Source organism: Haliotis asinina, chromosome 7 (assembly GCF_037392515.1).
Source record: "Haliotis asinina isolate JCU_RB_2024 chromosome 7, JCU_Hal_asi_v2, whole genome shotgun sequence".
In the NCBI taxonomy this organism is placed as follows: Eukaryota; Metazoa; Mollusca; class Gastropoda; order Lepetellida; family Haliotidae; genus Haliotis; species Haliotis asinina.
Window position 1 is genome coordinate 4,119,596 of NC_090286.1, and position 72,089 is coordinate 4,191,684.

Sequence of the window (72,089 nt, forward strand, 5' to 3'; positions counted from 1 at the left end):
GCAAGCGGGAAGATCAGTTATTGACGTGGCAAGGGCAATGGGATGCAGTCGTCGTACTATGTATGACTTGCGAGGTCGTCTACAACAAACTGATCGCCCAAAGTCGGGTCGTCCACGTGTGACGTCACGAGCAGAAGACGTCACCTACGTGACAGATTTCTGCCGGCTACGCGAACCAAGGCTGAGATGTTTAGAGGTCGACTGTCCTCACAGACCATTCGAAATCGGCTGCCAGTCTCCATTCTCGACGTCCTTATTGTGACTTGACATTCTGTATACCCATGTTTAAGAACGGCGGTGTAGCCTAATACAACTGAGTCTCCAGTACAATTAATCCTCTCACAACATTCTTAAATGCCTGATGTTTTAGCGTTCGGTCATATGGCGGCTCGTTTAAAAGGTTAGCAGTCATTTCAAGTAATAAACTAGAGCGAAATACAATTACACACGAAAAATCCAAATTTAATGTCTGCATCAGATATGTGGCAGTGAGCATTGTTCTGTTCGTTTTTGTGGAACAACGTGCAGTACAACTGGACAAAGCACTCTGACTGTGTGTCCCAGTCCCTTATGTTTTCCTTTCTTTTACAGCAGTTGAATCTCTGCACTATAGTGGTAACTCGAAATACATTGGATTTTCCTGCCCTTTGGTCACTCGATTGTGCGGTTTGTTTGGAGGCCGTTGCATTGACTGGTGGATGATGGTTCCTGTAGAGCAGAATATGTTTACATATTACGTGAACACCTGTCGTCATGAACGAGATCCGTACCTGCTCAGGCATTATATTCACGAAGGTAACACAGGTCCATGGTTTGGGGAAAATGGCACAATGAATTACTATCTGTAGCACTGACATATTTATGTCATGGAACACAAATACTAAACAAAAAAAACTTCACATGAGTTATCTAACGTCCCAAATATACCCGTGTGGAACAAAATGCGTTGCTAGTGGTTACATCAGATTATGACGAGCGTTCACTAACAGAAACTAGGTGCACAGGAAAAGGATTCTGTAGTGAAGCGTACCGCATTCAAGTCTATGTTCAACAACTGTAAAGCGTGGCATAAGAATTGTTTATCTCTCAAGGATTGTTATCGAGTGGTTATTTTTCCCACACTACCACACTCTGTACACATGTTGGCGATTAGGCACACGAAATAATCACGTGATTTTATAAAAAGAGCGTGCACCCCAAGGGGTTCAGCATATGTCAAATCCAGCCTCAACCACGACTGGAGCGAGAGGGGCGAAAATAGATCTAAATGGAGGAAGAAATGAAAAAAGAATTTATAAAGATTCATGGCTTCATAATATTTAGATTACTAGGCAGTTGTTCTTAAATTGATTTATGATGTAAATCGAGGCGATTTGCTACGGATACGATTCTAAAATAGATGTAGATTAAGATAGATCAAGATCACCTGAACCTTTTTTGGCATGAGTGTGCTAAAGTAAATTTTTCATTGTGATAACCAACACAAAATTACCACTGCGACGAGGGAAAATGAGATACGAAAACCGTAATATCACTTCAAGTCAGAATTTGAAATCAGAGCAGGCGAGAGATAAAAACAACACCAGAATACCTCAGTCCTTAGCATCCCTACACGATAGGAAGTAAAGGTATGCGTTCTGAATACGGCACACATTATCCCTTTTCAGGTTCGTCAGCGATGAAAACATCAGTAGATTCATCTTGGGATTTTGGAGCATTCAGATCGCCAATTAATTTGTATGGGTCGGTGTTCATACTTTCTGCCACTGGATTCTCTGGTCCAGACTCAATTCTTTACCAAACATCCATGATGTTATTCTAATATTACTGAATATAAAATTAAGGAATCGTCTTACGTAGGAAATCGAACACGGGCCATGAAAATGACGCGTGGACGCTTTAACCATGAGGCCACCACAGACTGCCGCCATACAGCTAAATGTGGTGCTAAACCACAAACAGACGAACAAAGATATTTCAGGTAGAAGACAGTACCCTACATTTAATTAAACCCACAAAGCGGAGCAAATCCCAGACGAAGAGACGAGATGACATACTTTCGATTTTCGATGCATTATATTCACGGCAGTAATTAGATACATTCGAAACACTAATTAGATCCAGGCTTTTGTTAATCTTAGATTAGACGAAAATAGATCTACATATGATAAAAGCGGGGCTCGTGTATCTCACAATCAATTGTAAGGGATAAGTGGGTTCATATGAAGGGGAAACCGACTAAACCCATCTTTAGGTATTTTGTACAAGCATGTCCATACCAGGTCGAATTAAGTCTGTATACCCATGGGTGCTACAGAAGGGTAGTTAGAATAAGGTGGCTACAGTAAGGTGGCTAGAATGAACTAGACACTATAGGTGGCTAGAATGAAGTGGCTGAAGATGAGTCGCTAGAATGAAGTGGCTACAGAAGGATGACAAGAATGAAGTGACTTAAGAAGGATGACAAGAATGAAGTGACTTAAGAAAGGTGGCGCTAATGAAGTGACTTAAGAAGGGTGGCTCTAAGGAAGTGACCTAAGAAGGGTAGCTCTAATGAAGTGACTTAAGAAGGGTGGCTCTAATGGAGTGACTTAAGAAGGGTGGCTAGAAGAGGCTACTGAGAGTGGCTAGAAGTAGCCACTGAAGGTTAGGTAGAATTAAGTGTCAGAAGGGAGGCTAGAATAAAACGGCTTCAATAGAGTGGCTGGAATGCAGTGCCTACAGATGGGTCGCTAGTATGATGTGGCTACAGAATGTCGCGCCATTGCACACAAATGTACTTCCATGGTGTATAGTTCTACCAGTCACATAAACCCCAGATGATACTCGTGATCATTTACAGTTAAATACGATAGACGATCACACTTCTGGCCAGATTCACAAATATTTTTAGAGGTGTTGTCTATATCCGAGATACAGTGATTATACACGTAAGAGTCAGAATTTCGGAGGCAATGACAATCTGCAGTGTGAGAGTCTAGTAACGGGGCACATGAAGGTTGAGTACCCACTGCCCGCTGCGTCTGTATCACCTGACTGGTCTTTCTAATACCTGGCACTGACGGAAGCTAATTGCGACAAAAGCATTTTACAGAAGCTTTCTTTAACCGGATCAAAAAGTTGTATTCGAAAACATTTGAATATATAATCCACTGCACTGTGATCGCTGTTAATGTTTCGTTAAAGAAAATTGATATTTGTTTCTGTATGTTTAGTGGAATCCCTAGACTCTACTTTCCAAGAAGACAGCGTTTCTAGATGTTTCTTTTCTATTAAAGAAAACAACACTACATTATGCTTATCATTATTATCAATACCAGGAGTGTCATTGTTCTGACTATGAACCAGTGAAGGTCCGATGTAGAATAAGCCTTCACCAACAGCTGCTTGCCATGAGAGGCGACTAGGCTTATCGTAAGAGGCTACTAACGGGATTGGATGGTCAGGTTCTCTGACTTAGCTGACACATGTCATCGGTTCCCAGTTGCGCAGATCGATGCTCATGCTCATTACTTACAGACCCCCGCCATATAGCTGGAATATTGCTGAGTGCGGCGTAAAACTAAACTCACACACAATTGTTCTGATCATGATTCAGTCAGTTAATGCAACATTAATTTCCCATATGTCAAATGTAAACTAACAGCTGCAATTAGATAGTTGAATTGCAGGCGTCTTAATCATCAGAGAAACAAATATAGCTTTTAAGAGACCTAACAATGAACGCCCACGTGAGATTTGCTGCAAGATCTATAATACTTTAAAAGTTGTATTTGTATTTCATTCTTTTTATACAACCAGAAATGAATATTGACGTCAGTGGGTACTCTTCAAACATCACCAAGAAGTTATAACGACGGAAGCTGAAGCTTGTGGCATTTCAGAACGTGGTGAGGTTACACGATTAATTGTACTGGCCATTTCTATTTGTGGATTAACATTTACATCTTTGCGAACCGAAATTAAACTATACGACAATACAGCAGTGTCTCATCATTGACAATGTTGGGTAGAGTTCCATGATTCCAGTGATGTACGATACCATTGATATTCATCATCATCATCATCATCATCATCATCATCATCATCATCATCATCATCATCATGATGTCTGTGTAGTCTGAATTTCGAAAGTATTTTTCTACTAGATCCTAAGATAGATGATAAATCTTGCAAAGAAACTCTCCGATTCAGCGCATTATTCGAGCACCACATTGCAGTAATACGTCTTTGAGATACATGGTTGTGTATTTATCCACCTCTGACGTACTGTGGTAAAGCTATGCAGTGTCCTTCGGCAGTAGAGTACACAGTGAGCACAGATTACATGAGTACCGCCTCCCCAATTCAACTGGCCATTAGGAAGAAAGTCGTCTTTATGTCTTTATGAACGATGTTATTGTTGCTAAACGGCAGGATTCTTTACGATATAGCTGATAAGGATGTTGATGGACGGATTGCTTAAATCGCCTCAGACGACGAAAAGAGAATTATGTGTGCTGTCCACAAGGTTTGATATCTGAAACACACGTCTGCTCACCCCGTGTCTCTTTGAATCATCAACAGCTCTTTTCTCGTGCATAGCGCCACAAAATATCTGCTCCTTTCAAACGCATCCGATAACACCAACAGTTCTTACACAAACATGTTGATGGGTGACCAAGAGGTTTAGACAATGTCTCGAGACAGAACTTAGATGTTGGGAGCAGGGAACTAACTGTGTCAGTCGAGATCAGTATGACCATTTTTTCCTATGTACTTATCATAACCATTACCAGTTTGTATCATTGTATCATCAAACCTAGAGAAGAGCAAATTTCGATTTTCGCTTTGGCGTGAATAGCAATATAGCTGTGAAGACCTTTCACCTGCATCATTGAAAATCAGCTATAACGTCATGCTTTCACAAGGGGTTTCAAGGGATAAAATTAGGCAACATCGTTGGGCGTATCCCATGACATTGTGCAACTTGTACGCGAATGTAGGATATTTCAACAAAGATACCTGAACAATTTCATGAATGTTAAGCATTAAGGATTCCAATTTTGCACGTACAACTCTTTGTTTCGGTTAACAGTGTCAAATATCCTAAAAGACATTCCTAGAAAACTGTTTTGAAATAGTCAGTTAATATTCAAGGGGCACACACGAAAAAACTTTTCCAGATAGCTAAATTTCTCCCCGCCTTCCCTCTCCCTCCTCCCAGCACCCCCCCCCTCCCCTCTCTGTCTCACTCTCACTCACTCTCTCTCTCTCACTGCATAAGATCTGTCCCCGAACCTCCCCCCATTAACAACACACACACACACACACACACTATCTCACTCACTCACACACTCACACACGTACTTTCGAAACGGTATAGCCTGTATACACGGTTAGCGATACATACCTCTGACACGGTCTGTCATAAACAAACAAACTCCTCAACGTCCACGACAACATCATACGGCTCCACTGATCAAACCGTTAGCCTGTTTGGGGGATTTCACTTAACGTGACTTAAGTAAAGTGTCATAAAATTCATATTCATGGACGCACGCACACAAAAGAGGTCAAGTGTATTTCTTCTCCCCTCCCCTTCTCTCCATCTCACACACACCAGCGTACATGCACGCACGCACACACACACTGAAAACACTGTTAGCGCGATACGTACGTCAGAGACAGTGACACAACAACGTGACGGAGTGGCCACATGTGTCATAAACAAGCACAAACCCAAAATCCCACAAGGAAAACATCATCAGTTCCGTCGAACATGGATCTTAAACACCACAAGAAGGAACTTCATGTTCGCCACAGGTTGGTGGAGTATTCCCATATTGACAGACATGATATTTCATTTCACCTGTTGGGTATTGTAAATGCATTATATTGCCAGGATTGGCTCGTTAGCGTGTAGCAGCCGCGCCAGTGATGTAATGGTGACCACGGCTGAAAATTTTTATCATCGTAGATACATTGTGACTCAAGACTCGTCTCGGGTTTTAACTCGACAAAGGTTGATTTGGGAGCATAAACGTCATATAGTGAATATACCTTGAAACTATATAAAATGATGTACGTGTGGTAGTCTGTCTCACAGTTCCTGAACCACACGACTTCCCTACTTCCAAGCCCTCGGTGCAATACTGCTTTTCAACTTAAATGACTTTGTTGTTATTCAAATCATTTATAGTTAGAGAGTAAGCTTGAGTGTGTACGAGGGGTACACCTCAACTCACGTTTACCTGCATGGAGAAAATCGTTTTCGTGTATGGGAACGTGAGCCTTCTAAACAACCAACCGATTATCATTATAAGCAAATTTTACGACTTTAATGTTTTGATGTCTATGGACAATTCCACTGTTCTATGAAATGTACGCGCATATGCTGCGTACATGCCGTTTGTCGACTGCAACTGCAACTGCGACAGCGACAGCGACTGAAACAAGTGTATCACGGGCTGATGGTCTCTACACCTAGGTGTAGAGAAATGCATACAAACTGTAGGCGTTCACTCTGACACTGCTGGAACTGAAGACGGCGTCGTTGTAGAGCAATATGCGTTACTTTAAAAATTATGAATACACAAAAAACATAACCTTCCGTAACCACATTCAACTGAACAAATAAAAAACCTAGACTCATTTGAGAAGACATTTCTTCGCATTCAAACTGATCTCCGATAGATTTACGTACATGTGAAACTAATTGTCTGTAACAAATACAGATATAGGGAAACACGGAGGGATGGGGCTGTATGATGAGAATGTAGGTAGTAATTGTCTATGGTATATCCGTGCGTGTGTGCGTGAGAAAGAGAGACAAAGAGAGAGAGAAAGAGAGAGAAGAGACAGAGACTGAGTACAACGTATACAATAACAGTCATGATCTGTTGTATTTCATCTTGTTTAACATGATTTGTACATATGCTCCCCACCCCCACCCCCACCTCTCCCTTACTCACTCTTTCTTTCTCTCTCCCCTCTCTCTTCCTCTGCATTCTCTCCCTCTTGCACTTTTTATTCTTTATTGATGAAATGTTATACATTCCAATCCTGCATCTGTTAAATGTTTCATGTTCACACTGTAACACGATCGATATTTTGTGATATGTGCATGATTGCTTGGAATGTATAACGGCTACATTAAAGTTTTACAATAAATTAAAGTGTGTGTGAACATATGAGCGTTTGTAGGACACAGAACGTAGAGGGGGCGGGTAACTTACAAGATGATCCAGGAAACTGTGCGATGTACAGCGGAAGAAGGACTCACTTGTCTTGTGTCTCTGTTGCCGGTAATGTTACATATAAAATGCTTCCAATGACACATCGTGTCTCAGGCAGAGCAGACAGCTTACCATTCATTGCCAGCATAAAGCAGAAGGTTCAGCTCTGGTCCAATTTAAATGGTCATAAAACCGAGCGGTATTTCACGGATCTCACTACAGTTTCTAATCTTACATGCGTATCGCTTCCTCTGAGACATGCCAACCTAACAACATGGAAGTACTGACGATGTTTGTACAGCAGGTCGTGACTTATGCAAGAAGCTGCCACTGCTGCCGTCTGTCATTTCATCTAATGACACTGCGCACGTCCAAAACATCAGGCCTCTTCTTGAGGTCAGAAGGTTGATGGTGTTCCTTCAATCTGCATCAGGCTCAAGACATGACGATGTTATGAATCGTTTATGGAGACGGCAACCATACGTTGTGCACTTGTGCCCACTCCATCGTCATTTTGACAATAGAATATGTTTAAACAAATAAAAGTAATATAGAGGCGCACAGAGAATATATTCTTTTGCAGGACAAAAGAAAAGTAGAATTGTATGATGATACTCATCTAGCTTGTATTAGAGTCTGAATGCAAGACTAGGTTTGACCGTCCATTTGTTTGTAGAATCATAATTACCAGTGGAGGTTTTGTTTCCCCTGTGATATATTTTTCAATTTTAGTCATGTGGATTTCATAAACATTTTGGGTGTTCTGAAAATGGCAGACAGCCAAAGGAGACTTGACTAATTTTTGGAAAATCTACAACAGCATACAATAATGCTCGTTATGCATACATACAATAAAGCGCGTTCTGCATACAAACAATATATTTTGAATGGAGGGGTCGGTCATAAGATCGAAATATAGGTTGAATTTCAGTATGAAAGTATTGCGTAGACATTCGGCCATGGTTCATACTATTCCCAGGCCTGTTCCTTGAGGTTTCCAGCTGTCATTGTTTCTTTCTGTGCAGTGGGTGAGTAAGTTAATATTTGAAATCACACTGGGAATATTTCAGCCATATCGTAATTTAGAAAGTTGGAACAATTTGTAAATGAATAAAATAAAAGTTAGGCATTATACTTACATCTCTGCAAAAGTAAAACTAGCTTATCATATAGACAGATTTAAAATTAATAATTAAATCTGAAATATTTGAATGGTAACTGAGAATACAAAATAAAAACAGGCTGTAGATTGCCAGCAACTGATGGCAAATCACCATACTAGGGGCCATGGGGACTTGAACTACATTTGCTATCTGCATGAACCCTAGTTTGATTAACCCTTCAGCTGTCAGAAATTTTGACACCTCTAGCCATACACACTTACAATAAAAACAGTGGAAAGTTTTCCATTTCCTCAGTAAGCGAGTATACCGTGTATATGTAAATACCTACACCCTTGAGGACTGGTATCGGCTTTCTCTGCTAAAACTTTCTCTGGGTTTCGGAACTGCGTTCTTCATAATATGTAAGTGTTGCCAGTTTGTTTGGCAAATCAATACTACACGATCAAATCTATCAGTATTGAAACTAATATTACTCCACTGTATGCTGTGGAAATTCTGAAAACATTAAAGCGAAAAAATGTGACAGAGATACTTTATTACCAAAATAAATATATGTATGTAAGTTTCAACAATCGGAAACTGGACCATCATACAAACATAACGAAGGAAACATGAACACTTGTAGACGTTAACGCCTTCAGTTTCTTGGTACCCGTGAAGATCTGGGGTAGAATAGGCCTTCAGCAACCCATGCTTGGCCCCAAAAGCGACTGTGCTTGTCGTAAGAGGCAGCTAACGGGATCGTGTGGTCCGACCCGCTGATTTGGTTGACACATGCCATCGGTCCCCAACTGCACAGATCGATGCTCTTATTGTTGATCACTGGATTGTCTGGTCCAGACTCGAACACGCCGCCGCCATGTTGCAGGGATATTGCTGAGTGCGGCTTAAAACTAAACTCCCTCACTTCAGTTGTTGCAATGACTGAACAATACCACGATACCATGCACTGTCTTGTAGAAACCACGCTGCTTTCAGACTGGTGGCAATATATAAAATGTAGATATTGTTTAAAGATTTATAATTAGTTTTCATGTGCATTAGCCGGTAACGTGGATATTAAATGAAAGTTCTTGATATGAGCGTTTGTGAAAGTGAAATTTAATAGTGGTCCATTTGCATGTGAGGTCAAATTGTCTAGTACCAGAGCTCTGACTGATTCGAACACATTGAGATTCTTTTCCAAATGCACTATCAACAGGTGCAACAGCATATTTGAGTATTCTCCACGGGGCACTGTTTGAGGCACTATATGGACACGTTCCAACAGAGATGTGAATGAAATGCCCGTGCTTGTGCAGGCAAACTGTTCATGCCCACGTATGCCGCAGGGTCGTTTCATATATGGAATATTGTTGAATGTGGCATTACAAAAACGAACACACCGAATATCAAAGATTAAACAACATCCCCATCTCTCTTTGTCGCAACAGCCAATGGGGCAAATCCATTTCTGCTGCATCTGTCTGTACCTCAGACTTTTTTTCTTTCTTTTTTATCTTTTTGTTTTGCATTGTTTGGGTTTTTTGGTCTTTGTTTAAAAAAGTCATCGATCGATATTGTAAATAATGTGTACATATCGTGTCTGGATCAGGTCCTGACAACTTGTGTATTGATCCGCGCAAGTGGGACACTGACATGTATCACGAGGAGCGAAAAAAAACCTTTTCGGCATCCATAGAAAAATTCTGCCAGAAAAGCAGAGTCGATTTTTGACCATGTCATGAGCTGATATTTGTTTCAGAAGTATTACAGCTGTATGAACTTATTTGCAAACAAATCGCCTCTGAACCAGACAATCCAGTGATTGTTGCCATGCCACGCGATGACAGAGCATGTGTTCATGAATCACTATGAAATAGTGATGATACCGAGTGTTCGCGAAGGTAAGCGAATCCTGTCTCACCGGTGTCACCCATCATCAACACTGAAATACCTTGTGAACATGTGGTAGAACCAAGTGAGCGAGTCTGACCACCCGATCCCTTCCATCGACCCTTGCGACAAGCATTGGCTGCTTAAAAACCACTCAGCCCGGATTTTCACAGGTAGCCTCATACCTACCTGACCCCTTTTAATCTATGTCAGAGGCGCGGAGGGGTAGCCTAGTGGTTAAAGCGTTCGCTCGTCACGCCGAAGATTCCCCACATGGATAGAATGTGTGAATCCCATTTCTGGTGTCCTTCGTCGTGATATTGCTATTACATCGCTAAAAGCGACGTAAACCTAAACTCAGTCACTCACTCACTACTCCATACTAAACCAAACGTATAATGGACTGAGATTACTGCCTGTCAACAAATATCAACAAAACAAGAAGTGTACACGTGGATACAAATGGTTCTTTCGGATAAAAATATAATATAAGCATGTACCTTACTTGATCTACATTACAGCATGTTTCCATTGGCAATATGCGACAATAAAAGAGTATAACATATGTTCAGCAGTCAGCCTGAATTTCATGGCCAAAGCTTGTTTGAATGTCGTCTACAGAGGTCACAGGATTTGTGTCTTCCTTCGCGCATATGTTTTCAATTATCTTGGGCATAACCGGCGTGACTGCTGGTGAAGAGCCTCGCGACTTCGAACTCTCTTCCTGTATGGTAGTTGGAATGTTCAATGTATAGTCCATGATCTCTTTAACATGTTTATCTGGTTCCGCGACACAGTGGCCATTGAGGTCAGTCTTCTGGTCATCCACTAGGTGCTTCTTAATTGATGGCAGTTTGTGAAGATGGAGGTGTTCCCGACCCTTTAGGTCCCGTCTCCTTCCAGAGGAGTTGGAATCTGTGTTGAGGGATCTGAGACTGGTGTTGCTGGACCGGGAGAACCTCAGACTGCCAGACCTGGAGGAACTATCACTGCCTCTTATGATGCGGATGAGAGGGTTGCGGGACACCCTGGTTTGGACCTGGCCATCCTCGGGGTCATAGTCAACCATTACCTGCACCTGGCAACAAAGGATAAGATGATGAGATGCCACAGAGGAAAATGTACATCACTGATTATGCGACGTCTTCATACTGCCAGAAGGTTGCTGGATCAAGATATCACACTGTAAAAGAAGCAAGCATGCACATGTCTTGGTAAGATGATGATTCCGACTATACACACGCATAGCCTAGTCAGTTATTCACCTTAACAAATTACGGACACGTAGTTCATGTCAAAATAGGGAATTGTATTTTTGTAACTGATGCCCCAAATGTGGAAATATCTTCCACATGTTTGCCATATGTTAACTTTACACAAGAAACGTAATTAAGCATCCCCTGTATGTTTGCAGCTATAGGTTTTCTCGTGGCGAATTTTTCTGACCTGTAACATAAGTGGACTCATAGACAATGACAAATAATTGGAAATATGTTGATTTTATGATGATAGTTGATCATTTCAACCCCCTATTAGCTTTTTGATCCTCAGAAGGGACGGTCTACGCTATTCATGGGGAAACTTTCAATTGGGGCAGGTGCTGTACCTAAGAATCCATTTGTTCCATACCAGGACAGATAATGTCCCAGACAGGCTCCAAAGGTTTAAGATCTGGGCTCATTCAAAATTATGAGATATGTCTGAATGTGTATTTGTCAGATTCACCGAACCTTACATGGTATAACATTCATCGAAATACGCATGAGGAAGAGTCGATTGAAATCTTTGAAATCTTGATAAACGGAGCGTACTCGAGTTGTGAAATGTAAACACTTGATTGACTAGACTTGGCCATCACCTATGTGTGTGTGTGTGTGTGTGTGTGTGTGTGTGTGTGTGTGTGTGTGTGTGTGTGTGTGTGTGTGTGTGTGTGTGTGTGTGTGTGTGTGTGTGTGTGTGTGTGTGTGTGTGTGTGTGTGTGTGTGTGTGTGTGTGTGTGTGTGTGTGTGTGTGTGTGTGTGTGTGTGCATGTATATTGACGAAGTTGGAAACGAATGCCAAGAATGAAATTGCAGAATCAGTTTGCCTGGTTTTCAGGTTTGCAAAGATAGGAATAAATGCCTATCAGGGCAATACTATAAACAATGTCGGGGATATATGATGCAATAAAACCTATTCTATGATTTCACGTCGGAATGAAATTTTAGTTCGATGGGAAACACAGAATGTTCTGACAGCCTTGCTGTCAGCAATGGCTGCTGGGGATATGGTCAAGGAAGACAGTCACATATATCTCGGCCCTTGATCTCTCCATACTGACGGTTATAATGAACGAAAAACAACCTGAATCAAACCAAGCTGAATTGTCGACAGGTCTTGTGGTATCCGTTTATCGATTTCTCATCGATCTGAGCTAAATTGGTCATGGTATGACTAATGATAGACCTACTGATTGTTCAAAGGGAGGCATATCAAATTGCTTTCTGTCGAGAGATACTTGCAACTGTGTAGTTCACGTCCAGCGTCGTTTTCAATATATAACGTCGATTTTACTAAGAAATATATTTGATGTGTCGTAAAAGGCTAAAGATCAGTGAAATAATGAGAATGGATCGCTGAAAATCGAAAAGGGCAATGTATACATAATCGGTCAACAACGATATCGAAGAGTTTTATGGAATCAATATATCTTGTCACGTTGATAGATTCCTAATATGAATTTCAGATTCGGAATAGATCTGGGGTCTTAAGTATCCCATGCTTGTTATACCATACGGGACTGAGTAGTCATATACTATCATTCAACTGTTCGCACTCACTTAATAAACTCATCATATAATATGAATATATGCATGGTTACTTCAAGCATGAACCAACTGCAACATTTATTGATAAAATTGATAAAAAAAACATGGGCATGTTAACAGCTGCGTTTGGATGTAATGTTTTTTTAAGAATTTGTCAAATTCGTCATTTATTGAACTTATGACAGTAATCTTTTCAAGTTTGTCTTACAACAGATCAGTTCAAGTGTAAAGAGTACCTTTAACCAATATGGAATATTTTGCAAAATCTAAATTAAAACAGTTGACTGAAGTAATTAAGTAGCTACATTTACACTAAAGCGTCTAAACTTTTGATAGGTAGCATAGTACCCCAACTGTCGAAGCTCATGCATTTGCTCACTGGATTGTCTGGTCCAGAGTTATTTAGAGACTGTCCCCAATATAGCTGAAATATTGCTATGTCCGGTGTTAAACAACATAACAAAGACAAATATAATGTCCAATTTGTTAAGTTGTTGAGGGTTTGCGAAAAGTATATAGCAACATAGCAACTATGTACCACTGCAAATTGTTTTGGTTTGATTTGCCCCTTTGAAATTCTCTCAGTAGGAATGTGAAACATCCAATCATCAACTTGTCCATGTATGTCCGTCGATATGCACGTAGCCCTGATCTGGTTTGACCACACGATGCCATTTAGAAAGTGGTCAAATGCAACATGTGTCATATTTGGGATTTCACTTTCTTAGTAAAGTACAAATTCTAGTACTTTTTTTCGGTTGAGTCCCATCCGGGATTCGAACCCGCACCCTCAGAGTCAGGCACCTAATCGCCAGCACACAAAGTCAGCTACCTAGCCCGCTCAGCCACCGTGACTTCCACAAAAATTCATATTTGGGACAGGCAGCTGACTTTGTGTGCTGGCGATTAGGTGCCTGACTCTGAGGGTGCGGGTTCGAATCCCGGATGGGACTCAACCGGAAAAAAGTACTAGAATTTGTACTTTACTAAGAAAGTGAAATCCCAAATATGACATATGTTGCTGATCTGGTTTGTATATTTTACTAGGTTTACGTTATGTCAAGCATGTTGAGGCCGGTTTTTCAAATGTGTGCCATATGTAATCTGCATTTAAACCCTAGCAAAATTTTAACGTTGATATTCTGACTTCGAAATTCGAAATTTGACGCGTTTGTGATAAAACTGATTGCCGCATCAAATCCATATTGTGATCTATATCCTCCATGTATGTTCCATTGTATTTTCCACGAAAACAATTCACGTGCATCTGCATGTATTTCAGAGGTAACCAAGGTGGTAACCATGTTTGATGGTGGTTCAGAAACACATGATAATCTCGGAATCGGCCAATGGAGTCTGAATTCAGTACACGTTACTTGTGAATATGGAGACGAAATTATTTAAAACATTGATAACGCACTGACGAGACATTTTCGACCTTACAGCAATATGGCTGTCAACAACACCGTCATTCCAAAGCATGAGAAGTTTTTTTAGATTTACCGACGTTCTTAAGATGACAGAACCACTTAATTTAGAGTGCACATTAGTATTGATCCAATTGAAACCTGAAAAGTTGTCAATAGCTATGGCCTTCTTACAACTAATCTGTCGGTTTTAGCTGTGTTGAAGTGACAGCTCAGTTAATATAGTCTTCCCCACAGAGTGTTTACTTCCACAAGACGTTAATTCTATAAATGGAAAGGAATAGTCTCATCGACAAGAAAATAAAAAGGACAAAACCCTTTCCAAATTCATAAGAAATCTCTGCTAAAAGCAGAGTCGATTGTACAGTTCTGACTATGTTCTGAGCTTATATTTGTTTCATGGAGTGTTTGGTCCAGACTCGGTTTTCGTGCAGACTCCAGTCATAAAAGACATATCACCGGCAGAAATTTAGAACGCCAAAGCTAAAGAATGGCCAACATTAGTATTTGCCGAGAAAGAGTTCCTACTCACTTCATAATGTCAGAAGGTGTAGACATATATTCAAAATTTGACTCATAAGTGGCAAAATAATATCCTATAAAAGTCCTTGTTTTCAATTATACCAGAAGATTCAATGCGTTCCCTTTAATTCTGAACAATTGACGTGGCGGTGATTTCCTTATCTGGAACACTACAATTATGTCTGCTATTTATTATTTTGCCACAATCTGAATAGTAACATTTTGGTAGGGACTATTGTTTACAAAATGGTTTTGTTGCTCTTGTTTTACGACAGGATGCTTGAAGTACCAACATTTGCCAAAGCTTTATGAGCGGAAGTGGAGGAATCCGTTCTTATATACACTCATTACTTTAGTACTGAGTATTCATAAGCAACGCATGTATTATGTACAGACCTATACACTGGTGTAGACAAACCGAGTAAGTTATGATTTCAGTCGATGAGGCACCTGACCATTGATATATGGAACACTCGTAGGTCGGTAATATACTTACAGGTTTCTCATGACGAACTCCATACCGCTTGCAATGAATAAATTTCCATAAGTATTTTCTGAAGCTTTTACTTGTGTAGAAATATAGAATGGGATTTAAGGCACTGTTTGTGTGTCCGAGGAAGATTGAGAAAGGCAGGATGACAAGAAAATCCGTAGGTTCCTCTTCCGTCTGAAAATCCAGGTACAAACTGACAATATAATACGGAAGCCAGCAGATGGCAAACACTATGGCAAGGGCTATCAACATCTTAGCAACCCTCTTCCTCCCTGCCATTATTCTTAGAGACATCCCCCTACTTATTTCGGACTCGCAGCGTTTCAAATTCTCATCCTCTGTCCATAGTTGCTTCCCAATTAGACCATAGCTAATACAGATACCGGTTCCCGGAATGATGTACACAATGAAGAAGAGACTGGCGTCGTACACTTGGCGATGTAGGTCATCTGGCCAGTCTTCATGGCAGAAATGAAACGTCTGGCCGGGAATTATGTCTTCCCTGTCTGTTTTCCTGTAAACCAGTAAAGGGGACATCACACCGAAGGAGATCACCCAGATGATGGAGATCATCTTTGCCGCCATCTTGCAATTACTTATCCTCTTGAATATCATGGGATGCCGTATGGCCAGGAGACGATCCAGACTCAAAACGGCGATTGTGAAGACGCTTGCACATACTGTAACACCTGCAAAATATGTATAGTTTAAAATGGGTGGATGAGTGAGTTAAAATTTACAGTCGCAACGGCAATATTTCAGCCAATTAAGTTTCAAATTGACCATAAATACATGAAAAATATAAAAGCTGTCAACGAAGGACAATAAACCAGCTAGAACATCACAGTATCAAGAATTATAACTAGCATATCTCTCTAAAACTGGATTTAAATTAGGACAAGGCAGTATAAAATAGTTGTGAATGGATGTCACTGATATTTTGGCGGAGGTGAACCGCCAGAAATATCAGCTCCGTACAAATATAGTGAGTGTTTAATCTTAGCTATGATGGTTCTGAGGCTCTGTTTGGGGGAATTCTATGTTTAATGTCAATGCTCTCTCTCAATGCGCACGCCACGTGTTTGGCTCCGTCGGTTTAATTAGCTTAAGTTCGAAAAACCATCATTTGAACGTCTATGAAAACATATGCGCGCACATGCAGCATGTCCAGCAGAACGTCAAATAAGGGAGATTTAATGGAACTACCCGTCACTTTTCCTGAATTCTCTATTTATGTGTTGGTAATCATCGCGAAGTCTACATTCAATGGTCTATATGCTTTAAATTTCCCACTTTTATCTTCTCTATTTTTTCCATAAAAGGGTACGTTACAAACACTAATACCATCGTACGATAAACGGACGTGGATGACGTGTCTGTCTGATTTACATGTATGAATAGGTTCATGTTCAACTAAACAAATGAAGCTTTAGTTAGTAGAAGTGTGAGATGATGTGCAATATATTTCTATGTTCGTCCCTATAAACGTCATGTAATATTCGCCAGCATGCTTTTCAAACTAGAAACCAATTGATGAAATAAATGCATAATGTTTAAGTACAGGGGCACCAGCTACAAATAACACATCCACAAACACCACACACTCATAAAGAAACGTAACAGAAAACATAAGAAAGAAACATAAAGAAAGATTTCTGTTTTATTTTTCAAATATTTCTCATAAAACAATGTTTTGTCAAAGTCATAAAAAGGGTGAATTTCAGTTCGCAATACTAAGGATGAGTTTGAAACGTTAAGCACCTTGTCGGCTGTTCTTATTCGTAGACCGACAGTTACTCCTCATGTCTCTTCAGCATGAACGCTGACTTAATTCACATTGGGTTGGGTCCGATTTGTACCGCCCTTAACCGCATGAGCACGAAAGTCCTCGAGTAGTTAACAAGTCTTTACGTCATTCATCATAGCATTGTAAATTCACATGTAGTCGTAGACTAATATATTTGGTACATTTACATGTTTCAAAGCATGTTTCCAGCCAGAGGGTATGTTTCAGTCGGAGGAGAACTGTTTGATAAGTTAACCTGATCTTGACAGATCTGTTGACATTGATATTAATCATTCATCGGTCACGTCTTCCGCCAATTCTTGTAATAACCTCTTGAGGTACTTTGATGAATCATATGACCTGACAATGTATTTTGAGTTTTATATGTCATTGAAGTACATGGAAGCTAGTTTTTAAATTAAGCTTTCGTTCTTTCAGCTCTCAAACGAAACTGTATTTATGCCATCCATTTTTCACAAAACGGAAGCTTACCAGTTCTCAATCTCCTTTTCTCAATTCGTACAGGACTCATTGTTTTGCTGCAAGAGGATCGCGAGCATTCAGCGAAATTACTGTCTCCATTAGAAGTCATCCTCTGATAGATCGTAACGCTCAACACATTATAAGAAACAAATGTTTCAGGGACGATATATCAAGAAAACAGACCTTCAGTTTAAAGTATTCCCTTGATAAATTCTAGTATTATTTTATTTAAACGGCAGGGGTTAGCTCAATTTCATACTCATTTTGTGGTTAAATTTGCCAGAAAGGAATTTGATGCTTAACACAACTTGCGATGGTGCGTGTGTGTGACGCTTATGTTATTCGTGTGCATTAACATATTTGTCACATTACATTACGTAGATTTTGGACTGTTTAATTATTGCGCGCTGTATCTGAGGTGAGTTTTATTTGGTTGAACAGCACAGAGTGTACTTGTTATTCAACTCAGGGAGATAGGAAAGTGCTTATACTTATAAAACAATTGTTTCTGTTCATAAACAGTTGCTATCTTTGAGTATTCATCGCAATGCATCTTCCAGTCTTTATCGTCTTTTTTGTTTTTCTGGTTTATGGTCCCAAAATAGTGTGTGCAACTGATGTCAGGTCCACGTGCATGGTTACACAATAGTATTGCAATAGCTATTGTATTAATGCAAAATAGACACATCAGTTAAAGCAGAGTTAATAGGACTTGGCATCTCGAAGAAAGATCTTGTCCACAGAGGAGGAGAACTGGAAGGTCATCAGACGTTTTGATTTATATGACAATGGCCAGGCAAATCAATCTCGTTTATCTGACTCGGGGGAAGATTGTATTTACATACGATAATGCATATGGCAGTCCCATATGGCACCGGGATATGATTTTCTGATCTTGTAACCTAATTATTGCTAAGTGTCAGGTCGAAAGACTCCAGGGTACGTCTCGGGACTCAGATGGCAACAAGTGGCGTCATGCCTATCATCAAGAATCGGCAACTTACAGGAGTATATATGTCTTCAATGTCTTAAACTGTGTATCCAGATTTGGGAATCGTATGTTTGATTGTCTAGAGTTTAGACATCCCGAAACGTTTCATTTGTGGCCCTATAAAGTGCGTAAATATACTTGTTATAGACACTTTCCCTGTCCTAAATGGTGAAATAGTATGAAGGATAGCTGAAGGTACGGGTTTTATACCCTGTATCGGGCGGGTTTAGTGAATTCTAGTCTGAAAAGTCAAGGTGAACAGTGTTAAACATAGCAGGCATATGGGAAACACGAGTAAAAGACATAAAACCATGTCGATGAAGAAATGTTTGTTTCAGATACGTGTATTTTCTGTTTCAAATTTCCAGGTGTAACATAGGTGTAACATATTTTCGTTGAGCAAATCATTTAGGGTTACTATCCATGTTTGCCATGTTGTTATTGATGTATTTAATTTTACTTTCTTTTGTCGTTTGTATTTTTTTTGTAAATATTTACATGTTCAACTTCTTTCTTAAGCATTTTGGAAATTTTAAAGATGAAAACCAATTCTTAAAGACAGGCTACTGCTTTATTGCATCACTTGCTTCATGACGTTAGTATTCACTCCGAAACGTCGACGTCGCATTCATTGCAACTGGCTGAAATTGACTATTTATAGAACTTGGTTTTCCTTTATCTAAATATAAATAATCGAGTCTGGACTAGACAATCCAGTGATCAACAACCTTTTATTCTAACCTGGATGTCCACGAGGCGAATGTGTAAATATATGTAATGCTGAACAACCCCAGAGTCAATATCTCATTCAAATAGGAAAAAAAGATTAATGGATCGGCGTTGGAAAGTGACAACCCAGCATGTTTGTGTGTTTAATGTCTTGCTAATCTATGTTAGCCACCGGGTACAAAGATGTATCATCTGCATCTTTTAAAGCACGTAATATCATTTTGAAAATCATTTCATGAGCATGCCTTGAGCATACCACCGATTTGTCTATGTCTCTTCATTAGTAATGATATTTGTTTCATTTTATCCCCTCCAGACATATAACAACCATTGTCCGATTGTCTCCATGACATTGATGTACCGGTGATTGTTGGACCTGGTCCCTTTCTTATCCGTTATGCAAGATACAGAATGCTTAATATTTTTAAGCGTTAGAAAAGCCACGTCTCTAGAAACTTCAATTTACAATCTCATTTCCAGTGACAAGAGACATATATAACTTCCTTTAGAAAAGACAGTTATCTAATAACATTTTTTTCTCCGTTTACAAATTCTATCACTGTTCGATGACATATTTCCTTATTCAAAGACAATCTGTCAAACAATTTGTATTTCACTTTACAATTTCATTTTCTATCACGTCACATAGCAAGCGTTTTAGAATTGACACTTAAATACAGTCATGAAATACCCTTCTATGGGGCATCTGTCCCCGGAGTAACACGTTGTGGTGTACATCAGGTTTTGCTGCCATTTCGGGCTTTGACTGCCAGATTTCGGTATCCCGTGGGAGGCAGACCATATTTATGGCAAACAGAATATGTCTTTCCTGAAAGCAGTCATATCCATTTGGTAGGCCAGACCAGTAGCCCTCATCATTTTCATAAATGGATGTTCCTGAATGATTTTGGTTTCCGACATAGATTAAGGGCAGCGCTAATTGTGTTTTTTTTAAATGAGAAATGATGCCATTATCAACTGAGATAATTGAAAGCGGCGGACAGTTAGCGAGTTTAAGTAGTGATGATTGATTTCCCCTGCAGGGACACTTCTGTTGGCATATGTGGTCATCTGTGTTTATAATCTAAAAAGCTTTCTGTTCCTGGTCATCGTGCAGAAAGACTAAGCACGTCACGTCCTATTCTTCCAAAACTGGTGGTCTGGCTTTGGTTGTTGTTGGTAAATGCATGGTGGAGTTACTGATGTTCGGAGTCAGGCAATGAGCCCATTTTAACTTCCTACGCAACCTGATTGAATGGTATCGGTCATGTAGCACAAGCTTACACTTTGAGCGAGCACTTGGTGTCATTACTGATCGTCAGTGATCCACATCGGATTTACCGTTGTTTAGCCTTTCACTCGAAAAGGAATCTCTTGCCAAAGATAATCGCGAATGGTTATTTGTTTTACATGGCCAGGCATGATCCAATGGTAATTTCTTGATCTGAGTGACAGGGGAATGAGCTTATCCTATGTGCTCTTAATGTTACCGATATACTCTAATTATTGATCTCTGATCAATCCTCATCAACGTCACAAAACATTGTGTGTGTGTTGGGGAGGTGGGGGACAGATCTTATGCAGTGAGAGTGAGTGCGAGTTCAGGTTGGTAACAGACATATATACTTTTATTTGCAACGAAGAGCTGCAAACAACTGATGATCATCTAACCAATCGCTGTATCAGAAACAACAAAACAACAATGCGAGAAGAGGCTACATTGAAAATTTACACACGTTTGTCTCTGTTTCTTTTGAAGTTAAATATTGTCGCTATTATGCATTCATCATATTCCCCATTCTCTTTGAATATGCTATGAGAAGGTTACAATTCATGTTTTGCAGCATTCCGTCACTGCCATTTAGTACGCAATGCATTCCTTCCTCAATGCATGTGTTCTCAAATATGGTGTATTTCCTGATCATGCTCATATGAAGTGACCCATTAGTGAACTCGTGGGAGGATATTCTGTCTGTCAATCGATGGCTGACACTGTCTCGTCACCTTCCGTGTTATTGAATTGGAAATACTTCAATGAACATGCCTAATCGTCCACTCAGGTGGAAATCAGATTTCCCGGGGCAATAGTACCAACACAACGGTACGGACATATCACGTACATAGCGGGTACAAAACCTGCTCGACTCAGAAGAGGAAATCTCATTTGCATATAAATCGCATTGAATGTGTTAGGAACAATATTAATCATAGATATTTATCAGCTCAGCTTTCATCGCTGTGCCCGATGTCGTGCAAGAATTGGCAATGAATATTTCTGGACTATTCGATGCCAGTCTTAGCGAAAGTGGTTCCTTAAAGTCATCCAATGCACGAAAAGGAATATTGGTGTTTATATTTATCCCAGATGCTACCATCAAGTTAATTACTGTCCATGACGTAAGAAACGTAATAATTACCTCTTCAATAAGAACAAGTGTAATGCTATATATAATCACATAGTGTTTTCGTGATTTGTCTCTCTGTAATTATGGCCAATGTGTCACTATAGCTTGCATAATGGCCAGTTGCCTTTTTCTGAGAGTGACTAAGATGCGAATGTTTTAAAGTTACCCGCGGTTCGACACAACAAAAGAAGGGGGACTAGATATAGAATCCCAAGGTCCAAACTATACAGACAACCTTAAGTTCGGTTTTGTGTATTCTGGCTGTCACACTCTTTGTGTGATATGACAGACTGTGTTTGTTCAGCAGTAATATAGATATGCGTGTGACGTTTGTATATGTCGAGAGTAGATGAATGTGGAATATTTTACATTTCATATAAAGCAAGGTAGTCATCGAGCACGATCGAGGACACTATCAGCACATTGTGTCGCCGTTATATACACATAGGACTGTACATTAATCTGAAATAACTGTTTACTATATTCACCTCGGGACTGTGCCAAAGAGATAAATTTATATAAATGTATCCAACTTTTCCGTTTCAAATTTAGTATTTACTGTCACAAGTGAAATGGGTATTATTTAAACCAAGGGCCATCGATTGAATTATTTGCATTTCAACGTTTTCAATTTAAAAAAATAAACAAAACAAACTTAATTGCAATTATATGTAATTTCAAATTCTTTGTTTCATTTGTCGTTTCGCTGGTTCTGTCAGAATCCGTACACGGTCGTATGGATTCTGGATTTGTTGACCATTTTCAGTCAGATAATGCCTGAAGGGTCGCCGACTATTAGCCTCATTCCCTGGCCATTTGACAGTCAAGTCGCCGTGCGTTGTCTGGTCAAGAGAAAACCTCCCTACCATCAGCTGACGTCTCTTGACACGTCCAGTCTCCTTGACCACTGGGGTGCCGGACAATCCGTCCAGCGGTAACTTGTAATATTTCAATCGACAGATTACAGGAAGGGTTCTATTGAGAGTAACTCTAAAGACTTCCCCATGATTTCCACTACTGTATATCGAACGACAAGTAATTTCCTCCTCCTGTCCGTCTTCAGGATCTAGCGAGGATAAGCTATACATGCACTAAAGGATCTCTAGGATCAAGGCAGTAAATATAGATGACAATTAAATTCAGCTGGTCAGTAACCAGAAAATGTCAAAGCAGCCAGTCGATTTTGTGGGATTGTGGTTCGCTGTTTATATTCTGCGCTTTGGTTTTAATATTGTCAAATAGTTTGGCAGTGAACACACACATTAACAGATAAATACACATACCTAATCGCACACAAGGCAACATGTACGGAAAACTTGACACTAAATCACACAATACATAAGGCAAACGGTATATAATATCGTTGAGGGACGCCATATTGTTATTCACTGCTGTCGGAATTGCCCATTTTTGGACCACAGTATTTTTGTTGACAAATAACATACAAGAAAAAACGAACGAACGAAAGCACGCACGCACACACACACAGCTCACAGAAACACGAAAACTAACATACACAATAAAAATGCTATAGGACCTGTTATCAAATGCTTCCAGCCCTGAAATTCATATTAATAGTGTTGTTAGTAAACTATACCCAGAATGAAATTTTAAGCGCCAGACTGTTTCAAAACTAAGATGTGATGCTGTGGAAATGTTAGGCTGAAATAATTCGGAAGCCCAATCCTTACTTACAGTAGGTTTAACTAGTAACTGACTTAGGAATATCCTAATCATTTGTATTTACAATTAAAGAAAATATTGCTAAAGATTTTTGGAAGCAAAAATAGATCTTCCTATCCTGCTTATACAGTTCTGTTAGACTTAGGTTTCACCGCTCAAAATATGACAACGTGACCATTTCTGATTTCAATAATGGGTTTTTTTAAACTGAAAAGTACTAAACCAAATTATAACAGTAATATTTTTTCTGACAGATTTCCTATCAGACAACCTGTATTTGCAAAATGTACTCGATGGTGCTAAAGTTTTTACTCCAAGTATATAATTATATCCATTTAGCCACCCAGAGGAATCATAGGAACAGATAATGTGGACAGAACACGACACCCAATTAGTGAAATCTGAATCTTAACGCACGGGCAAAATTGAACCCGATTACAACGATAAACTGCCAACATCAGTTAAGCAATCTCGAGCAAAACATACACCTTATCCTTACAAATGCACATTTCTCCCACATCACATGAGGACAGATATGCTTTGTTTCTTTCTCTTGCAAGAACTGTTTCTTTCATCTGTGGGTTTTAGGTGATATCAAAGCGTTCTTCAAGAAACAACGGGAGTTAATAAAAGACGCTAGGTAGAGGAGGGTTGGTTAGGGTTCACCTGGATTCCGCGCAGTACCAAACGCAAAGACACTGCAATGTCCCCAGGGCCAATTTCTGTTTCATTGAACTTCGACATCCTCAGATCTATCACACCGATACCGAACCTCTATATTGGCATCCGACGACAAACATGAAGTCGCGTGGGTTGTTGAGTCTGTTTCCTGTAACTATATCTCTTCATTTTTGTCCACCTCGAATCGAATATTTCGATACTAAAGAAGCAAAAGCAACAAGAAAAATAGACATTCCTTCGATGTGACTTATGGAGAGTGTGGATGCAACACCATTTAGTTACTGTAGGTAGTTGGAATTATCTTCAGTGACGCTGGAACAATTTCAGAATTGATCGTTTCAGTTCGAATTTGAGATACAGAAATCAGATGTGCTGGCTGAAATGCGTCGCACAAACGAACCCAGAGTCTGGATGCTGATTGGATGTTTACAGGGTTCACCGATGGAGACCTGTTGTGACGATATTAATGGTCCATATCACTACATTAAGAACTGTTCACTTTAAAGACAATGAGCTCCACCCTCAAAATGCATGTGCTACTTATATTAATGGTACGGTCATTCCGATTTAATTGGATGCATATCAGTTCATGTAATAGCATTGCACAAATCAAGTAACACCTCATGAGGAAATGTTGAGTGGTTTAATTGGTTGCAAATGGTCGTAAAGACTCGCGTACATCACTACAGGGCAATCATGTCAGTTTAAGCACGCAGGGCGTTAGACTGATCTATTAGCAAACGACTAGATAAGGCTTAGGATACGATTCCTCTCCTCATAGAACCATTCCCTCTCAAAGCCAAGAATAGGCTTTTGGTCAGACAGTCAGTCGGTGCAGAGCGAGCCTGCAGCTAGAATCAAAGGAACTGGAAAATGTCGTGTCTCCTGTTAAAAAGTACACGCGTCATTTGAGTCCTGGCAGTTTATATGCTTCTCCGTGTTTACAAATTAACTAACATATTGCAGACAATAGTTACTCATAGCCATAAAATAACCATGGGACTAAACATACCCCGAGATTACCAGTTGTGTCTGCGAAAAATATAGATTTTGCGACATTCCGAACATTGTTGCCTGTCATTGTTTGGAATCCATTGTTGAATACGGCCTACTGAATAGCATGTGTGTGTGTGTGTGATTACTTAGAAGACAAATATATTGTGTTTGAAAATCAGAGGTGTATAACGAAATTATAATAGCTCTAAATTTGATTTAGAACCGAACGCGTAGCATTGATAAAAAATCTAGAGCTATTATAATTTCATTATACCTGTGATTTTAAAAACACGTTTAAATACGTTTATCTCCATTTTCCCATAACCGTGTTAATGAGATTTTATAAGAAATACACACTGTATTGGAAACCAACATTAACCAATCACAGGCCAGTATTTTGTGAAGTCATAGTAGAATAAGGTTTTACTCGAGTTTGTCAATCCTGCTATATGGCGTTTCCGACAACATATAACAAACTTCATACATTGAACCAAACGTAAAGGTCAATGTTACGAGCGATCTGTTATCCCATACTGGCCCTTCGCCCATATGTGTGCAGTACGAACATGAAATAAAGACATTGATAACATCACCGTGAAGATGTTGGCAATGATAGCCTATAAATGTGAATTCGGGCATGCAGACCAATGTCTAGAAGGATTACAATACATTAATATATGTACGACACCTTGGTGGTTTAGTGTTGGTTAAGAGAGCATGGCTGTACTTGGAGATGCATGACGTTTCGTCTGAAGAGTTAGTCAATGCTTGGCGATGTCAGTGAGCGTTGAGTCTTTGTTGAGACGATCATGTCAGATAGTTTTGAGGCATTCATGTAATCCCAACTCATGTGGTGGTACTTGTCCTCTTATATTTGTTTTGTCTAACATTGTAGTCGCGGATAGGCTCAAATATTTGTCCTCTGTGTGTATGACCAGTTCATGCTGTTTCAGGTTGGCGTGAAATATTGCTAATACATATTGAAATATTGCTATTATCATAAGATGCTTTCTGGAGGTTTCACATCATCTGGCAAACAGCCACATTCAAATAGTTGGTCTCCTTAGCTGCTTGAAGTATAGATGCATTTTGAACTGACACAAGCTATCATATCCTGATCCTGAAAAAACATAAACTGAGAACTGACCCATGTAAAGAAAACGGTTTGAGTTAATTGATGCCTTTCTCGAACATAAACAAAATGCTTACCTTGTAAGAATGTTGTTATCTTGCACATGAATTCTCCATATATCCACACCTTGTAAACAGCTTGTCCCACAGCCATAGGCACACAGATGAGACACACTGAAACACATATAGTCTTATGTGAGATAGGTGTAGTGGTTAGCATGTTGATCACTCACGCCAAAGGTCCATGTTCGAATTCTGGTTGAGACACCATTAATTTGTGACCTGGGTCTCATACTGCGCTGTGTCCCTGGGAAAGGCACCATACTGCACTCAATCCACCCAGATATTTAATAGGGGTACGTGAGAAGCGGTCACCCTTAGCGCTCAGTAGCATCTTTAGAAGCACAATTCCGTCAGAGTAGGAATGAAACGCCAGAGAGCAGGATCGCATTGGATTCTAGGCGCAAAATTAGCTTTATTATCATTATGAGGGTACGATCTTTGACGAGAAACTGGTACAGAGAAACAATTAAACGTTTTCTGAAATAAAGAAACATGGATACTAAGCAAATTCATAATAATTTCACTGTTTCCTAAATAAGGAATCCATCGATTAACCAAACGCCAAAGTACGTTGGTACAATACACTTCCTAAAATCACTAAACAGGAGTGTACGCAACAAACCGATTCCTATATTCACTGAATATTGAACTAAATAATTATATTCACTGAATCCGACTACAACACATGACAATGCACAGGTCAGGAGGGTGATGATTTATTCTTCAGGCAACATGTCTTATTGTCAAACGAACAATGTAGTATGGAAATGAATTGTTTGCTGAAGCGTGATTTGGCGCATTCACATTTAACGTATAAATGTGTGTTTACTGATGATAAGATTATATGCTTCTAAACCCCATCAGCGGTCACTACCAACGTGTCTGTAAGCATAAACGTTTTAAATGTACCATTAAGCATGTTTGTTGGCCTACGCAGAACGCAAAGTATTGCTGTTATAGGGGAAAACAGTACTACTGACGTTCAATAAAAGAAGATTTGAATCTCTTGGTGGAATATTAATAAATATGTTATTCCCTTTCCTATAAACCTATTTTCCAGAAGCGCCCCTCGCTGTAGAAACAGCAGAAGCTCATTGTAAAGACTGTTTTCATGGGTTCTGAACTAATGAAGAAAAAATATCCATTGTTCTCTTAATATTCCATCTTCACAGTGAGCCAAATAATCTTGATATTGATTAAAGGATTCTGAAACATGTAAAAATTGACTTTTACACCAGAGATATTTCCTAACAGTGCGGAACCTACTATTTAGAACATATAAGGTATTTCATTGTCCGTACCATATACAACATTGATGAATGCATTGTTTGTGCAGTTATGTACTCAGTTTAGATAGGAGCGCTTATAATTAGATATCGACTCAAACTTACATGAAACGGAAAAAAACCGAAAGTCTACTGTGTGGGTGATTCATCATGTCTTACAGTCTAGAATCACGTAGAGGATGTACAGGCGCTATAAGTCATCTCTGGATTACTGGCTACCCTTTGATCAATGCTGTACGACACTACCGGATAATCAAATAGACATTATTAGCAAGATCTCATTCAGTGAATTTCTCGCAGTTCCTGGTGAGAAAGTATAGCCACGGGATGATGGCACTGGCGATATGTTGGTTCAGTTATACTTCTGTGCAGACGCAAACGTCAGATTGTCATCACCAGTCCTTATGAAATTCAGGCAATCAAGTAAAATCGATCAATCTTATTCATACTTCACAATGAGGATTCTGATAACAACTAGTCTTCAGTAACAAATGCTGTCTGTAAGATTTCGCTGAGCTCAAAGACTTGACTCAAATCCATCACTGGACTTTTTAATTTAACTAAAAATATAAGGAACAATATATCCGCATGAATTTTTATCAAATTTAATCTAATCTAATAACAAAACAACACACTCTATCAAGCTTCGTGTGCGTTTATTGACTTATGCGATTGGTGTTCACAGAAATTCCAATAACAAAGAAATACAATTGTTTCTTGAGAACAATGCTTGCTTAATGTTAAGTTTATCGTCACTTACTACAGAACAGTATCGCGAATTACCACTGTCGGCGAAATCTTTGCCTGCATTCATCTTACTAACTTTCTAATCCATATTTACCCAGAGCATGTTTTGCAGTTCCATCTTGCATGAATACCAGTTATGTACAAACATGTGTACACAACTGATCCAACATAATCTCAAAGTGCTTATTCACCCTTGCTTGACATGCTGCGGTCGAAGTCAGTAGTTTTAGTTTTAGTTTTCCATGTTAAACCGAAATGAGGAACCTAAATGACAAGTACTACAAGTCCTAAGTACAACTTTTATTGGGAACATGAAGTTGGTGATTCGAACCCTGTATATTCAAATCCTGTATATGTATTTCTCCTCACATTTAGGCTTTTTCTTTCCTAGATTCAGCATTGCAGTGCATTGCAGTGCATGCATACATACATACATACATACATACATACATACATACATACATACATACATACTTGCATGCATACATACATACAAACATACATACATACATACATACACACACACACACACACACACACGCACGCACGCAACGCATGAGTCATGTTTCATCAGTGTTCTGATCAACCATGTAGAACATTACATTTCTAACACCATACACTGTCGAATTATGTCAGTTACAAGTCCCTAAATCAACTGTCTGCCCTGACAGTGTCAAGATTCGTGAGGGGCGGTAACATTCATTCGAGGTTACCAGACCTTAACTCAGTCCACACAATAAATCCAATCACATCTCGTGTCTTGCGACAATGTAGACTTCCAAAATACTTTATCAGTAATTAGGGTAAATGAACCTGTTAATATCCCCAAAGGTTATGAATACCAGTCGATATCTCTTCTGTCAAAATTTGTCATTTTCTCTTGTAAATGCTCGCACAAGAAAGTAATCTGTTGATTGCATGTACACAGCAGTAGATTAAATAGCACTATGCTGCTGTATAGATCAATGAACCGATTTGCCCGGGTCGGTAGGTAGGCAGCGTATATACGTATCTGGAACCGTATTCATTAAGCCATCCTAATTGCACACGCACCATGAACACACAATGCCATTTAGAAAGTGGCCATATGTAGCATACGTTATATTTGGCGTCACCAACACAGGTATCTCTACTGTTCTTCTATTCTGGATTGGCGACGCACCGTCACCATTACTACAACCATAATCTCTTCAAGCATACATTAACCCATATATCTGAAACCATTATCGGTGTTCAGTGTAGTATGTTTCCAAGAGGGAAAAACCTGCCATCAGGTGACCAGCATGTGCCTAATAGCAACTGATCTCCAAATGCTTTGGCGATTTTTAGTTTAGATTGCTGCTGGCTTGCAAAGACAACCTTGACACCAACACAGAACTGTTAGTTCACTTCACGTCAATCGGAAATCCTATCATGACCGACTACTTCGCTCTGAGAGCATCAAGCTGAGATACAAGTGATGCCGTAGTTGCCGTCCAAGAGATACGACAGCACATTTAGGAAATACCCCCATGGCTACTTTAAATCCCATTTAACGGTTCACGTGCTGACGTGCTTCTCGAAAATACAACTGACAAAATCCTTGTCCACACTCTCCCCAATACGTATTCTTATGTGGGCGAGTATAAAAGATTCCTATCATGGTGTATTGCCTGTGCCTAATAGGCATAGAACATGTATGTTGACATTTTATCTGTCATATTGACCCAGGACCAAAGGTTTTCAAAATGACCTCCAAGATCTTCTGAAGACATTCCGTGGACTCTCGTGGTAAAGTTTATTGACAACTTGAAAATAAGAACAAAATGTTCATAAAGTATTTCATTCAAGAGAGACTCCCATAATATAATCCTAAGCTGCGCAAACTAAAATACAATTAAGATCAGGTCGAGTAATTAGCACAGGTCAAACACACATACAAACGCACGTCAATGGTTTGAAACACAAGGGTATAAAATGTAAGTGAATACAGAATGACGTGCTGTAATGCAATTTGTTCACAGACAAACCTATTTAATGTTTATGATACTGATAAGATGTTCTGTACCACAGTGTATAAATAAGTGTTGTGTGGATGGGTGTGAACTTCAAGTACATCCTGTTGCTAAAATCCTGTTGCTAAAATGAAGCATATATATATAAAATATATTTTACTACTTTAGCGTTATTACATAGTTCATAGTTCACGATCGTATAGATATAATATCAAATTCTTGTGGGTACAAACATATGTTCAATCTGTGCATTTGGTTGATCATGCACAGTGATTGCTTTAGGCAAACACTGTCACTGCATAGAAAATCTATATCTGCATTGTCTAGACGTGTATACAATAATTACAATAATTACGGCAATTATTTATTATTTAAAACCATATTGTAAACTGCAATGTAGAATTTCTGAGAAGTAATGTTTTATAAAAGTAATTATTGAATTTCCCTCTGAAACGGATACCTTTTGACAAGAAGTTGTCTCCCTTCTTATTAGCTACGTATCTAAAGATTATTACTACCGTTTAGAATTAACTGAATGTGTCAGACTTGTGTACATATTGTATTGCATGTGTTATAATGTGTTGTTTACTTGGTTATCAAGTCATTCGTGGACAATGTTAAACTATAGGCTAGTTATCACGCTAACTGCCTTTTACATTTGTAAACCTAGTGTTAATTGAGATATTTCGTGGATCATTGCTTTAAGTAGCAGAAAGCCACACTCATAATCTCTATGTACTGGGAGCCCCATTTGTAAACATCGTGTACCATTAATCTATACTGACGTATTATTACCTTTATGTGACATGTGTTTCACTGTATCAGTTTAGTGTCAACAAGAGAAACATGTGACACTGCACTCGTTGTTGTTATGCCTTTACCGTAATAATTCTAAAATATAGAATGTTAAAAATTATTTACTGTTTAACATTTACTATTGTTCCCCAACAACGCAATTCACCATCTCAAGATAAGGTCATCTTGACATGGACGAGGCACCACAAATTATCAACCAGACGAAGTCGTGTAGTAACCTGTAACCTCACGATTTCAATCCTCACATTACATCATTAATGAGGATCTGGTCCGCTTCGGTGGTTTTCAGTTTAGTAAAGAAATCAGTGGATTCTGAGATGAAGGTGTCAACTATTTTCCCACTAGGGGTAAGGAGTTTCAGTGGGTGCTGAGTGTGTCTCTGTGTCTCTGGAGCACACATGCAGTCTGGTCTGGTGGATTTCTATTATTTATGTGCCATACGATGGCTGTGGGTTGGAAGTGGTTAGCTTGTAATGCAGTTGCTTGCTGATTTCATTTATCTTTCATTTGTTTAAGGATGGCTTTATGTTGTAGGTTGTGTTTTTCTTGATTTTTCTGTGTCTTGGAGGATCTTCTTTACCATGTTTTGGAAGTCTGGTGTGTGTCTTCGCTTTTGATCTCGGTAAAATTGCAGTTTCCTGCAATATTGTGCTGTTACTACTGTGACCCACTTTCTAGGGCTGGGACGTGTAGGAAAATGGAATCGGGTACCCGCATGTACTTACCCGAATCGGAATCGAATACCCGGATATGTAAGGAATACAACGTTTCTGTCAACTGTCTGAATATTCAGTCAAGAGTTGAGAGAGATAATTACAGAATACTGGAAAGGATGTCGATAAGACATTCAAACAGATCTATTCTTTTGAATATTTAAATAATATTATTTAATTCACGTCTATTTAACCAATATAAACAGTAACACCATTACTTACTTTCCTCGATAAAAATACCTTCATCAATCGGACAATACCAATAATCTAAATGTTTCATCTGTTACAACATGTTATTATCTGCCCTTGTCATTACAGAGTTCTCTCCCCTTCCGGGTACTCGATTCCTAAAGTAGGACTCGATTCCAGCTGTACCCGACCGGGTTTCAAGTACCCGAGTAACCCGTCCATGCCCAACTACTTTCATAACACTGCAACAAAATGTGGTGCTAAATGTGGGTGCTTCAACTAACCTAGTATTACAAGATCTTTCAGATTTAGTTTTCTTTTATTAACTTTTAAAAATGTAGTTTGAGGCAGGAGAGCTACTGATTGATTTATCACGAATCATTATCGATCTTAACACGGAAATCACACATCGATAAACATATCTTTTTTTGTCTGTATGTGACGTTTACGTGACGACTCACCTGTCAATGCAGATGGCACAAGGACATCGACGGTCGGAATTAACACAAGGTCAAGGTTAAACGTCCAGGTTCAAATTGGTTCACTTATGTTGACGTGAAGATGAAACAGTCGCACGGGGAGTGAACCTATTTATTCACGCTCATCGGTACTGACCACAGAATGGTGCCTTAATGTCCGAATGTCCCGTTATGTAGAATGATGTCCTATGCAATTCCCCGCTTTAAGGATTCCCACGTGTTCTAGCTTTTTCGGACAAATGTCATGACTTTCTTGTCGCTATTATTTGCAAAAAGATTTCAATTTGTGGCTTAGTGGCTAAACTGGTGATTCGTGTTAGATTCCTTCGTGCCTTCTCATTTAGTATAGGGCTGTAATATACACATTACCCTCAACACAGAATATCAATCACCTCGTCAGTCTCACATTGTACATTACCTCTTGTCCGTACACTACCATCATAATAGATACTGCGCTACTTCAAAGGCATTTCTCACTTCATGAATATAGCATATGGAAGAAAACCTCAAAGCCATCACAATATTAACGTGATAACGTGAATTAATTGAACGGTAGGCAAAGAAGGAAATGATCAAAGCCTTTTTGCATAAATGTATTATCATCTAACCATCTGTGTATATGTCTAACACGCACACCCGTAGAGTAATCAGGATTCGAGGAACATCATTAACAAACTCATTCACACTCCAGCTGTTTGTGCATTGATTTTGAGTCTAAATCTGTATAATGCTATTTCTGAAGGATCCAAAACATCTACTTTATGCTTTTTGACAGATGGAACTCCTAAAAGGCTCTGGCCTCTCTACATTGCTGTTATCAACTCTCTAAAATGCGTCATGGTTCTTAGCAGTGTGTGATATACATGTTTTAATATAGATAATGGTACATGGCGATATCTACATAATTCTTCACGTAAATCTTTTTGTACAAAACATGAAATAAACTTTATGGATTGGATCGAAGTACTTAATGTTATTTGAAGTTTATTGGTAATCCAGTATGTGATGCATCGAAAGCATGTGTATTTACCTTGTATTGTCTTACGAATGTGGGCGGTGGGGTAGCCTGGTGGTTAAATTAAGGCGCTTGCTAGCTGTTGGAGCCGGGTTGGAGCCATGATATTACTGAACTTGCCTAAAGCGGCGCAAAAACTCAACTCACACACCCACTCTTATGGACTTAACTAACTTAACTTAACTTAACACTTATTGACTAAAATTTCTTTGTCGCTCCATGGTTTCATATCACATTCATGTACAACTTGGCATCGGACACTTAACAGTATGGTTCATCTGAGAGATGAACCTACGGTACGGTTATAGGCTCCGAGTGCAATCACAAGATCTGTCTCTGCATCAAAGTAGCCCCCAACATGACGTCTGGCAACCCGTGAACAACAGGTGTGTACCGTTGCTAGTTGCCATATTTAAAAGTAAAGAAGATAAATTCAAGCAATATAATCACTTTTAAGTAACCACCTTTGGCGTCTCCATAAATGATAACTGGCACATCACGGCAAAGAAAGAAAACCAAGGTTACTTTAGGATCTTATCGCAAACGCTCTCTCAGATGAGGGAAGATTATCCTGTGACGGAGTACTGTACTTAACGGACACGATTGGTTTCAATTACACGCAGAGAATACAACACTGTCGGCTACAGAGTAGCTGGCCAATATAAAATGCCATCTGTATGAATACAAAGATAAACATGATGGCAGAATCCGATGGCTTTTCATATTAAATCGTACACTGCACAAGCGATTGCCAGTGAAGAATGTATCGATAACGACAGCTGCGGCGGAACGATATCATTGCCATTTTCTTATATGGTATTAACAGTAAATGGTTGTCTGACACAACTGCAACTGAATCAAATGGTGGTCAAATATGCAGTCTTCATGTGTCTACCTTCTTTTCCCCGTGAATTGGGCATTTCAAATCAAAGTATGGTAAGTTATTCTTGATCTGCTTAAAATTTGAATGTGTTGCCTTGGTACAGGTATCTGCAAAGAACATTGATCTGTTGTTGTCCAAGATGCCGATGTCAGGCCACATATGATATAATATAACTAATGAAATGAATGTGAAGGTATAAAGATGACATATTAATTGTCTTCGTGTAGATCGATACTCTGATTGTGCATCAACATGGACAATACTTGTACGTCATCTTGATGGAAGAAGCTGATTAACATGCGAATGGTGTCCCTTGAAATTGCCCTAAATTCAGCCAGGGCAGCGACCCCAAGCTTGGCCAAGTTGGCAGGTGTTGGGTCTCTGGTGTAAACTACTAGAACATCCCACTAATGCACTTGTGGGAAATACGAGGGAAGCATTTCGTCCGAGTTAATGTACGACGAACTAGGCAAGATGCTGTCTGGCAATGTCATCTTTTCATTCAAAATTTAATAAAACAATTCTTGTGATTGCAACAACAACGATTCTGCCTATATGTCCAGGTATATAAATCACAACAGTTCGCCTGTCATGACTAAACAAACTCCAAACCGATCATAAATTGCTATCCTGACATCCCGTTCGCCGCCGAGTCGTCAAGTGTTGCTGTAAATGGGAGGCAAAAAATGGATGCGTCCGTAAGCATAGCCTTACACCGCAACCAACTGTCTTGGGTGTTTATGAACCTCACCCAGTCTTTATTTCCAGTGGCAAACTATAGCCTTGCTATTTGGAGGGCTACACGGAACTTGCTTCGCCTTTCTGTTTAGTGTAGTAATCTCTGTTAACAAGAGATCTGATTTGTTTTGTCAAGTGCAAGATCTGATTTGTTTTGTCAAGTGCAAGGAGATGGCCGTGACCCTGTGTTTATGTCTAGGGCCACCACACCCAAATCTCATTTCAACCGCACCCAATTAGCGGTAGCTGTCTATAAGCCGAGGAATTACACCTTTTGATTTCCAAAACATATTCGGGCAACATTGAACGTTCCACAGTTCCATCGTACCCACAATATATCACTTGTCTCTCTCGCATACTGTTTCTGGGGTCATTTTTTTATAAGCATGAGTTTAGCTCGGTCGTATTAGCGTTTGTGAGTTATCATTTTATTAGACTTCAGTGTGCACGTGCACCCCGTCCTGTTCATGCACGATGAGAAATTTCATTATATTTTATATTGGTGAAATGCCACGATACTGTAAATATAAATGAAAAATTGAATCCGTCACCAAATCCAATCAGCAGAACCATATTCTACATGAATTTATGAACTAACCCAAGAATAATTTTAATGTACCACCAAAACAAAGTTTCTTAGTATGAACAAGAATGGTAATGCCACATCGATGTGTCGACAACTTTCTAAGCATTGTAGTCCATCAGCAGGGAGATGAGCAATGCATCACGAGACACCGGTATTGTGGTTCAGTTACCTGACAAGACAGAGTGCACAGGACTCCACACAACACGCTATTTACCCACTTAACTGTAATAAGCGCTGACATATTTACTTTCCGGAATCGTCGGGAATTGATTTGCTACGCAACTGAAGTCATGGGTACGTGGACAACGAGCTACAACTCGTCAGAGGTACCTTTCTGACTCATGATTAATGAACCTCTGGATCCATGATCCTGGATTCGACGGGAGAAGTGACCTAACCACCTGGCTGTGTATATTTAGTTAGACCTGAACACAGTGTAGGGTGTACCCAAACACTTTGGAATCGGTTTTAAAGAATTAGATTCCTTGGGTATGAATGGTAAACTTTAATTTTGAAGCATATTACGACTGTCGAGAATTTCCTCTTTCAGCGTGGACTAAATCACAAGTGATCACTGAAACTCAATGAAAAAAGACCAAAATAATATATAAATAAATTTGATAGTGTTGATAATGTCCAATATCCATAGGAGAATGAGGAAATCATCTCTATGTATCTTTATGACAAAGTTTTATAGGTTTAATATATAGAATGCATGCATTAGAACGACAGGTACAAAGTTCCCCGTTGCTATCATACTCAATATATCTAAAGGTGAGTTAGAATTTTATAGTGGCTGCATAAACACAATAAACACAAAAACAGTGATATTTCGACTGACGTGCTCATTAACGATCGTGACACATAAAGGTAGTTCTCTACCAAATTAGATAAGCTCACCTGCCGTGTCTGCCGCTGCCATGTTGCACAGGTAAAAATTAGTCATACTCCGCAGTCGGGTACATGTGAAGACAATGATTACCATGCAGACGTTGCCAACGAGTCCGATGAGCAGAACGGGGACGTAGAGGGTGATAAGGACGATGGTGCTGGTGTCTGCAGGCGTGTAGAACAAGTTACCCAACAACAACGTCTTGTTAAGCAACTCATACGCGTCGAACATTGTGCTGGTGTCGTTCCCAAATGCCATAGTCAGTCAGACTCGTGGAATATTGCATTAACCATGCATAACACGACAAGTTGTTAAATAACCAAAGGATTCATACCATCTGTTTGATTACAGAATAATATCCCTGGTCAATTGGATGAAAGATCCAGTAAGCCTAAGCACATTAATAAGAGATAACGGTGGGATTTCCCCTTTGGCATGTCTTGAGTTGGGTAGGTTAAGTCCTTTCATTTACGTTTCAAGCCGAAGACTGAAAGACGTGACCACTGGAACCTCCTAACCCCAGTCCTACCAATCGTTTCGTGGCTGCCACCTTAATAACCAATGGAAAGCTAATCACAGATGTAGGTAAAGATCATCACACTGGCAGGTTCGCCAACCGCACTTAGTGATCCAATGAACGCTGCCGATCTCGTATAGAACGTACCGACAGTCGGACACCATAACACGGACCGTTACAAAGAGAGTAGCATTAGCCTCTCCTGCAGTTACAATAGAAAATGTATTCCGCTTTCGCGAGTATTGATTCCCGTAAATCAGGTATGCTACACTGTCAGGGGACGGTGCAGATAGTGGCAACAATTGGAGCTTACAGTTTCCGTTTGCATGTTACACTTTAACTAACTTAACTCGCTGTGATTTGTATCGCAATTCACCATAAATAATGACACATATTTACATTTAAAGGCCAATGAGTTCTACAAGCTGATGTGACTGACCGATATGGATTTTGTGGTTAGAAGTTACGAAATGTAAAACGCCTAAATGAAAGCATGAAATACATTAACTTGAAATTGCACATGATACTATTTCCTATAAAGTACAGTTCGATAGAGAAAAACATGTTATAAACAGAAAGATGCTTATTTTGCAAATAAATGAGTCAAATGTTTTCAGCTGTCATGAACTTGGAGCTTGTGCTAGTCGACTGGTCGTCTTGATGGTTCACACCGCTGTATCAGCTCTGCCATATATGCTGGAGTTGTGTTGTTAAGACATTGATACGCGAGTGGCAGGAGTTGCAGAGAGTGCAGGGAGAGATGATGCATTACCTGATGACGTTCCTAAATCACATCACGTCATAACTCGGTGAACGCTAATGTCAGACATATGTTTGAATATAAAATTATTTAGACCGACACATTTTCATTTACACGTCAGTGAATTCACGAAAATTAAAACTGCGTGAAGGCGATCACTAATTATATAATCGAATTTGTATCAGACAATTTGCAAGCCATCCACTGACGTTAAGCAACGTCTAATGCCGTTAGGTTACAGTGGCACACAATCACGCCAATCCACTAGACACCTCTTACCATAATGTGGATTGCGGTATCCCAATGGGTCTGAACAGATATTGAAAAGTTAAATAGATTGTGCAACCATAACCCAGATGCTCTTGCTTGACCTTGACGCAGTAAACGTACTTACGACAAGAACGTTTAAAATGATTCGTTTTCAGTTTATGTGTTAACAGTTCTTAGACTCGATGTTTCTATAGTGCGTGCAGCATTTGACCTCAAGGGAGCTGGAGTACACGAAGTTCTCCTGTCACATCCCCTAATACCGGCTTCATTCCAATGGTGAAGGGATGATGGATGGAGCTTAACGCCTCTTTGAACATCATGTCGCATATTTCGCACCCTGTTACTTACAGAATACCTCAAAGTGACGCTCGTTGTAAACATTCTCTCTGTGATGACTCTAGCGAGAAAGATAGTGAAGGCCTCAGATTCACGGATCCTAGCGCAAATAAGGGATGCAGCCTTATGATTGATATGGTTTTGTATCTGCTAGAAATCATCCAAAAATATCCGGATGGACACAATTGGAACAAAACAATACACACTGTCAGAATATTGATTTGTAATTTTGACACATCTTCTTATCAAAGAAAACATGAAATCTCATATGTACGTTTCAATCGTTTCCAGTCACTACTCGCCTGAAGTCCTAATAGGCAGGGATGTATCTTAGATACACTTCCTCCTCTTGCAAACCGACGTAGAGCAATTTTATCCTCGCTGTTTCACGGAACTGCAATATACTGCTCAAGTGGCTCTATTAAGGCGATTTGTTTGCAATAACATCCCACGTAAACGCCTTTCAAGCATCAATGTCATATCCTAACATGAAAGAGCCATATTTGGCCTCTTCGGTATATTCTGAACCAATATCTTTAACATGATGATGCCTGTAGTCAAAAGCAGTCACCGACTGAGTCTTCTTTTTTGTTCTGTGATCAAGGAAGTAATAAAGCGGACGCACTGTTCAAGAAATCAGTGTTTCGAAGGTTCTTTGAATTCAACGATAACCTGTAGTCACACCATAATTTTGTTAAATTCATAAGATGTTTATGAGTAACATTACAACGTGGGGTTACAAATTGTAACCATATTAGGAACGGGGCCGCTTTTCTTCCACAGTTTCCCTTTAAAGGCTTTTGTAAGCTTGTTTTATTTTCGGTATTTGATATACCACGGTTGACTTGTAGTATGGACAGCCCTGTTCAAGGCAAACCGACACAATAATGACTAAAGTTTGCAACAAAATATAATCAAACATCCATGGTGATTCGTCTGTGTATTACACAACCGCACAAGCTTTCCATTAATCTTCATAGTGAACGAACCCGATTAAATGTCGAATCGTTGTCTGTGCGACCCAAAGTGACTCTGCGTCATTTATCACACCAATAATTTATCCGCCATTCGTATACTGGACAGACAGACGGTTACTCCTTGTAGCTCATTAGTCATTGTCTCAATGCTGAATATACTAGACAAAATAAGTAGGGGATATTGGTATCTTTATGATTTATTTCTATATTTATGTGTCACTGAATGGATAGATCATCAATCATAATTTCAAAATTTACATACATCCCTGACTGGCTTTGTCCAGTATAGATAAAATATGTTACTGCATGCTTAATCGTTTAGGAAATTATGTGTCTTTTCAATGTAGGTCAATGTAGCCATTTTAAATGAAAACAAAATCAACAACAGAATTATGTCCAAAATCCATGACGGGTAAATCTCAATCATTACAAGGAATAGAACCTTCAAGGATGTAACGATCACGTTGAATACTCAAATTACATTTGCTTGGTGTATATAAAATATATCTTTTCCCAGACTAACTCTCAGTTTCTTAATACATACAATATAATGCTGATACAAACAAATCATTCCTTTAACATTCAAAAGGATCCCTAGTGCAATGGGACATTCTGAATCTAAAAACATAATCTAGACTTGCTCCATTTAGCATTGCAGGCAAAGGCTATGCAGTAGGGAAAATAATGAGGTTCAGGAAGAGTGATACAGAGCACTCTGTTCTTTGTAGAGTGTTTGAAGTGTGTTAATAACAAAGACTTTGTGCAAAATATGATTCATATTTCAGTTGTGAATGATACCTTTACATCTGATTTAAGGGCAGTAATAGGAGGATGTCGAGATCCTGACATTCACTGAACGTAGTCTATAGCCCAGATAATGGAGCTTGGGACAAAGGGGCTGCTCAAGAGGTCCGGTGATCTTTGTGAGATGAGCCTTCTTATCACAGCCTAACATGGTTGACCGCTTTAGCAATTCTTTGTATCCCACATCTTACGAGGTACACACACGTCAACGGTATTTCCGCGCATGAGCTGACCAAGGATTGTCATTTATGTCTCCTTGTTGGGGACGCAAATTTAATTGCTTTTCAGAGGATGTTTTTCTCCGTCAGTCGTATAAGCTCACTGAGATTGCAGTTCGCATCACCAAGGTTTGACAAATGAACCATGTGATCATCAGAGAACATCAGCAGATACACATCAGTGAGGACTAGCAATTAACAGAAATATGTTAAAGATAATTCCAGGATTTCTCAAGGCGATACGTTTATAATAAATGATAGTAACAATACCCAATTTCAATTAAAAACGCCCGATTGTGGTTCAGAATCTAAATATCCAAACCTATAACCAATAACAGATACTGGGTATTTTTGCATTATATGTGGTTGGTCATGCAAGTTTTATTGATTGCAACTCTGTGATGGTGGCACTAATAGTAACCTCTTCAATCCTGTGACAGATCCTGTCAGGTTAAACAAGCAGCAACTAATTATGGTACCTCGACACATCCTGAAGAGGTTTTGCTTGATGCATTTCAGCCAATCTTCTTCAGTCTTCGAAAAGCTATAGTAATCAGCAGGAGCTGCTCACTTATTGAATAATTCTTCTGTTTCTTATCAGGAATTATAGCGTTCATTAGTGTCTAAAGAGGCCTCAAAAACAGCGCACTCCATTGTGATTTGTGTCTACATTATACTCTGTGGTCCATTGGCGTTCTGATGACAGGTGAAGATGAATATCCTTGGTTTAGCTAAAACATACGTTATCCGGTCATTTTTGGCCCGTATACCCGTGGGATAGATTAATGTCCAAACACGTGACCAACTGATATGTCAAATCTACTCGCGAATGCAGGGTTTATAAAAAAAAACTGTCGTTGTGGTGAATTATAACTAAGAACACGGAGGGTGTTGCACAATTGCTCAAAATACTCATTTCTAGTCTACATGTCATGTATTCGCTGGCAATGGACAGGTGAAAAGTAAGAAAACCGTCAGAAAAGTCTTCATGATAGTTAAAACTTCAGTACACGTATATTTATTTAACATGTTTCAATATATACTGAAAAGCGCACCTTTGCTTGTGGGAATTAGGAGTTCCCAATTCCCTCAAGTGTTGGGCAAAATATCTCAAATATATTAACAAAATTAATTGTGAAAAATTCCAGTTATTACACAAGGTAGGGAACCTCGTATTGCTAAAGATTATATCATAGAGGCGATTTTAACATATTTCCGCAATGATGATAAAGATACATACACAACAGCTTTCAAATTGAAGCTGGGGAATCAAACCAGGACCTCAGCAGCATCAACAGCTACCCATTAATCCCCTATGGCTTAAACGTGTTTGCATTCATGGTGGAAGGGAATGAGTTAATAATTAAATATTTACTGTCGCCTCTGCAATGTTTCAGCCATATCGAGAACAACTGATAATTTTTATAGAACAATAAAAGTAGAAATTAAGTGTTTGATACTGATTGCTAACAACTACAGGTAGATCACCATGCTAGGGACCATGGGGACAGCATTTTTGCTTCCTGCTTGGACCCTAGTTGGATTTACCTCATCTCTTCAGCTGTTAGCAATTCAGTCAATCAGTGGTCAGAATAAATCTAACTGAATCTTTTGGGACGATAAATTCAGTCATGACGAAGCATGTACCAGACGACAAGCAAATACTCATAGTAACAACATTGACCCCTGCTTCATGAACACAAGCAAATTGTATCGATTCAAACACGCCCTCAAATATCTTAGAATGCGCTGACGACCAACAAGGGTATGTAAAGTACTCAATGCCATTTGCTTCCTCTTCTTTTGCATCTCTTCTCAATCGAGAAAACGTAAACCTGTTTTCTTTGATTATATGGCCGATTTTGATGTGATGGATGAAGAGAGCTATCTTCACAAGTTGTAATTCCTCAAAGCATTATATTTTCATGAACTTCGTAAATCTATCTTTGTCGACTTATAAACTTGCGAAGGATTCTGGATGAGTATGAGCCTAAATCTAAATGTACCAATAGCTGCATGAACAGCTGTACTGACCTGACAGAAACAAGCACTGATTACATTTACATTCTCTGACTGAATGTTTTTGCGGCGTAGATAAGCTACGTAACAGGTTCGTAACACGGATTTAGGAGATCTACCAACAATACGTTACTGGAAGTTCAGAGACTCGGGTTTCGTTTATTGAAAAGTGAATACGATTCCTCACACATCACGATTTTGTGCTTCTCTGTGGACCAATGCCAAACATTCCACGCCGAGTCGCCAAGTCGCTTGATACGTTTCATTTCATGGAAACCGGTACCATGGCTTTGTAGTTGTTTTTTTTCTACCTTACTTGCCACACATTCAGTAATGATGTCACCGTGTTTAAACACATCAGTCTCAAATGTGGACGTAGCGCTTTTTGAACCCTCAGAAAAACAGGTGGATAATTTTGTTAAATGCGACCAAGTTAATTACTCTGCGTATTTTTTAAACTACCTTGCAAAAAGAAAGTTATCACTTTTAAAGTTATTTGTGCAAAAGAAAACGTGCAGGTTTGAAGTCAAGCTGAAACATTCGTCAAAATGCAGCATGTGGTTTCGATATCTCTCCGAAACCTTCTTACGCATCGTGCATATTTCAAAAAGTGACAAACGTAATACTGATACGTCGGTCTAAGGGAACGTGTATAACTGTGTGGTCGAAATACTGATGTTGGACAGAGCAAGCATGCAGTAACCCAAAACCACCACGAATATGCCAAGACCTACGCAAGACCACGGGGCGATTGCTGTGGCCATTATGGGTGCATCACGGCGTCAGCTGAAAAGAGCCATCAACTGCAGCCAGGACTTCATCACCAAATTGATAAGCCTCCACCAGCAAACAGACCAAACCCAAGACCGCCCAAGGTCAGTAAGACCAAGAATCATGGTGCCAAATGTATACTGATACAGAATGAATGATTCAAGATAAACTATAATTTAATGGTAAAACGATGCACTCCACATTGTGAATTAAGTTGGTTTCAGTTAAATGTTTTGCACAACATCCTGAGTAGAAACAGTTATTTATCCAAGATTGGTCATGTTCCATCAGCAGCCTGTACTTTATGTAACAAAACAAATGAAACAATTTCACATATCTTATGTAAATGTTCATATACTGTTGATATTTGGGAATCAGAATGGCTTAGAAATTATACAGAAGGCAGAATAATCTTCAGTGAGTAACATATAGTGTTTGGCTTAAAGGGTAAACATTATAATCATTTGAATGTTGTTGTCATGATAATCAAATCTCTCCTTCACAAATTTAATAGAAAATTGACTAAACCAAGCTTTTTAACCTTTCAAATAGAAATGGTAACGAAGTATGAAATCTCAAAATTTATGGCATATTCAAATTGTAACTTTGTAACTTTCATGCCTTCTGGTATTCTTTTCATTTATTGTTTAGACACCCTCTACACTGATCACTGAAAATTGAACACATTATATATGCATGTGTATACAATGTATATGTATGTGTATGTATGTATGTGGGTATATGTAATGTGTTTGTGTGTAGGCATATACTTTTGTAGGTATGCATACGTTGCACACTGGATGTATTATACATACCTATCTGTTGCTAGTACATGCACAAGAGTATCACAACAATAACTTCTGATGCACACGTGACCTATGACAATTCACACATGATGGGAAAATGTTACTTCAAAAGATCGAAATACATCCGGCAGATCCACCCCGGGAACAGATTATTGACGGCGATAGCTTTAGGTAAAGCAGACAAACGACGACATGGCTGGTATTCGAGTCAAATGACGCTTCCTTGGAATGACCTTGACCTTTCTACACTAGAAACGCCAGACGACAATAGACACGAACTATACTGGCGGCGACTTCACTGGGATAGAGTGCTCTTTACAGATGAAAGTCGGTTCAGTCTCTGCGGAAACGATGAGGTCATGTTTTTGCAGGGTTTCTTGACTCGGGTTGGCTTTGGTGTTTCAGTCTTCAGTAGCCCATGTTTGTCGTAATGGACGGCTTCAGGGATGGGATGTTCATATTAGCTGACTTGGTTAGCACATGTCATCATATCACAATCGAGTAGATTGACGCTCATGCTATTGGTCACTGGATTGTCTGGTACAGACTCGATTATTTACAGACTGCCATATGTCTGGACTGTCATACAGCTTGAATAATGCTGAGTACCGAGTAAACCTAACTCACTCACTCATCAGTGATGCTTTATGCGCTTCTTAAATGAACACTGATTTTTTGTAATTTATAATTTTTAAATTGTTAATGAATTACGGAAAATTCAAAGTCAGCGTTACAAAGAATTTTCAAATTATGAAAATGATTTCTGTAATATTTATCATAAATCTCACGTGTCTTTAGCCCGATGATTTGTAAATGAATACATAAAAAATATTGAATCCTCGTTCGTAAAATAAATATGAAGAAGCCAAATTAAGGGTGGATACCATAAGCAAGCTGAACATCTTCTCACTCGCTCACTCACTCACTCAGCCAGCCACTCAGTCACTCATTCAGTCACTCACTCAGCCACTCACGAACGAACCAACCAACCATACACCAAGATGGACTGATGCCACATGCTTTTAATTATAGGTCACGAAGCTGAGACGACCCTGCACAGTAAACATGTCCTGAACCTCCCTGCTGTTGGTAATTACTTCACTTGAAAGATTAATAACATACGTCAAGGTCAGGCCCTGAGGTGGACGTCATGTGCGCGGCTACAATGAAAAGGTCGTGTCCCTACAATTCCAGAATGTTTTTGCTTCAATATCAGAAATTGGTTAAGGCATCGTATTTCATTGTTGTTCGTGATGTCTTTGTCATCTAACAATGCACAAGCACCTGATTCACCAGAATCCCCGTGATTCTATACTTACGTCATCTCTAGATGTGACGTCGTCTGTAGTAATCTCGACACTGACGAATACCCATGAGAGTTAATTGCAAACATAATCGTAAATGCTCGCTGAGCAGAATTTCCTGCAACAGATGAGTACCCCGACGACACACAATCACGGATATCATTCATCAGTTAACGTTCTCTTATAATTCAAAAACATTCACAGCTGTTTGGCGTTTTGACGTCATGGTGTATGCTGCCCACTATGCCTTTGAAGCGGACATTGCACGGGGTCATTTTCCAATTTGTCCCCACAAAATGTCATTACCATGTCCTATTCCATCCTTTGATTGGTGTCACATGTTGGATGTTCTAACGCCTATTTACAATGCGGTGATGAGCGACAACCGTATTAAGATGCTTGTCTCGAATGAGGGTCTCGTACAAAAGACTTAGAGTGCATTATTTATTGGATATTGCAGTTTACCACTGGGATTGGGCTTCTAGAACACCTGGTTGTCCCTTTCTCTGCAAAAGCGGACCAATGAATTGCAGTCGAGAACTAACACATATGAAATACTCAGTGAAACGCCGATCATAATCAAAACATTATATCAATTCTGTTAGGTTTTCGCAGAATTTTGTTAGAAAATAAAAAGAGTTATTTAACAAACTATCATTAAAATATTGGCACAGTTGACTGTTCGTTACGAGGGAGGAATGCAGAGAAAGGGACAGCCAGGTGTTCTAGAAGCATGTGCACATGTGCCGGCAAAGTTATTTATTCATCAACCTGTGCTTTGCAGTCTCCATCTTTCTCGCACGCCTAGCTGTCTTTCTCTGCACTCCTCCCTCGCAACAAATAGTGAGGTTTGTCAGTATCTTCATGATAGACTGCTAACTATTTTAAGGGCAAGAAAACTGCACAAATCGCGCAGAGCTGGTATGATGCTTTGATTATTATCGGCGTTTCACCGAGTATTCTGTGTTTATTAGTTTTCGAGTTAGATTGCAATTCAACAACACTATACAGACTATACAGAAAATGGAGTATTTTAGAATGCTGGCACGTGCTGGCAATGTGTCTGACGTGCTGAAACTGATTTCAATTGTGCTGAATACGATAAGCCGAACCTACCTAATTAGTACAAATACACTACATATCCGCCAGTTAGACATGATACACAGCTCCGGGATTGAAATACAAGTGTGAACTCTGAAAAAAACACCGGTAAACACTGCCTCAGAAGGTAAACACTGCATTACTTGACAATACAGCAGTTCTTTTAATATCGTTTCTTGTGTACTAGAGCACACTCCACTGCCTTTTGAATGAAAAACAAAAATAGAAATAAAAACGTTGATGTGCTTCGACTTATACACGGCGTGACGCAGACATATCACAATGACGAAACTACGTCAGTAATCTTAAAACTGTGTCAAATACATGATAAATATATTAGTGACGTGTGTTGGATTTATTTACAGACAGATACAAATGCGAAATATCTCAAATTACTTTTAGTAAGTATGTTTATTTGACGTCATCAGACAGTTATTGTCTTCACATGAAACCCTATTCTAATCTCTTCCCCAACTCACCGTGTGCTGTTTGCTTTTTAACAAACAGACTGACGAACCCCAAGACAAAGAAAATGCTTAAATCAGAGTGTTTGTATCAAATCGAGGATATGAATCGTAATTTTATTTTTATCACAACATTTGGGGTCTACTTAATATCTTCATATATATATCATCGGGGTTTTTTCATCGTGAGTCATGATGGTACGTCACCCTGACTTCAATATATACACCAAGTATATTATAACAGCAGAATTGTCACAAGATAATATATCACCAGGCTAGTCATCGTGTGTTAAAGCAATCCTTCCCCGGCAATATTAAAAATTGGACACAAGACAATATACCCAGCAAAATGTAGCCCATACACTTTCATTAATAGAAAAAAATAACCATGTTTTCAGATTTAGAAAGGAAAAGGGAGGACATGTCGTGTTTACCTGCACATCTATTTTCATTAGAGAAACCTTTTACATATAGTTACAATATAGCAAGATTTACATCTTCGCGGAAGATAATTCATTTTTGCAGGGGAACCTAACACCTTGCATCTGAAACGCCATGACCGCGTTATTTTGTAACATTGTAGTTTGGGGTCGGTCCATGGGTTTGTTTACACATTGACTGAAAGTACAAAGCATACAATGGCAATATCAATAACCAATATAAGCATGTAAATCAAAACTGCAATGACGCAGACAATCAGTAAATGTTACATTTACCGTAAGATGCCAGAAAGCTGGTTTTAAAGCCCGAGTCCAGTGAGTCGAGTTCGTGTTCAATATTACTGAAAGTTCACAGTAGGGTCTATGTGTGCGTGCGTCCGTGCGTGAGCGTGCATGTGTGTTGCGGTGGGTACCGCGCCACAGTGATGTTGGTTCTACATTACTGCCCACTGATATACGATCCTGCACGAATACTCCACTCAGAGACCATAAACTGACTCCAAAGTTAACAGTCCTTGTATATCCTTGATGATCGCCAAGCAAGTTAACAAGTCCAACTATTTAACGCCATATTGTATTACGAGGCCGATAACCTCCAACGACTACTTGACAGACCAACTATCGCTTGACCAGATACAACTAGACTATTTGCCTATAACCTTGACGTGACAAAACTACGGTCCGGAAGTGATGTCACATCTGAATCTATACTACAAACAAAAAGTATGGGAACACCCTAAAATTTGATAGTCACGTATTAATTTAAACGTGCTGTAGTCACGTATATTCTTAGGAAAATGCAATTTTTGTGTGCTAAATTGTCTCTTTAAACAACATGCTGGAACTTGAATTAAATCAATTGATTCAATATTTAAAGAGTCTGAGTGAAATGAAACGTAGTCAAACAGCGATGGATGCTGAAACACACCAGTACCATGTTAGATTCAAAGGCCAAGACACAACAGACTAGTGCAAACTTCAAATTACTGATTTAATTAACTATCCATCATCATAATATAAATATAATTTTCCTGTTGATAGCATTGGCACTGTGTTTCAGAGCAGTAGATAAGCATGCATAATGAATGATTTTCGTCTTCAAACATTTTAGACTTTTGCTCTCGGTAAAAAGGCATGGTAAACAAAATATATCTTCTCGTACATTTTCCAAACATAAAAAGAATATTTACAAGACGTTTTACAGTTTCAGCATTTCCATTAAGAAGATACAATAAGAATTGATATCCTATCCCTGTTTCGCGCATGCATCGACACTGACATATTTGTATCTGGTCCTTCCTGTTAACACGACCGGCGAGATCTTAAAATGATGGCTTCGCCAGTTTCTGTGTTCTTACAGCAAGCATCAATGGTTCGATGGAATCTACAGAGTCTATGTACGAGCATAGACCTCCTGGACACCCTTCAGTATTGATCATCTTCTAGAGTGGGTGTATGAAGCTAGTGTACTATCATGTACGTTGATGACTTGTCATGTATTCTTTAATGAGAACGTTACGTATATGGCGGACGAGAAAGGAAACCTTTTCCTTCTAATTTCATCATTAAAGCATATTCCGACACATGATTAAGTTCCACTCTGGTCTTAACAGTACACGAAACACCACGTTCATTTATCAAGGCAGAATCTAAAAGCTGGAGATCGACTGTCGCAAAATGTGTTTACCTGTAATCACTGAAGCTATTTCGTTGTCTTTGATTTATATATCAAAGGATATTCACAGAGTACTCATCAAGTGATGATAATGTGAGATATCCGTGTGTGTTTCTGTGCAAATATATCACAGGATCGTATGCAAGACAAACGGCGATATATTGAGATTAGTATTATATTGTTACCATATTGTTTGTTTATAGGGGCAGTGTTGTGTTCCCTACTTGCTGATGTGATACACTGAATCGTAAACAACAAATATATGTCTATGTTATGATGTTATAAACAATGCTTTCCTCCATGTGGACTCGCGTCGGAATGTAAACATTACATCATAATTCTCCAATAGACAAAACTGTATAATATAAAATATTGATAGGCTGGAGATCGCTGGAAATCTAGTCTTGTTTCGTTTAAGGTTGTGGCATTACAGGCAGGGCTGAGTGAAAACTGATGTCCTCTCCGATATGTGTGTATTCAACCGTCTACATAACCTTTTAAGAAGGCAAGTCATTTCATCTTCCAGATTTGAATTTTTCGTGTGCGGCCATGATCGAGAAATTCCAAGATGCACACGAAGATGCATGTAAACCTAGTGACAAAACAGTTCCATTACCATAGAAACATCGACTAAAAGCCGTGGTCCATTTTACTGCACCACAAGCCTGTGTTATGAACCATTAGAAAACAATAAAATTGGCGTTGACGAACAGATGTGCTTATCAGGCTCCATTGCAAATGGCAAACGCACGAACACATGCTGTGTACTGATAAAGAAGAATGCAGGCATTCGTGCACGGTTGAAGGAATGCCACTATCATATTTCGAACCAGTTTCCATTTATTCAACGCAACGTCTAACCTTTGGCTCGCTGATAACCACAAACCACGCCACATTGCCTGGAGCAATGATGCATATCCTCACCGTTGATGTACTAATGCAGGAGAGAAAGGTCCTCTCTCAATGTCAACACAAATAACCGCAAACATCCTTCAGGAAACGTCCATTTTCGTCCCTTTCGGTACATCACAATATACACGGGGTCCTATCTAATCCATATTGGCTTGGCTTGGAATCATCGTCCCCTTGACAGCATAACGTCGTGCGTGTTTATCACTGACAGGGGTATTCGTGCTCTGTGTGAAAACCTCGGGAAAAACAATGACTCTCGATCGACATCAACACATAGATGCTCGTTTGGATTGGAAACATTATACGTTTGAATTATGGATTGTGGAGGGGTTAATGTTAAAGGTTAATTAATTGTCTTACTGACAGATATTTCTTCTTCAAGGAGAGCAACTGGCTCACTTTGAATGTGCAATGTTTTCTATGTCAAGATGCCATCTAAAGAGACACCAAAATAAGTATCCTGAAGATGACAGTAAAACATTGATCATATTAGTATGACCTGGGCATATTAATAAGTTTACTCTAACTCTTGAATTTCAAGTTGTCTAGACATGATTTGAGCATTCTTTACAATTTTGAGCATTCTTTACAATTTTGAGCATTCTTTACAATTTGCACTGTACATATCTTTCATGACAGAGGATAACCAGTCTAAGTTATATTCTAGTGGGTGTAAGGCACGGTGAAAATCGCACGGAGTGGTCACTGCAGGTCAGGGAGGATGATAATGGGTCTGTATTGACCGACACCACTGAAGCAACAGTCCAGCTTGACTCTAACAAAGTCAACCTCGAAATCATCTGTATCGACCAACTTGTTATGTCGACTTCTGAACATCAGCATTTCCTGTTCGTACATTCTGGAATCCTTCACATAATGAAGCTCGTATGTTATGCGTCTGTTTCAAACATTCTTCAACCCAGTTTCTGAGAACAACAAGATCCGTATCGATCCGTTGGAAATACAGCAGATAAATCTATGTGTTTCAATTTCCAAAATATCCAAATAGTTACCAACCTGACCCGGAATTTACAAGAGTTGATCTAATGACTCAGACTAGATTTCGTGAGCATGTGTTAATGAATCACTATCAAGCGCTGACAAAAATAATCAGCTGTGCATAAAACTGTCACTCGAAGCGACGATTAATTAGACTTATATTACGGTGCCAGTCCCATTGTAGCGCCCTGGTTTTGGTAAACATTTGCTAACGGTTGCCGAGATATTGGAATGGTAAATGAGGGAGTCCATAGGGAATCCATTTATGTCACGTCATTGCAGACTTTCCAGCATCTGGGTATCGCTGGACACTTTGAGGTCTTTGTTTTGTCATTTTTACACATGTGCTTCATTTCATTTTTTTTACTTTGAATTCTATTTGTAAAATTGTTTCAAATAATGTTCCATTTGGCTTTTGGGACAATAAATATTTGGATGCATCACTAACATGATCTTTCATGATTCCCTCTTTTCTCATACATGCCCCCAAAGCTCAGAAGATTGGTCAATTTGCCACCTTGCTCAAAAACCTTCACGTTTGAACACCAGACGTTCAAAACGCTTGAACACAAAACAGTATACAGAAAACATTGATGTGATTATCAGAAACCGACGTCCTTTCAGTTGATTTTTTGTGTATGTGTGAGCTGCGTCTTTGTTGAGATATGTTGTGTTCCCAAAGTGTTAGCTATGGTGGAGCTTTAGTTCATCCCGTGGACATTAATTAAAAAGACACTTCAAACTCAATCACGCCCATGGGGCACTGATGTCACAAACGGTGTCTGTACAAAATGTAATACCACACATGCTTTTGTGGGCGTGCTTTTGGCTCTCGGGAGCTTTAAGTGTCTTGAAGAACCAGTGGCTCTAATGATGCATTGTCATGTCACCTTCACCATTCAATTGCCACTGTTGTGTTCTGGATAAGGTACATGTCGTGATAGTCCTGCATGACTTTTGAGATTTGGGACGTCGACCCTTATCTTCGTACATTAGTTAAGACTATGTCATCGCTTACTGTCTGGTTGATAAATTCACACATTCAGCACCATAGAATAATAACTGTCGAATATCTACCAAAACAGATTCTATGGGAGGTAAAAGGCCAAGATGGAAGAAAATAATGATCGCTGAGTATGATTAATCACATCAATCTTAAAACGTCAAGAAAATATGTCCAGCTAAATTCGAATGATATATACCTTTAGTAACCGTGTCACTAATACCACCAGCTGACAGGTTAACATGAAGGAGTGTAATTCTATCCCATGTTTGTGATTATCAGTGACTGTTGTAATCACGAATTAATCACTGTCCACAGATATAAACAGCTGTACTAAAGGTCAAACTGTAACTAAAATGGTAATGACAACAGTAGCGTATCTGCCATTAAGCATTTTAGGCCAGTGCCTACTGTTACGGTTAAGATTTGAGAAATCCCCTAAGAACCGGGAAAATATAACACGGACGAGTTTGATATTTTCAATGATACTTTATATTGAGCAAACAAAGGCACAAATATACAGATTCACAAGAGTGGTTTCATGTACAATACAACTGAATCAATTCTAAAGGAATGGGTCACAAATATAATGTCAACTCACCGAAGTCTTGAGTGAGAAACAGTCATGCAAGATGTACACAGCGAACGGTCAGACAGCGGTTATGCAGGTCAAGCGTTGACGGAGATTGGCAGATATGTACTCCAGTTAATCTGTATCCATGTCGACAACACGGCAACTAGCGTTTATATATACAGTCATTAATTCAAGAACTTTCCAGCACTTACGACCATCGCCACTAACGCAGAACAGTATTTGTCTCCCGGAAGTAAACAATTAATCAAGGGAGGCAACTCTAGTTCACTTCCTTAAAGCCTGCTGCCAAAATACGAAAAGTAGTAAGCATTTATGATGCGAAATGTGACCCATAATAACTATCATTAAAAACACTAAAGGTTTTGGTCCAACAATAATTTTTACTAATAATTAATACAATTGATAGAAAATACACTGTCGTAACACTACATTTAATTTTTCAGCAACTCACCGCTTTGCCCGTGACATCAACATCAAGCGAGAGATCCTTCAGTGCAAAGAGAAGGATCAAGGCGTATAGTATTCCCAGAAATTATTGAGAATCATGTTGCGTCATGTAACTCATTACGTTTATTAACCTCTGGCGTTTTACTTACATAAACATGTTAAAACATCATCATTTTACAGTCTCAGTCTTGTTTTAGTACTTTGTTAGACCTCCTCGCTCAGCAATGCATGCCTGAATACGCCTAGGCACACTACCCATCAAAGTTTGTAGGTAATCGTGTGACAGGGTATACCAATATTGGACCACCTCGGCCTTCATATCTTCAATATTTCTGAGTCACTTTTGGTTTATTCTGTCCTTCATGACTCCCCACACATTCTCAATTGGGTTTAGGTCTGGGCTGTAACTGGGCCAGTCTAAAACCTGAACATTTTCGCCCGACAACCACTGTTTTGTGTAGCGCGCAGTGTGTTTTGGGTCATTATCATGCTGGAAAATCCAATCATCTTCATACAATGTTTGTGCTGTCGGAAGAAGGTGACCATTTAGAATGTCAATGTATCTTTCTTTTGTCAAGTTTCCCGTGAAAACACACAATGGCGTCACTCCGCGAGCCGATATGCCACCCCACATGTGAAACTTCGGGCTATTTTCTGGTCGCTGGTAGATAGGTTTGACAGTATCTTTGGTCCAAATTTTCACACAATTAGGGAAAAGCCAAACAGAACTTTCATCCGAAAAGAAAACATTATCCCAATCTTGATTTTCATGAACCCGACACCAGTTTAAACGTTTTTCCTTTTGTGCATCTTTCATCAACGGCGAGGGAATTCCACGTTTTTTCACCCAATTAAGTCTCTGTAATTCCTGCCTAACTGTTTCATTGCATACCTGAGGACTTCCTCTGCTAATCATTTCATTTCTGATGTTCTCAACACTTTTCAATTTGCCCCTACTCACAATCTGCCCAAGTCTTCGGCGATCCACAACACTGAATTTCCTAGGCCGACCTGCCCCTGCTTTGTGCTCTATCCCGGTTCCTGTTTGAATATTTTCAAAGTTTTGTATACTGTAGACAGAGGAATACCATGTCTACACGCTAACACTTTAGCATCAGCCTCACCCCTTTCAAAATCATCTAGAATGAGCTATCTTTTCTCTCTTGCTGTATATTCTGCCATGTCAACACAGGAAGCCGTCTGCTCAGACAAGGGAGATAACTCTTGACGTAATGAGCTGCCTTCTAAGCGTTCAAGAGTTGTCTCCCTTATTTAGTATGCTTAGTGCATAGTGAAAGCCGTTTTTTCCAATCTTAGCATCATTAGAAAAAAAACAAAGATTTTCTCAATAATTTCTGGGAACACTGCATATGCGATAGTTATGTCATGGATGCACTTATCAGTGGCCCCCAAAACATGCCACTAAACACACACACCGTGTCATTGAGCAGTTTGTTGCTCGGAAGACGAGCAAACTGTACACAACATTAGCCTACTCCTCAGAACAGAGAATTTCTTTTGATACTGGTCCGCATAGCTGCCATTTGTTCGAGTTATGTTTATATATAAAGCAATCAGAGGCAATCATTTTAGCATTTAATATGTATTCACAACACCCAACACTACATTTAACAATTGATATTATTACAGAGATTGTTCTATCGAGGTAACTGTATACTGACAGTTTACATAAGAAAATGAATGGAAAGTTTGTTTTATATATTTTAATTTAAACGTAAACCAGCTAGTACATAACTTTTCAGTAGAATGATTTTTTTAGGTGACAGCTGTTTTGTCACTGCTTAAATATATTGCGACGTTCAGTTGTACCTACACTTCATTTCTGTCCTGGGTACGGCCCTGGACAAAATAACAAATATGACACCGTTCATGAAAATAATGGTCAAATGAGTTTTACAATACCAGACTTAAATCTTTAAATCTGTGACAGCGTGTGTGCGCGTGCATTTCTCCTTGAGCACATGTGAACTCACAAACGAGATTATTAGGATTCTCTGCTGGTGTACAGCACATCCAAATGGATGCCATTGTCATCTAATGTTCAATTATGGCATCTGTAGCAAGGAAATCTCATTGTTTTGAATTACCTAGAATAATAATTCTCCTTTTAATTCTCAAATAATTGTCCTTTTGTATTTACTGGATCCATGATACTAGTCATAAATGATGAGCTGAATCGAAGATGAATTGATTAACGTAGGTATGCAACGTCATGAAGCTAGAATAATGCACTGAATAGTGTCGCACTGAACAAACTATATCACGTGAGAATTGTGTTGTAGAGTGAAAGGATGTTTGACATATATATGCACGTGACTGCCAATGTTTACCCCTAATCTGGAATAATCTGTAAAACCATTTGTTGGGGGGAGATACGATTTGTGTTTCTCAACGCCCAGCAATCAAGACGATAGCTTTGACATAATCGAACGTGTACCAAAATCTCATTCAGCAACGATCCTCCTATAAAGAAAATATCCATCATCTAATATCGTCTAAAGTAACACAGGTTGATACCAATTCTGATCAAAACAGTTCCAATGGTTCTGTTTGTTTGCTGTTAAACCTAGTGATATTTCCTGTTGAAATGATTCAAACTGGATGAGACGATCCAGTGATCAAAATTGTGTGCAACAATCCTCGCCAACGGGATGCTTGTTTTCTTCCGAGGTAGTGATCCTGGCCACCCCGTCTCTTACACTGTCTCTCATGACAAGCATAGCTTGCTGTGGTGCAATCAAATCCGAAAATATACAATGCATACTCCCGAGTGAATGGCTTCGAACTGTAATTAATGGAGCATACTACATAACTCCGATATTTAAACATTTCACACTAAACTCGTATATAAAGCTACACATTTTCATGTGTAATATTTCAGTCTTACTGGTAATCCTATTTTGATTGATCAGCAGTGAGCCAATCACATTTAACGTCAACAATTTAAAAAAATATACAGAAACGAATTGACAGTAGTGTTTTCAATTTGCAACATGATACAATACCGTCAGTCATAGCAATAAATGATCTCGGAGGATTCATGCCAAGATCATCTTGTTAAATTTCATTCAAGCGGGTTTTTATCAATTTGAAAGTCGCCCGCGGACTTAAAATAAAATCCTAAAAATATATTTCATACCTTAAAATACGTATGCTTAAAGTACACGACGGTCACGGTACAATCCCGACCATATCTTGCGCATGCAGTCAATCAATTCTTTTAAAATCGTGGTGATACCAAATGTTCACGAATATCTAACTGCTGTCTGTCCCATAGATGACACCTGTCACAAAAACGTGAAAAAGTCAAGACGATTATTCACTAGAAATACACACGGAAGTCGTACAAGTAGACATTAGGAACTACATCAGGCATAGGTTCTGTTAGGTGGGGTTAGAAGGCCTGGTAATTTGTTATAAAGGATTGTCGGAAACAGAAGACAAAACCTTTCTTCGCATTTATATCTACAATTTATGTAGTTAATATGTGAACGTGTCCGACAGTCCGTTTGTCTCCCATCCTCCGTAATCCCGATCAGCAGTGATCCGTGAAGGTCCGGGGTAGAATAGACCTTCAGACCGCAGCCATATAGCTGGAATATTGCTGAGTGCGGCGTTAAACTAAACTTACCATGGGTTGAGCAGTATGCATCAGCAAAGCCCAGATATTCTAGCCCGTATTCAACACGACAAGGTATTGAGCTAGCACTGCATCTTCTTGAAAGAGTGAAATTACGAGTGCATGTTGTCCGCATTAACACAGAGACACGTATTTATCGCAACAAACTGACGTTTATGGTCATGTCAAGTTTACAAGGACGGAACAATGACATACATAACTAATCTCACACTAATGCTTTCTTATCGTAACACGACAGTCCCCTAAGACTTTTTATCCCACCAATGACATCTTCTGGCAACCACATTTCCAACGCATGTTCCATGTGCCTACTGACAAAGTCCTCAGGCGCAGAACTAAATGGCACCTTCATCCTCGGTTTAGCGCAAATCAGGAGGGCAATTTCATATGACAAAATAAGCTTCTGCTCAGGGAATGCAATCAAAGTATTGAAAATTTAATCCTTTATATTTCGTTTTTGCCCTTGTGCTTGACACTTTAAGGCAGCGCCGAGAGCATGTCGACATGTTCGTTCTTAATTCTATATTCCGACGCCAAGAAGATTTAATATTAAGAAGTTGGTTTCCTCTTGGCGTATTCCAGAACAGAATATGAATCCTGTGGAACGTAATTTTATGTATCGAACAATGGCATGGTGTAATTGCTTCTTGTACAGGTACTGAAGAGTCAGATCTGAAAGCTGCCCAAGAGGCAATACGAATCAGTACCAACACGTTTAAGGTGGAGTGGGGGTTGGATGGGGATAGGGAGTGAATAAATACCAACCATCGCAATGAGCTAGTCGATAGAAGGAATCATAAATAAACCTGACAGTCAGACACGATAAAATGATTCATTGCGTGTGATCACATCACGACGCCACAAAAAAATGATCACAATATCACAAACTGCAACACTGAACAATAGAAAATCGTAACTTGAGTATAGTCAGATACAAACCTACAATATACTGACCTGTCTCTTCAAACTTCTGATAATGACGATTGTCTTTTGAATATATCGACATATGTAACACATGTGATAAAACTTGATGTAATGATAATTTTCCGTCAGTGTTTCATTTGACCATCAACTGAATTGGATCACTCTACTGGTTTCTGTTTTAATATGTGTGTGTGATTAGAAATGAAGCTGACAAGGGACATCTCTACGTGTGTTGTTGCTTGTGATACTGCAGGGGACGGGTTTTAATATACCTGGCACACGCGCCATTAAGTAAAAGGAAATATCAGAATATCAGTTGGTTCATTTCAATGTCTTTCCTTTGGAATCTCTAACGGACTGAGTGTAAGATGCCAACATTTGTCAGTGTACATCTATCACGTCACGATATAATTTCGTTTAACTGTGAACGAAAAACTCTGCTTGATATCATGTGTCGTCTTCATAAGAGAAGTAAAAATTAATCCTACTACTGTTTGTTAGTATTCTTGTATATTTAGGATCTGACTGTTCACTTTTGGTGATTGCTCTCTCTCTCTCTCTCTCTCTCTCTCTCTCTCTCTCTCTCTCTCTCTCTCTCTCGTTGAAGCCTATTTGACACTGCTTCTGGGAAATGCTTCACGTGTTCTATTTGTGTCTCGGTGTCTCTGTATCTAATACAGCTAACCAAGTCTCATTGTTCTATTTTACTACATTCTATTTACAGTGATACAATATCATCTCATTACTAAATAAAAATAAGATAAGAGAAAAACAACTTAATGTTATTGGATTAGAAAGTTTGGATGGAACTATTATATCAACAGCAATATCAATGAAAACAGACTCGTATAACACAGCAGTTAGACTGTTATATATTTATCGATACGTATATTGCCCTAATTAAATAAAATCTTTACTGACATAAAGGAAAATATAATTTCGCATTAAGAGGCAGGGCTAGTGCAAATCTGGAGTGAATGTCTTGAAGTGAGAAGAAGTGAGAACTGCTTCAAGAGTACAATTATTTTCGCCTATGCTCCTGTACAACATACAGTGGAGGCTGTCAAAATAGGCATCTGTCTAATCCAGCAAGTTGTCAGCACCGGCATAAAATCGGAGTCCCTTCCGCGGCTTGTACATTTATCATCAGCTCTGCAATCCGTCTGCAATTACCTAAAGCGGAGTATTTCCTTAGTCCCAGTGAGTGCCGGATTAGACAGCTTCCACTGTACTTGTATAGTATACATATCAGGCACATATATTCACGCTACGTAAATATTATTTCATTTATGCGACCTATTAACGTGTAGATATATGGACAGACACCATGTTTTAAAGATAATGTCCTGTAGTTATCACGGCAGTTAATCGTTTGCGAATATGTCATTGTTCCATTGACACTTAATACATGCTCCATTGTCCAGGGTGTTACGCTATCTGTGTTCCATTAATATAAGTACCTGAATCCATCTGCTGCCCTATCATCGTTAACCTACACAACACATGGCACACGGGCGAAATTATGTGCCGACAGATATTATCAACTTCATGGAGTGTGTATAGCAGATATGATGACTCCGCAGACGCAAGGATATTGGATACAGTTTTACTATATGTTGCTCGAGTCACCTGCAGGCAGGTAACCGTGGTCCAAGGAGATCTGTCACTCATCATGTAGCTATCGGGTGGCCGGGATCACTGTCTTAGCAGAAAAGATGTATCCCCTTGGCAAGGATCGTTCAACACACAACTTTGATCACTGGATTGTCTCATCCAGTCTGAATGGAACTTTACCAGTTCCTGTCTCAATCCTTTAAACAAATTCAAGAATACCGTATTGAAATCGTTTTAAAATGATTATACTCCAAATATGTGAGTAAATGAATGTGTATTGAAAAAAAACATTGGACTACTCACAGTAGTTAATGAAAGTGGAAATGCATAACCATTTTACAAGCTAATCATTTCGTCGTCCAGTCTAGAATTCTTCCTTTGCCGCCATGAAAATGGTAAAGGTGTGCGTGATATATTTACTTATCGCAGTAAATGCGGTAAATTGAAATACATGGGTGTTGTGTATGTCAACGAACTAGTTTATACATAGATTAATAAAATTAGTTCCAAATGTGGTATTCCACATGACATACATAAATCGAAGGGCAACAGTCACAGGTTCAGTATAGCTGCAGGTATTACATTCTCAGCCAGAGGGTCTTTGCTGACCTGGATTTAGTAACAGACCCCGTTGTCGTTACTGCAGATACAAAGTAACATGCCTTATGGCAGTATGAATCATGTGGAAAATGTCAAACATCTCGCTCACTCGAAGCCCTTTCTTACCAATTGAACTGTTCTAACTTTCATTGCACTTCGTAATAAAACCTATTCTGAAATAGTACATCAACAATGTATTTGTTAGGCGTATTCAAGAGAAACACAAGATTAAGTTACGTTAAAATCAGTGTCGTTGTATTTGTACAGAGGCTGAAGAAGTAAACTCTCGAGAGATTTGGTTCCCTTGCTCACATCAGATGCCAACCCGTCCAGGCACTGTCACGTTGTCGCCGTTGAAAGATGCAATAAAATGAATAAACCAAAGAGACAGTATAACGTGTCTGAGAGAGGTGTCCATATTAAACTGAGGATGCATATAGATAGGATAGAACGACACCAACCAAATCCTGGCAAGCGCGAACAGACTCACCTACAAAGATGCGTCTAATAGTTGGTACAATGTTTAACTCGATCGGCGTTATGCCCTCATTTTGCAAGTTTTAAGAAAAGACAGGGATAAAGATGTACCAAAAGTCACAGGTAAAGGCAGCGGGGGTAACTGTCGCGAGTTTATTCGTGCAGAACCCAATTATCTTACCTTTCTTGCAAAAATATAAATGAGACATACTCACAGTGCTTCCCTTCAGCATCCGTCCGACTTAACCAGGTGCAAAGTTGTTCCAAGAAAAGAAAAAAAAATGAAAATGTACGTATATATTCTGTGGTCCGTTTCTTTCTGATTGAGGAAATAACCAGTTTCACAATATCGCTTGTCACTTGAATCGGCCAAATTCACATGAACAAAAACGTCTTCACGATCAATACTTGATCCACAACATGACTGAATATGGCGAATCTCAGTGGTACAAATCAAATTTGAAATTTGGGATTTTCAATGCAAAACGGATGCACGTCTTCCTTTGGGTCTAAACTGACTTTTTTACATAACTTCATAGTTTTGTGCTAATGTATGATTTTACCGTTAAGACCTGACACGTGATTTCAGCAGAGCAGATATGAAGCAGGAGACTCCGCGTCATTAATAAAATTTGGGGTGACTATAATCTTCCCCATGACTGTTACATGTGTTAAATATTCCCGGAGTGCCAGTTAACCTTAATACTACCTGGACCCAATAACCCAGATATCTTGTGTATTATTAATATTTGGTATGTGTACCTCGTGACTTAGCAAAAAGTGTCATGCCATGCAACGGGGACCTCGTTAAACGCCTCGACACCTCCTCAGAGAATAGCCCGTGATGGAATATTCGATTAAATCCTTTTATACCTTGTATGACCCTTATGGATGATGACTGGAAGATCGCAAGCAATACATTTCCTTGAATACACAAAAGAAAATGTTTCAGTGTTCAAGCAATAGTCGCTTTCACATTAGCATTATTTTATTGGAATTTGACTTAGGAATTGAAAGTGTATATTATTCCATGAATCTGGTGAGTCAGAGGTATAAAATCCAAAGTACATGTTTCGGTGTTCAAGTAATAGTCGCTTTCACATTAGTATTTGTTGGAATTTGACTTAGAAAGGAATCGAAAGAGAGAGAGAGAGAGAGTACTCATCACCTTGGAAGATAAAATGTCTTTAAACAATAACCTTTTCTCGGCCATTTAAGAAAATCGTTGGTATTTCTCAGAATAATCGAAAGCAGCATGATGTTAAACTATTCCATTGTAATTTAGCCAGAAATCAGAAGTGAATCTCTACGGACCACATATAGGTCAAACTTTCGGTGGTTTCTATAGTTCACTGGGACCTTTAATTGAAGTAATCCTTGTATTAATGTCAAATGCGCTGGATTCAAGACATCGTCCGACTGTAACGTATGCATGTAGTGATCCTTCGATCAATGTTCATTTGAGGCAGATACATTATACAATTGGACCCTGGATTACAAACCTTATGTTCTGAGTTCATACCTGATCGTCAATTCAAAAAGTATGATTTACACGTGGTGTGGCGGTGCTATTTATTGTTCCATGTGTAATATATTGTACTCATTCACATTTGGTCTGGGCAGTAGTGTGGTGTATACTGAGACTGGTGCCAAATCTATATTGGGCGGAAGATCAAGAGGCTTCTGAGCCAACAGAATAGTGTAGAGAGATCTGGAATGTATACCTGATCTAAAATGTGCTATTCTGCCCAAGAAAGTGTTTTAGAATTTTCTTGGGTACTTTTTCTGTGTGCATATTGGGAACGAAAGATGGCGTTTCATACTACGTTACATATTAGGCCACAAGAAGACCAGCATTGTTACGTGATGATCTATATTCCCAGGATACTCTTCCCTGGCCCTTTCTTCCAAGCCGGATCACAGACGTGTTACCATCGTGGGCGGAGTAATATTACCACCATTGTCTCCATTGCATTGATCAATGCTCTTGTGTTAAATCCCCTCCGATCCTGCACTGCCACTCTGTGCAGTGACATAACCTTACTCTTGCAGTGGATCCTAGAATACAGCTTGTAATTTATCATATTATCATATTTCTTAATTCACAGACTGAGTTGCCAGTTAACGTTTTCAGTGTTTACTTTGGAATCAACACGCAACAATATGTATGAAAGGTTCATTCTTTTACCATGACTGTTTGTGTATGCATATGTTTATCTATGATGACCATTAACAGTTTCTTTCCGGATCGTCCTGGTTTTGACTCGTGGTCTGTCAGCAGCACTGAAATGGTTTAGTATCACCTCAGTGACCTATCTCATCAATATCACTTTGAGTTCCCACCTCCCTACATGGAACTGTCATTGGTTCATTGCGATTCATGGAGCCGTTAACCCTACCTCATACACTGTGTTTATGTGAACCATTCCTTTAGCTTTCGTTCCAGATTAACACCGTCCAAGGAAATACAAGTGTCCTTTCGGTAAAGCTTAAACATAGTTTAATAACAACTAAGTGAAAAAACTAGACTGTTTTTAACGCCGCACTAAGGAACATGTCATCAATATGAAGGCTTTCTGTTAGGCATAGTGTAGACCAGATAGCCGGGCGAGAGACATCAAAAGCATATATCTACACAACCTGGATATCAAGACATTCTAACCAAGTCACCGCACTTGATGATCAGATCCCGTTGGTCGACATTCACGACAGGCAAAGGTCGCTGAAGACCAATTCCAGATAATAAGGGCAATTTAAGTCCGAAAATGAGAGGTTATTTCAAACCATGGTGTTTATTCTGACAGCATGGTAACGTCACCAGTATACCAAACGCCATTCGAACCTTCAGCACCCAATACCTTGTCTGAAGCCACTTCTTGAGTGCTAGATCTGTCTTTGTGAGTTAAAGCTTCAGACAAAGGGGATTACTGGCTGACATATAACAGACTCTGAGGACGGAGGACTGAAGTTTATGTGATGTCAGGGTTATCACATGCCAGCACGTGATAGATGGGACGCCACTATTGTCGGTTCATGACGACTGAGAGCAATGAATATTCTTATGACTTCATACACCTCAGAAAGAGCACAGATTACTGCCAATCGTGGCAAAATTATGAATAATAGGGAGGGAAGACGTCATTTGTGACATGTCGGACATTTCATATCCTAAAATACATATCCTAAAATAGAAGACTGTTTTATGTTTCCTAAAAGGAATGCAATCGGAATGGCTTTGTTATCTCAAATGCCAAAAGGAATTAATTAATTTGGGGTTACTATTACTAGTAGACGCTGTGAAAACGATACCAAATGGTATCGATTAGTGTTTTGTTCATGTCCGCCATCAGGTTATTGTCTTTCCCAGACAATATTGCTCATTGACATTTCCGTGGTCTGTTATGGAATCTCGGATTTGAGATACTACAAGAAAAGCATTGAGCAATCGAGGCCCATTTTCTGTTGAGTTACACCAACAAGACATGTATTAAATATTGTCAATACACCCTTAGAAGACAAGCATCATAGTAATGACGGGCTACATTCTGCTGGGTCTTCTCCACAAGACAAACATTACAGTAATGAACTCGAGGGTCTATAATATTCTGTTAAAGTTTCCTCAGAAGAAAGTACTTAAAGTCTATATTTTGTGACGGCATCATGTACTGGAGGCATATATTCTGTCAAGGCATCCCACAAAACATGCATGATGTACTGTGACCTACATGCAGGGCCGCCATCCCTACCAGAAGACTATCACTGCACATGTATAACCCACAGAGAATCAAGTTGAGATACATATAGCTTGTTAGCTTGACCTGATCAAGTGAGTGCCAGTGCAGTGCGTGACTAACAATTTGTTTGTGTCTATTATTGTGAAATGGTGCACGTTTGTCAGCTGGTTGGCAACATGCCCGAACAGTCAAGACAATTCACTATTTGACATCTTAGCGTCGGGAAATCGTCAAGAATGTCCTAACTTTCTTTACATAAAAAGCTACAGATGGTTTAATGTTTCCGATTCGAACTCTTAGACAGCGTTCAGCAGCAGCAACTGGCGCCTGCAATGATAACGGAACTGCATGACCAGAGTGATAGCAAGAGTGAATCGGATTGTACGTTGCTTTAACTCGCATGTACAACGAATCCATGTATCGTACGAACGCAAACATTGATAACATTCTCTCCTCTGTTTAATGAAGTTTACTCGACCTGCCGTTTGTGCCATTTTACCTCCCGGTTGATGCATACGTTAAGCTGAACAAACTGTACATCAAGCTGACCAGGCAGCTGACCAGCAGCAGAACTTGACCCCGGCCGTCATGATGGATCAACTTCCTAAACGTCACAAGACAGAAATATAGATGCAGAAGTGCTTATAATTAGATATTAGTAATCAAATATAGATACCTGAAGCAGTAGAGCGACATTGTGTTTACTAGTGAGTCCATCATCGCCACAGTATGGCATCGGGGAAACCGTACAAATCTATCATGGCCTTCAACGTCTCTGTGTTAAATGTCACCGACGTCATCTTCAAATACCAACGACGACAAGCCTCTTTGGACGATTTTGCATCTCTCAAACAGAAATTTAACAGCGTCTGTAGATTCAAAGGAAATTTGCTGCAGGGGTTGGTTTGAACAAAGGCGATGTGACTGACTGCTGGGTCACAACTGATAACAAAGCATTAAATTTGTAAGGATTCTCAATATATGCTTATCGCTACTTACCGCCATTCGTCTTAGTCACGCATGCCACTCGTAATGCAGATTAATATCCTGATTGCGAATATCCTCTATCATTACCGACAGAGTGGTACACAAACTTGAAATCGTTCCATTTTATGATAATTAATCGAATTCGATGCTGTTTACTTATCAATAGATCCGTCGAAGGTTCATTAGGAACATACAGCGTTTGAGGTATGGAGATTTCAGTTTATATGTGTAAAGTGTAACACACATGAAAGTGACAAAATCATAATTTTGTGATATTCCGCCATAAGCACAAAAAAGTATCATTAGTCAATCCAAACTTGAAAAGAAAATATACAGATTCAATCTAAAACAGTGAAATAGCATCGGCTCATCGCTTTCTAAAAATTAACATGGAAACACCAAACTAACGTTTTACAAATACTTGCTTTCACACTGGCATCATTCCAAAGGGATGGAAGGCCCACAAACTTGGTACTTAGCAAGTAAATTGGGAAACCCCTATTCACAACGATAACTTTCTTCACAGAGAAACACAGATCTAATACTACAGAGATCTAACGCAGATTCAGCTGCCAATAAAGATAGAACTGCTTTCAAGAAATAAGTCCAGTTTGCAATACGGTGGGAAATAAATATTTTTATGTGTTTGACCAAGAAATAATTCTTGGGTATTTTTCCAGAAACGCCACATCAACAGAACAATGGAAATATCAGCCAGTTAACAGCTGTAGGCAACATATATATCGGTTATGACCAACTGTGTTTCGTAAAGCGGTTTAACACCTACTGGATCCTGGAGACATTCAATCCGGATTGTGTTCAGCTTGATCCAAGACTGTACAAGATAAACCTACTTCACCAGTGCAATATTGCCAGGACGAGTGGATTACTTGGGGATACCGTTCGCCAGTTGAAATTTTAATAACACTTTGTTATTTATCAATGTAGGCGATTACAAAATCTTAGCTTCGGTCTTTAGCTCAGGAGCTCTATTTTGAAATGGTTTCTACTTATCTTGACCCCAGGAAGCATTGTTATGGTGTTTACAAATTAGACTTTCTAAAATAATTCGATTTGACCTAAAACTAAAACAGTGAAGCTAGAAATACTAGCTTGGTGTGAGGCACTCATTGATATGATGTCCTTAATATCGCACGCAGTAAGTGAGGAAACTTTTCATGGTTCCTTCACTTTTACACAGTCATATAGGTAAACGTATACTCTTCTTTGACCGGAGGTTTGGTGTCCACTGTGTGAGTATGGTTTACTTTTGCAGTAAACATTAGAACATATTTGGTCACGTTTGTGTTATTTGTGCAAACGCTGCCACTCTTTTCCAAAACTAATTAACATAACATAGAATAAAATTTTTCAAAGAAACAAAAACCATTGCGATGCAACAAAATCCAACTTTAACTAAAAAAACAAATTCATTTTATTTTATTTATTTTATTTTAATTAGATCTGGCTGCAAATTAAAGTTCTACACTAACAACTACGCCATTGGTGTTCGTGCATGGTAACAGACGTTGAAGAAATGTACAGAAGTTGTGTATGTCATGTTCATGCGACGCAGTCCCACTGTACGAATATCAGGTACAAAAGACTGTAAACTTCACCACTTTACATCATGTACACATATGTACGCTCCCACGATCACCTGGACAATAGAATATGAAAATAATATATGTGAGGCATTTCCTCTTGCAAAACCAAACCAAACACATTTTCATGTCCGACCCAGAGCTCTTTTAATATTATCTACATTTCACCATACCGTAACTATCATGCAACCATGGTGCCCAGGGCATGAATTAATTTTGAAACGTTTGGCCAAGAGGACTTAAAATGATGCTAACCAACATCATGCCTCATTGGCCCTGCAAATCATCAATATCAAAATGCAACGATATGCGAAACGCTGGATACATTGTTCTTAGCTATCTTCGTGTGACAGGAGACAATAAATATCACGAAACTCTTGCGGGTGGACTGTTAACACCTCAATAATTGACTGCATCATGTCCATGTGCATTTGATAGAGAACCAGTTAACAGCGATTTTCAGATAGCCAGTCGTGGAAACTTTAACAATGTGTCACTGGCCCCATTAATAATCAGCTATCATTTGGCTTGCTGGCCAGTAGCTTTTTCGAACACTGATGGTGCGACCTGATCATGAGACTCTTCAATCCAATGCAATCTTACCGAGTTCAACCACGATGGCTGCAAAATACATGGTTGTAGATAAATTACAAGGTCATTTGGGTGTTTTCAACCGCCGGCTGATATAAAAGATATAACCACATACATCAGAGTGCAACATCAGAAGCACACACAGGATCAATCAAGTCAAGTCCATCAGAGTCAGATGTCAAAAGCCATTACAAATACGACCTGGGATATTTAACGAGTAGCTGTCGCCGACAACCCACGGAGTTAATTACCCACAGCCATTGGTCAGTATCCAATTACAACGCGCAGTTACCCAAACAGCCATTACCACACGCTAAATAAGGAACATTCGTGAGCATGCAAGGAAGCTGATAAGTGAACAGGTCAGAGTTGTTATAAATCAGATGTGAACACTTTCTGAGGAGCATGGGCATGGCAGTCGTGACTATTAACCAGTAATCAATTTTCGAATGATGAGTTCGATCATAACTAGATTGACACCAAGGGTCTGTTCCAATTTCTGTGTATGTCACTTTCCAAGATCAGCTGATATTTTAATGTTCTCTTTCAAGGTATTTTACTTCAGGAGGTTGAATAAAGAAAGGGGAACATTAGGGAAACACCACGTCCGTGTGTACATACAGATTCATGTAATATAAAAATGACATAATTTTCTGTAATCTGGTCTTTTCGATATTTGATATGTCTTCAGCATTCCTGGCACAGTTGTCGTCAGGGCAGACCGTTGTTCTTTTAGTGTGAAATGACATCAAACGTCCGACGAGATTGCCATTGCTCTATTGGGTCTCACTGGATTCTTTATAGGTCAGAGTGCTTCTTCTACCCTCAAGGATACCCTCTTCAAACGCTAGCTGACTGACACGCCGTGCTCTTCAGAAAAGAGCACATTTGGATAGAAAACAGTCTGTCAGTAGTTATGCTTTCACCACCACTACTACTACTATTACAAATTCTAACACTACTGCTGTTGTTGCTGTTGCTGTTGCTACCACTTCTATTGCTACTACTGCTGCTACTACTACGGCTACTACGGCTACTGCTTCTGTTCCTACTACCACTACTTCTGCAACTATATACTACTGTCACTACTGCTGCTGCTACTACTACTACTACTTCTACTGCTACGGCTACTGCTGCTGCTGCTACTACTACTAATATCACTGCCCAGACCCCACACCTCACTCTACACACCATACACCACACTCTAAACACCACACACCACATACCACGTACCCTACACACCACACACCACACACCACACACCACACACCACACACCTAAAACCCAACATCCAACACCCCACACCTCACTTCACACCCACACACCCCGCACTCCTCACCACACACCACACCCACGCCCCATTCCCCACACCACACAACACACACCACACACCACACCACACCACACCACACTCCTCACACAACACACCGACAACCACACACCACACACCACACACCACACACCGCACACCACACACCTCGCACCACACACTACACACCTCACTCTACACACCACACCACACACCACACCACATAGCCACGCACCACACACCAAACAGAACACGCCATACACACCACACCACACCACACCACACCACACCACACCACACCACACCACACCACACCACACCACACCACACCACACCACACCACACACCACACCACACACACTGAGCACTACAGTCTTCACCTTACAGCACACACCACACACCACACACCACACACACACCCTGACGCACCAGCCTATGCAAGAGCTGAAGGAACAAATCCCATCACACGTGAACCAAAGCAGCGGTCGCTCGTTCGGTGCTGACCAAAAAGAAGGGGATGCTTTTGTCCAAGGAGATCGTTGATCATTTTGAATGAATTCCCCTCATATCATAGCTGTCAATTGATATGAATGATTGAGACACCGTTGATGTGATCCCTTCGAGCCTGTAAATCGATTGTTCATATTATCCCTGTTTGCACCCTAAAATATCTGATCATATCAATATGAATTTCTTCTTTCCTTCCCCCAATGTCATAATCGAAAATGGCAGTCATTGTAGTGAGCTTCCGTGTCTGTGATGCAACCGCTGTAGCTCTCTTCCTATCCCTGTCTTATCAATCTCCAAAAGATGGACAAATGTCTACACAAACCATATGATAAGTTTAAATCTTGTGTCTCACACACACTGGTGAAACTGGGCGGCTGTGGTGATCTACAAATAACACGCTTAAGCTCAGGGTTGAACACAATACTATAATTATAAACTCACAATGGCCTAAGACGCTTCTCGGGTTGTAAGCCAGATGTCTCCAGATTAAATCGATATCCACCATGCTTTATTAAGTTTATATAAAGATTAACCGCACACTTTAAAATATTCAAATCACATGGACTGGCATTTCAGCCTTGACGTACATGCGGTACTGTCGTCCGACATGGTTCATCACAGACATAATTCAAATGGGTCTAAGATTTCAATCGATTCCAAATGTATCATAATCGCGTAAATTGATATTCATATGTCAATCACTGGATGGTATAATCCGGCCTCGAATATTCACAGACCGACACCATGTTGCTGGAATTTTGTTGTCTGCGGCGTTAAATAACCACGGACAAAATAAGTAGCCTTTAACATACTTTATGTACGGCAGTGGAAGTATAAAGCACCTCGTTATAGCTTTAAGATGTCATTTACGCACTGTATCATATTGACAGCAAATCAGTGATACGGTATCCAGCTGACGACTACTCATGGGATTATTAATCCCACTGGAGACAATGACAGTGACCAGGATCACGGACGTACACTACAGATGACATTGGCAACAGTGCTGTCAGAGTTTCCTCCCTTGCATTGTTCTAGCGCGCTCCGTCAGTTGCTCTTGAACAACCGTTGTATTCACACCGAGTCAGTCAGCTGCAGACACAAGCTCGTCAGTATATTCTTAAGCACCAAATAGGTCTTTATAAATATTTTAGAACATATGCATACTTCTCTCTTTTCCGTACGTTTTGTATATTCCATTATTGTTCCCTGTTTATTGTTATAATGATACACCTGTGATCCTATATTGGTCTCCGGGGTTTGGGACAAAAGTAAACATTACTCTTATAAGACAATAGTCAACTTTACTCTATCGTGCATTTCTCGTTTACATGGGTCAGTATATATTGGCGAAATAGTGACCTTTCACTTCCTGGCACAGCAGATGTTTTCAGTATCTGCATTTCGCAAACTTCGAGGTACCAAACGTTTGATAAATGGTATAATGTATCTGGCCACATTATCGTTTAGAAAGTTTTTTCAGACTCTTTCTTTCTGCTTCAAGAATAAATACATATGAAAAAATTAACATCAAGTTCAATCCACAGATTTTTCAATCAATATCAAATTTAATAAGTTTCATTCTTCATTAACTACCAAACATGTGTTTATTACAACGAGTTATTGCACTAACAGTTGCATGTAGACACAAAGGTATTTTAGAATTGTATTTGTGTTTTTGTAAAATTTGTTAAGACTACTTGTTTGAACTTAATGACGATATCGCTGAGATATTATGTTACAACACGTGGACTGAGAACGTAATCAAGCACGTTTATCAGCCAGTGGAGGGAGTTGTCTGTACAATAAAGCAATCTGATAAATATGCAAATTAGGTCAATATACGAACTACTTTAACTAATGCAAATCTTAAAACATTTAAGATATCATTGATGACTTCATAGCGAGTTTACAGGTTCTGTTTCCATAGGAACGACCTTCATGTTAATGTACGTGACAGTATTCTTACGCGAATTCTTGATTGTCTTCGTGTAAATTCCCGTAGGAATAGCTTCTTTTAGAGTAATTTTCCTGGCATAAATATAAAGAGATTATTGATCTTGTATGTTTCCGTATGATTAATAACACATAATAGGATTTATTTAATGTAGTTCTTGACAGTGGTAAATTCCCATCGGTATGGAATATAGGCATGATTGTCCCTTTATTCAAGTCTAAATATTTCTGGAAAATTATTTGCTAATATATTAGAACAGCGTTTACGTGCCTGGGTTGACCTAAACGAACTACTTGGCGAGGCTCAAGCTGGTTTTAGATCCAATTATAGTACAACTGATAATTTATTTATATTACAGTCATTATGTACAAAGTACCTCTGCAGACCTAAAGGGAGATTCTATTGCGCTTTCATCGACTTTAAGAAAGCCTTTGATTTTGTTGACCGTAAGAAATTGCTATTTATGTTACATACCAAAGGATGCCATGGCAAAATGTATAATATTTTAAAAAGCATGTATGACTCTGTTGCAGCCTGTGTTAGAACTAATTCTGGCAACACTGAATCGTTTAATACTTCCGCTGGTGTGCGACAAGGCTGTGTATTAAGCCCCGTACTCTTCATATTCTTTATTAATGAACTTGTAGATGATATGTATAAATCATGTAATAATGGAATATTTGTTACTCCCCAAATCAAAGATTTACTTTTGCTTCTCTTTGCAGATGATATTGTTACGTTTTCATTTATGGTAAACGGACTGCAGAGACAGATAAATATTCTTCAAACATTTTCTGACGCATGGGGACTAGAGTTGAATATGGAAAAATCTAATATAGTTGTCTTTAGAAATGGGGGCATAGTGGCACATTCTGAAAAATGGTTATTCCGGGGCAAAAGTATGAATGTTGTTTCATATTATAAATATTTGGGTCTTTTATTTTCTAGCCGA

At 39.3% G+C, this 72,089-nt stretch overlaps 1 protein-coding gene across 1 annotated transcript; it reads right to left on the reverse strand.

The window, feature by feature from the left end:
• Window positions 1-10,755: 10,755 nt before the first annotated feature.
• On the reverse strand, window positions 10,756-37,009 carry LOC137291612 (QRFP-like peptide receptor). Its single transcript, XM_067823004.1, has 4 exons — window positions 36,760-37,009; window positions 26,429-26,524; window positions 15,469-16,154; window positions 10,756-11,294 (listed from the first exon to the last, which is right to left on the reverse strand). Exons 1-4 carry the CDS (start codon window positions 37,007-37,009, stop codon window positions 10,785-10,787), a joined length of 1,542 nt encoding a protein of 513 aa, XP_067679105.1. The 3' UTR covers window positions 10,756-10,784.
• Window positions 37,010-72,089: the final 35,080 nt, after the last annotated feature.

What these genes read in the sequence shown, in the direction of transcription:
- LOC137291612 (XM_067823004.1), bottom strand. Translation starts at nt 37,009, where the DNA reads ATGGCATTTGGGAACGACACCAGCACAATGTTCGACGCGTATGAGTTG. An exon ending in GATAACAACATTCTTACAAG is followed by an intron (nt 16,155 to 26,428) that starts GTAAGCATTTTG and finishes CATATTTTGCAG; the next exon opens with GTGTTACAGTATGTGCAAGC. An exon ending in GAGTTCGTCATGAGAAACCT is followed by an intron (nt 11,295 to 15,468) that starts GTAAGTATATTA and finishes CTTTGTTGCCAG; the next exon opens with GTGCAGGTAATGGTTGACTA.